Source organism: Hemicordylus capensis, chromosome 3 (assembly GCF_027244095.1).
Source record: "Hemicordylus capensis ecotype Gifberg chromosome 3, rHemCap1.1.pri, whole genome shotgun sequence".
NCBI lineage: Eukaryota > Metazoa > Chordata > Lepidosauria > Squamata > Cordylidae > Hemicordylus > Hemicordylus capensis.
This window is the reverse complement of record NC_069659.1, coordinates 124,312,329-124,384,417: the sequence shown is the minus strand read 5'-3', so window position 1 is coordinate 124,384,417 and position 72,089 is coordinate 124,312,329. Positions and strand designations below refer to the sequence as shown.

At 44.2% G+C, this 72,089-nt stretch overlaps 1 long non-coding RNA gene across 1 annotated transcript; it reads left to right on the top strand.

Moving 5' to 3' along the window:
• Nucleotides 1-34,350: 34,350 nt before the first annotated feature.
• On the top strand, nt 34,351-39,716 carry LOC128351718 (uncharacterized). The gene is made up of 3 exons (XR_008320001.1): nt 34,351-34,412; nt 38,370-38,403; nt 39,360-39,716. It is a non-coding gene; the product is annotated as an uncharacterized LOC128351718 (long non-coding RNA).
• Nucleotides 39,717-72,089: the final 32,373 nt, after the last annotated feature.

Sequence of the window (72,089 nt, the reverse complement as noted above, 5' to 3'; positions counted from 1 at the left end):
CTTAATGCTGCCATCTTAGCTGACCTGTGTCAAAGCAGCCTGCCTCGAGATCACCCCCTCAAGCCGTGAGGTCCTTTAAAGAGGTTGAAACCTTGGCAGGAAAGATTAACTCAAGGGCCAGTGCTCCTTGAGCTGTAAAGCCTCTAAGGACCGCCAAGGACCAACATGCATTGCTTTAAGGTGCTCACCAGAAATGGTACTGCCCAATTTTACCGCACAATACCTACCATTGTGACCGGGAAGGGCTTAACTAACTAACTAAGGGTAACAGTGAGAGGTGGGCAGAACAAAAAACAAAAAAACACCACCAGCAAAAGCCAATGAGCAGGGGAGCAGAAAATTCTTACCTGGCTCCCAACAAAGGGCGACCAGTAAGGAACCCTCACCTTCCCAGGGATGGGAGGATGGGGGTTGCTGCTCAAAACGGACTGAGAGAGGCGGCTAAGCACCACTGGTTTGACCAGCCTAAGTCCTGCCCCTGCAAGCCTCTCAGCCAATGGCTGCAAGGCAAGCCTCATGCCTTTTGCACTTGAGGCTGGGGCAAAGGAGCCGCGCTCCAAACATGTCGGGAGAGAGCGGCTACATTCTGTTAAATGATTTGGAGTTTGTGTCCTAAGAATGCAAAAGAGTACTCTGAACTTTAGTACTTATGCTCTTGAGGAAACGAAAAGAAAAGAAACAGAAGGAAACTATACAGTCATGTTCTTCATGTGATGACTGCAAGATGCAAGCTTTAATCTATAGGTTTAAGCATGCAAACTTAGTTGCACTAAGTCTGAAGCTTGCACTCCAGACTAGCATGTACATGCAATCTAACTTCTTGTTTTAGTGCCAATTTGCTTGTTACTCAAGCAAGCAATTCTCTGGATGCTAGTCATCCACACAACCTACCGGCAGGCAGGTGGGGGGAACGCTTCCCAGACCTTGCCTTCCCCCCAGAAAATCCTTTGTTGCTCAGTGGAAGCACGCTCCACACTCCCACATGATCATCCCTGCTCCATGCAGTGCAGAGCAGGGTGGATTGATCTGAGGCTGGGACTCATTGTCCCAGCCTCCATGAAGCCCACAATACAGTGTGTGACACATGTGCTGCATTGGCAGATCCCCCCAAGAGACGGGCACTCTAGACACCCATCTCTGGTTGAAGCTGGGCTAGAAGCAGCCATGCTCACACACGGGTGGGTAGCCAGGGGAAAGGGAGTGCTCACTGGCTTAAAAGCCAGGCACTGGCCTGCCAGGTTTGGGCCTGATCCCAGTGATTCTCATGCACAGTCTAACCCAGGCTGGACATGCCTAGGTGGGTTAGGCTGCATGTGAGAACAGCCTCATAGAATATTAAAGTTGGAAGCAACCTTGGAGGTCTTCTACTCCAACCTCTTGCTTAGTGCAGAAAACTGCTACTGCAGTGCAGCATCCCTCCTGAGGCTTGTGCTGATGTCTAGCTTGTGCTTATTTTTAGTCTGTGAGCCTTTTTGAAATAAGGAACATATTTTTCATAACTTTGCTATGTAAACCATTTTTAGAACTTTTTAATTGAAAAGTGGTATATAAATATGTTTACAAGTAATAATAAAAAGCCTGCCAGATGGCCATCCATCCTCTGTTTGAAAAGCTCCAGCAAAGGAGAGCTTGTCACTGTGCAAAGCACCTGTTCCACTATCAAACAGTTACAGTCAGGAAAAGTTTCCTAATGTCTAGCCTATATCTGCTTCCTTGTAATTTTAACCCATTGGTTCTTGTTCTGCCTTCAGGAGCAATAGAAAACAAGCTCGTTCCTTCTTCTGTGTGACAGAGATGGCTATCATACTCTCCCTTAGTCTTCTCTTCTCCAAGCTAAACCTATCCAAATCCTTCAACCATTCCTCATGGGACTTGTTTTCCAGACCCATCACAATTATTGCTGCCCTTATCTGAATCTGTTCCACTTAACAACAACAACAATTTTGTTTATTGACAACCCCATAACAATTGTTCTCTGGGTAGATCACTGTAGATCAATTTTTAAAAATAGTTTATCAAAGTCTTTCTTAAAATACACTGCCCAGAAATGGGCACTATATTCCGATATATAATGAGTTAAAGAAAATATTTAAAATGACATTTCCTAAGAAGCCAGAATCCTTCCTGCTGGGGATAACACAAGGTGTAATTTCTACAACTAACTTAACATTTTTTTTATGTACGCTTCTACGGCGGCCAGAATTATATATGCACAGAAATGGAAGAGTAATGAACTGCCTTCAAAAGAGGATTGGCTGATAAAAATTTTGGAATATGCGGAGATGGCAAAACTTACAACACTGATAAGAGATCAAAATTTGGAAGGCTTCAAAGAAGATTGGAAACCATTCTTGTTGTATTTAAAGGATAATTTCCCTACTGTGGACTTTACAGCAGGGTTTGAAATTTAGTAAAAAACTGCAGGTTGGGTAGATTAACTGTGTTTGTAAGGGTTTAAATTTATGTTTTGAATTATTATTATAGTAAGGGTAAACTCTATAGCCGAAGATTCATGAAGAGAGGTGTGCGGGAAGTCCACTTTTGTGTATATTGCAATGAATGACAATATTATTATTGTTAAAATCAATAAAAATCGAATTTGAAAAAAAAAGAAAGAAATGGGCACTATATTCCAAGTGACTTCTCCTCTCCTCTCCTCCATACTTTCTTTTCCACTGTTTAGACTGTCATGACCCCTGCTCATAGCAGTAACACTATTCCCAACCCTGAATAGGCAGGAGCAGCATGAGATGTAGGCCTAGGCCTTGACAATGTGCCAAGATCTGAGCACTGGAACCAAAGTCCCCCTAAGCAGTGGAATAGCACCCTCAGAACCCAAGCTGCTCCCACACACTATCCACTATCTACACACCAGTGCTAGTAACAAGCTAGGCACAATCCATTACAACAGCAGAGGAGGAGTAACTGATTTCAGAAGGTTGTCTATCCCGCTCCTCAGGTAGAAAGAAAGCACCATGGAGAGGTAGCCTGAGTTTGGAGTGTGTCAAGCAACCACCTCTGTTCTCCTCATTATGAGGCTAGCCCTGACTCTGAATGGAATTATATCCCTCACCCAGACTTGCATTTGTGACACAATCTTCGTAGTTAGAACAACACCAAGAGAGAATTCACATCAACTCAATCGCATATAGTTTTGCTTAAAGTTATCTTGTGATGAGTAATCAAGCAATTAGGCATTGAGCGATTCACATGCAGTCTTCACAAAATAATTGTGTGTCCTGATCTGCTTCAGAATTAGAGAACCTACAGTTTTCCAAAGCCCAGCTCTTCTTGTGACTGACTAGTTCTTTTGCCATATACCAGTATGGATAATCACAATGGTTATGTGTTCCTATTACTGGCCAAATACTTTCTTGTCTCTCAAAAATTGATTTGTTTATGTTAGATTTTAATAGCTATTAAAATAGCTTTTTAATAGCTGTTTTTAATAGTTAAGAAAGAAAGCTGAAAACTGTTCAATGGAAAACTGCAAGTTACTTTTATTATTATTATTAAACATTCAGCTACTTTATAAGATAACTCTATATCAAAAGAGTTAAGGCTTGAAGTCTGAAGGCAATGGGTAGTTGAGCTTCACACTTCTACTTAGGTTACAGGTAGTCCAAAAGCAGCTCACTCTATGCTAGAGAGACACGTTGCTCAAACTTATGGGGCCATTATGCATATATCTGCCTCATTTTCATGAAACAGTTGTGGTGGGTTTTACTTTAAAAGGCATGCATGGAAACATGGTGCGGAACTATCTCCCACAGGCTGGTTTTCCAAATAAAACAACCCACTTTGTACATCAGTAGGATGGATAGATGAAACACACACACCCCGCTTATCTTATCTAGTTATTGTTTTTTGCTAAGCAGTGCAGACCAGAGTCAATAACTTTAAGCACCAGGTGAAATGGTGGACTCTTTGTCTGGGGCCCCATCAGAGAATGGGGCCCCATCACTGACCCCTGAAGCCCTGTGCCCAGCTTCTTGTGGTGGCAATGTCAGCATCAGCCTCCCAGCTGAGATTTGCAATGCCAGCACCCCTCATATATGAATGGAAGTCCTCAAGAGTCCCCTGTGCCATCTGGGAAATGTTTCCATTTGCAGATGGGGATTGCCAGGAGTTAGCATCAGCAGTTCAGGTCTCTTGGCCAAGAAATTCAGCTGCCGACTTGTCCTGCCTTCCCTTTCTGCAAATGCTCTCCCTCCCAGAAAAGTCTGCAATAAATTAGGATCCTCCAGAAGGAAGCCCATACAGCAATGAGGAGGATAGAAAAAGTAATAGTTGTTTCCACCACTCAGGGACATGACAGTGGAAGCATTTCCTCCTCTTTCCTCACTGGCTAATGGTGAGGATGGTGGTGGCTCCTCTCCCTTCCTCCTCTTACCAATCAATGGGAGGAGGAGGAGGAGGAGGAGGAGGAGCTGCTACTGCTGACAATGATGCATGCACTGATGAGAAGAATGGGAGGAGTTGCTCTGCTGAAAAAAAGTCTCTCTTCCCATTCGTTGGTAAGCTTTTCTAATTGGAAAACATGGGTAGGGTATGGGAGCCTATGACAACATTGGAGGTGAGAGACCTCAGCACACAATGGGAGACAATCTGAATTGATAAAACAATGTAAACTCTACCTTATCTACTTTACAGCTTTCTAAGCCAGAAGGCATTTAGGGGACCAACTGACAGGGTACATAGATATTATACATAATAAATAAAGTAGTTCCTGGCTTTCAACCTCCCTTCAAAAAATTAAGAACATAAGAATGGTCTAGCTGGATCAGGCCCAAGTCCTATCTAGTCCAGCATCTGGTTTCACACAGCAACCCACCTGATGCCTCTGGGAAGTCCACAGGAAAGAGGGCACACCTTCTCTCTTGCTGTTACTCCCCTTCAACTGATATTCTAAGCCTGGAGGTTGCCCATAGATACCAGACTAGTAGCCATTGACAGACCTGTCCTGCTTGAAATTCTCTAAGCCCCTTTTAAAGCCATCCAGGCTGGTGACTGTCACCACATCTTGTGGGAGAGGATTCCATAGATTAACTATGTGCAGTGTGAAAAAGTATTTCCTTTTGTCAGTCCTAAATTTCCCAAACTTCAATTTAATGGGATAACCTCTGGTTCTAGTTTTGTGAGAGATGGAGAAAATTTTCTCTCTGTTCACTGTCTCTACTCCATGCATAATTTTATACACCTCTATCATGTCTCCCCACAGTCGTATTTTTTCTAAACTAAAGAGCCCCAGATGCTGTAGCCTTAGCTCATAAGGAAAGTGTTCCAGGCCTCTGATCATCTTGGTTGCCCTCTTCTGCACCGTTTCCAGTTCTGCAATATCCTTCTTAAGATACAGTGACTAGAACTGTATGGAGTACTCCAAATGTGGCTGCACTATTAATTTGTATAAGGGCATAATCATATTAGCATTCTTATTTTCAACCCTCTTCCTAATGATACCTAGCATGGAATTTGCCTTTTTCACAGCTGCCATGCACTGACTTGACACTTTCATCAAGCTGTCCACCATGACCCCAAGATCTCCCTCTAAGGTTTTCTATTGTTCTCTATTGGTAAGCATGTATTCTCTATTGGTAAGTGGTTCACTCCTCTCCGGATGAGCATCCACTCCTAGGTCTCCATCACAGTTTTTAGATAGCAAGTAAAATCTTGGTTTTTAACCAGGATTTTTATATGACTGCTGGTTTTTGTTGCTGCTGCTTTGTATTTTATAGTTATAGTGTGTATGTTTTTTAAAAAAACTTTTAATTAGACTTGTATTTTTATATTCCATTTTAATATTTTAATTGTGTAATTTTCTGTAGCTTTATATTGTTTTAAATGTTTGTAAACCACCTTGGGATTTTTTAATGAAAGGTGGTATAAAAATTTAACAATAAAATAAATAGATAATTCCAACTGAGCTTCTATTATGGTGGTTTCGAATACGTTCCATGCTTACTAGAGTGATTTGACCCTCCCAACTTTCCCTTTCAGCTTCCTTTTTACTAGTCCCCTCATTTTTTGAAAGTTTCCTCTTCTGAAGTCCAATGCATTTATGTTGGACCTCCTTGTGAGTGGCAACTGTGAATGGCAATGCTCCAGTCACATATAAGCTGAACTGGGTCACACTATGGTGACTATGGTCACTGTTCTCAATGGTTCTACAACTCTGACATCTTGCACCATTTCCTAGACACCTCCCAGGATTAAGTCCAAGGCTGCCTTCTCTCTGGTTGGTTCTGCGACCAAATGTTCTAAGGCACAGTCATTTAGCATGTTTAGGAATGTGGCCTCTCTTTCATTACCTTAATGCGAATTTGCCCACTCTATGTGTGGGTAATTTAAGTCACCCATTATTACTGCTCTGTCTCGCTTTGGTACCTCTCTGATTTGCTTCCCCAATTCCAGCTCACTCACAACATTTTGATCCAGAGGATGATAGCATGTCCCTAATAACACATTTCCTTTCAGTCCTTGTATTGTCACCCATAATGATTCGGTGGAGGACTCTGGTCCTCCTAGGTTTTCTTACTAGTTGGGTTCTATCCCTTCTTTAATATACAATGCTACTCCACCCCCTGGTCCCCCCCTCATCCTTTCTGTAGCATTCGTATCCAGGAATAACAGTGTCCCATTGCTTCTCACTATTCCACCAGGTTTCCGTTATGCCTGCTTTATGTTTTCTTTAGCAACCAAGCACTCCAACCAAGGACTCATTCTTGGCTTGGTGGCTTCTGGCATTGGTATATAGACACCTATACACCAAATCTCTTACCTGGCATTGGCATGTGCTATCTCCATTATCGTCATTTGATCTTTTTGACCAGCTGCCTATCTCCTCTACTCCTGGTTCTACTCTGCCCCTTCTGGTTTATCTGAAATGTTTGCACCCTCACACCTTAGGGAATTTTGCTTGCCTAACCAGATACCACCCAATTCCTGTTGGCAACCCCCCAGACATCATTTCGAAAGCAGTTTTGTGATCTTTTTTTTATTTTTAGTGCCAGCCGTCTGGTTCCATTTGGTTCAAGTGGAGCCCATCCCTTTTTACAGGCTTTGCTTGCCCCAAAATGTATCCCAGTGCCTAACAAATCTAAACCCTTCCTTCCGGAAACACTGTCTCATCCATGCATTGAGACCTCTCAGCTCTGCCTCTCACTGATCCTGCGCATGGAATAGGTAGCACTTCAAAGAATGCTACCGCTACCTAGCTGCCTAAATTTGGCTTTCAGGACCTCCTGGCTAGATTTCCCAACATTGTTGGTGTGGATGTGCACCATGACAACTGTCTCCTCCCCAGTGCTGCCTAACAGCCTATCTTAATGCAGCAAGCTTTGCAACAGGCAGGCAAGTCACCATGTAGTCTACATGCACATTGGCGCTCTTACCCCTGGACTTTGAGGTTGAAGTCTAGGGCCTCCACACCCCAGGGTCTCCATACCCTAAATCCTCTTTAGTCTGTCCTGGGCAGTGTGGCCCGCACTGTGCCAGGTCGTAGAGTGTGATTATGATCTGTGCCAGGTGCTTTAGAGGCAGAGTAGGGAGCAGGGAAAGAAAACTGTGGGGTGGGAATATGTTAATTTGCATGTTGAAATGTTTCTGCTGCTGCATTTTTGCATAAATATACCTGTTTTATATTCTTACATCATTGTGAGGGGTTTTGTGTGTGTGTGCGTGTGTGTGTGTGTGTGTGTGTGCTCTCAAGAACCCACGTATTAAAAATACTGTGTTTGTCATGGTATCCTTGAGCTTCTTCAGGTCAGCCATCTTAGCTTTGAGGGAACAAACTTGTTCCCTGAGAGCCAGGAGCTCTTTGCACCAAGCTCACCCCCAGGACTTCTGCACCCTCTCAGATAGTCATACATGCAACACTGGTGGACTATACTGGGACAAACCTCCTCCCTTGCTGGCATTCTACCATCATAACTGGTTTGACTGGCTATTTAAAATATATAGAGATTGTTTACTTGAAATATAGGTCTAGGGTACTTGTCAGCTGAGTAAAGGTTTTACCGTTTGTCTCAAAGAAAATTACAGAAGTGGGGTAGTATTCACTTTCTCCTCATGCTGGGTGTTTCTTCTGTGATAAGAAGGACTGCTTGTGTGTCTCCCTGCACAGTTCCCTGCCATATTCCTGCTAAACTCCTCCTATATCTGTTTGCAAACCCTTGTTTGCAAAGCTCCTGGGAGACATCCTGCCCTGGTCTGAGTCTTGTCTTGTCAAGAGATGCATCCAAACTGAGCAACTCAGGAATGTGGTCCCTCCCTGCAGCTGTGTGGCATCCCTGCAGTTAATCCCCACTCACTTTCTCTCTAGCAACTGAAACTGAAACTAACCAGCCAGAAATCAAACCCTAGGAAAACCTAGCCCTAAACAAGATCACTTTGTCCTTTCACCCTTGTCTCCTTATTGGTTGATTGCTTGCTTGGTTGGTTGGTTGATTTCCTTGCTTGCTGCTTGCTGTTTTCCCTAGAAAATAGCAATCAAGCTTGCTACCTCCTCTGGTCTAAATTTTGTCTTGTCAAGAGTTCCTTCCAAACTGGAAGGAGAATTGTCCTTTGTCTGTTCTTTCTCCCCCTTCCCCAGTTCAAAGCACCCTTTATGCACCCCTCTCTTTCCTCACCTTTAATTTCTTATAAAAGTTTCTTCTTTGTATTGTTTTGACTATGAGCCCTTTTGGGACAAGGAACCATTTTCTCATACCCTCCTCCCGCTTGTCAACCAAAGTTCTCAAAGCGGTTTACATAGAAAAATAAATAATACTGTTCTGAGAATGTTTTCTTGATAATTAGTGGTATATAAATATTTTAATTAAAAATTAATAATAATACTTAAGGGGCATGCAGGTCACTTAATGAAACATTTCAAACTCTTTTTAGTTTCCTGAAAGGGCTTTGGAAGTTTCAAATGAGCACAAACTTTCAGTTTTACTTTTTGCTGAATGATGAAATTAAGTAGACTCTGTTTTGAAGGGGCATCATATTTGAATATATAAATATGTATGTATTCATATAAGCATGATATAGCAGTATAGATTATTTTAATTTATTTCTTATATCCTTTTAAATAAGTGAGCATGACTTTTATTTTAAAAGCGTCACCCCTTTTATTTATTTGATTTATATACCACCCTTCCATAATGGTTCAGGGTGGTTTACAATTGGAAAAAACCACTAAAACAATAAAGAGCTAAAACAAATTAAAAACAATATAACAACAATTAACAATTTAAAAACATTTTAAAACAACAATTAAACAATTACAGTGATTAAAAGCCTCCAAAATCGGGTTAGAATGTTAAAACAAATTTAAAAACCCTGGAAAGCCAGGCCAAACAAATACGTTTTAAGGGCTCTCCTGAAGGCTAATAGAGAATACAAATTGCAGATTTCCGCAGGGAGCGCATTCCACAGCCCCGGAGCAGCTATAGAGAAGGCCCGCCTCCAAGTTGTCACCAGACGAGCTGGTGGTAACAGGAGACGAACCTCCTCAGATGACCTTAATGTGCGGTGGGGATCACGCAGAAGAAGGAGCTCTCTAAGGTAACTCGGGCCTAAGCCGTTCAGGGCTTTAAAGGTAAAAACTAGCACTTTGTATTTTGCCTGGAAACATATTGGCAGCCAGTGCAATTGTTTCAGAATAGGCGTAATATTGTTTCTCCGGATTGCCCCAGAGACCAATCTGGCTGCCGCATTCTGAACTAATTGAAGTTTCCGAACTACGTACAAAGGCAGCCCCACATAGAGCGTATTGCAATAGTCAAGCCGGGAGGTTTCCAGCTGGTTTGCCACAGTTTTGAGGTCATCCTCCTCAAGGAATGGACACAGCTGTTGAATCAGCCGATAGAAAGCACTCCTGGCCATAGCCTCCACCTGAGAAACCAGGGTGAGGCCTGGGTCCAGGAGTACTCCCAAGCTGTGTACCTGCTTCATCTGGGGGAGTGTAACCCCATCCAGCACAGGAAGATCTAACTCACTCCTCAGATTCTGAGCCCCCACAATGAGCACCTCCATATTGCTTGGATTCAGCTACAATTTGTTATCCCACATCCAGCCCATTACTGCCTGTAAGCAGGCATAGAGAATGAGTGCCATTTCTTGAAGATGAAAGGGAGAAGTAAATTTGGGTGTCATCAGCATACTGATAACACCAAGCTCCAAATTTCCTGATAACCTCACCCAGCGGTTTCATGTAGATATTAAAAAGCATTGGTGACAGAATGGAGCCTTGAGGGACCCCATATAACAGCTCCTGATTTGAGGAGCGACTGTCACCAAGCTCCACCATCTGGGATCTACCCGAGAGATAGGAATGGAACCACTGCAGAGCAGTGCCCCCTATTCCCAACTCCTCCAGGCAACCCAGAAAGATACCATGGTCGATGGTATCAAACGCCGCTGAGAGATCCAGCAGAACCAGCAGAGTCACACTCCCTCTGTCAATTCCCTGGTAAAGGTCATCCATGAGGCCGATCGAGGCTGTCTCAACCCCATAGCCCATTCTAAAGCCAGTTTGAAATGGGTCTAGATAATCAGTTTCCTCCAAAACCGCCTGGAGCTGGTTAGCCACCACCCTCTCGATTACCTTGCCCAGCCAGGGGAGATTGGAGATTCGCCTATAACTATCCATCTATTGCACCGACCAAAAACACTTTTTTGCTGTGCGCACTGCCATTGCGTAGGACTTCAAATGGATTCTATGCTACATCCTGTCAGATTCGAGCTGAGTTCTCCTCCACTTGCGTTCCAGTCGCCTACCAAGGCGACTCTCTCCTGTTTAACTCTCTCCTTTCTCAGAAACACATATCCCTTGTTTATTGCTTCCCAGCCTTCCTTTAAGCCCTACAATACCGATTTTTAACATCTGAAAGAAATTTGAATACCAAATATCCCATCAAACTGCCTATTCAACCATGCTTAAGTGTATATTTAAGGAGTCACATCACGGAACAGTTTAGTTCTTCTGGTTGTGCACCCATCTTAAGTCTACAGGAAGAAAACATAATGAAAACATTCCCTCCACATCTTTTTTGTGCTCCCTTCACCTAGTGCTATGCAGTGCTTTTTTCCAGTCCTTTGTCATCTGTAACAATAGCAAGTATTTGTCTGATAGTCTTGCACTTCCAGTTGTAATTTATGCATGAATAGACAGCTTTTCATTGTCATTCCCTGAAAAACGGCAGATCATTGCTGTGTGTCTCCTACGTATGCCAATTTAACAAGCTTCTCTGACAGAAGATGGTCCTTATTTTTGAGGGAAAATATGCATTAGCAGAACTGGTCACAAGTGGAAAATGGCCATCTCATTTCCGTCTTTGTAGAAAGGATTCATTCTTGTTTCAATAAACAAACAAGAAAGAAAGCTTAATGGAGAGACCACACACATTTGAGGGCTCTTTCCTTTCCTTTTTTTTTTTTTTTTTTGGTCTCCTTAATGGTCTTGCTGTGCTGCATGTAAGCCACTTCACTTTTTCCATACAAGTTGTATGGAACATTTCCAAGATTATTTTTAACCATATGTGTGCACAGAATGGGAGTTTTGAGAGTCACAAACAAAGTCAGAAATCAGCCTATGCACATGCACATGTGTACTTGTATGTTTGAAAGTGAATAGTTTTAATGTTATCAATTTAGTTAGACCTATAATTAGGACTGAACCAAAAGTGAACTTCTGATTAACACTGGGGAGACAACATTTCCAGTGATTTGGGTGCTGGAAATATACTGTATCACCAGTTTAAGACTATGGCTGCATTTATATGTATTCAAGACTATGTCCACATTCCAATGAATCCTCAGTTCCACTCCCCTTTCCCCCAATTCTCCTATCCAAATTTGGACATCACAGAGAACTCCCTCTCTGCAGTCATCAAGAAAGCAGAGAGGAGGGGGAACTGGCTGCCTGGGCTTCCTTCTTGATTGAAGGACAGCCCTGGCAGCCAATAGCGGCCAGAGTAGAGGAGGAGATTCCTCCCTCATAGGTGCAGCCCTTAAAATCCGGGCCTGGAGCTAGCTTAAAGACAAAGTATCTCCAAGCCTACTCCCAACCCAGTTTTTAAGTGGTGAACCCCCAGACTGAGGATGGGCCAAGGTAAACCCCCAGCAAACAAACAAACAACTTGTTGTAGCCCATCACTCTCTGATTTGGGGGGTAAAACACTTAGAAATCAGGTCTGGAGCCAGCTTGGAGACAAAGTGTCTTCAAGCCTGCTCCTGGCCCATTTAAATATTGGATCCCCATTGGAAAATCCAATTCAATCTTCAATATTTTGAAGAGGTCTAAAGACCCAAATTTGATATTTTTGTATCAGATTGGATCCAATATTTTCATTTGTGCACCGGCCTAGTAAATAAACCCCTCGCTGGTTACAATATAACTACCTCAGTGCACAGAGATCATATCCCACAGATATTTCTATATGCCTGATGACATGGACAAGCTGCTTGGGGCAGTGTGGCCTACCACTTGTTCTCTAGATCCTTGCCTGACTTGGCTGCTTCTGTCTAGCAGAGAAATTTAGAGATGGCTTAGTTAATATAATTAACATATTGCTGAGAGAGGGTAGGATGCCTCCTTGTTTGAAGGAGGCAATGATTAGACCACTTCTTAAGAAGCCTTCCCTAGATCCCTCAGTGATGGATAGTTATAGGCCAGTCTCCAGTCTCCCATGGTTGGGCAAGGTGATTGAGAGAGTGGTGGCTAACCAGCTCCAGGCAGTTCTGGAGGAAACAGATTATCTAGACCCATTTCGAACTGGCTTTAGAGCAGGCTAGGGGGTTGAGTCTGCCTTGGTCAGCCTGATGGATGACCTTTACCTAGGAATCAGCAGAGGGAGTATGACTCTGTTAGTTCTTTTGGATCTCATTCTCATTTTGATGGAATTCAATACCATCGACCATGGTGTTCTCCTGGATCACCTGGGGGAGATGGGGATAGGAGGCACTGCTTTGCAGTGGTTCTGCTCCTATCTCTCTGGCAGATTCCAGATGGTGGAGCTTGGTGACGCTTGCTCTTTCAAATGGGAGTGATTATATGGAGTCCCTCAGGGTTCCATTCTGTCACCAATGCTCTTTAACATCTACATGAAACCTCTGGGTGAGGTCATCAGGAGATTTGGTGCAGGATGATATCAGTATGCTGATGAAACCCAAATCTATTTCTCCTTGTCGTCATCATCATCATGAAATGGCATTCACTGAATAAATGCCTGCCTATGGGCAATAATGGGCTGGATGAGGGATAACAAATCAAAGTTGAATCCAAGCAAGATGAAGGTGCTCATTTTGGGGGATTGGAATTTGAGCGATGAGTTAGATCTTACTGTGCTGGATGGGGTTACACTCCCCCAGAAGGAACAGGTATGCAGGTTGGGAGTACTCTTGGATCTAGGCCCTCACTCTGGTATCTCTGGTGGAGGCTATGGCCAGGAGCACTTTCGGCTGATTCAACAGCTGCATCCATTCCTTGAAGAGAACAACCTCAAACAGTGGTGCATCATCTGGTAACCTGAGGCTTGACTTTTGCAATGTGATCTAAGTGGAGCTGCCTTTGTATGTAGTCTGGAAACTTCAGTTAGTTCAAAATGCAGCAGCCTGACTGGTCTCTGGGGTAATCCAGAGAGACCATATTATGCTTCTTTTAAAACCATTACACTGGCTGCAGATATGTTTCTGGGCAAAACACAAAGTGCTGGTTATTACCTTTAAAGCCCTGAATGGCTACCTTGGAGAGCACTTTCTTCCACATCACATGTTGAGGTCATCTAGAGAGGTCTGTCTAGATAGATTCTCTCCAGGAGGATCTGTCTACAACAGCTCCTTTAAGGTCTCTCAGTGGTGTATTCATTGCTGTTATAATTGAGTCCATCCATATTTAATAGGTGCATGAAATTACAGAAGGAGATTATCTGGATATTTGGATTCTGCTGTCACTAGTATACAGATAACACATAGCTCATCTGCTTTCCATCTCAAGCCAGGAGGCTGTGGAAGTCTTCAACCATGTCTGAGATCAGTAATGGACTGGATGTAAGCCAACACAGAGAAGCTCAATTTGGAGAAGACAGGGATGATCTTGGCTGAAAAGACTGTTGATCTGGTAATAGGGTTTTAACTTATTTTAGACAGGGTAGCACTTCCCTTGGAAAATCAAGTTCACAGGCCAGGAAGGCTTCTGGATTTGGTTTTGCTCCTTGATGCTCAGATGTCAGCTGTGGCAACAGGCACCTTTGTTCATTTCTGGAAAAGAGCGACTCATACCTTTATTACTTCAGGACTCAATAATGTGCTCTATGTGAACTGCCTTTGAAGATCTGGTACAAAATGCAGCAGCAAAACATCTGACTAGCACCATTACATTTATTTTATTTTATTTTTAAAATGTCACTCCCTTGTTGTGTCATACTGGTTCTTTTGCCGAGTTAATTCAAAGTAATGGTTATTGCCTTAAAGCCTAAAATACCTTAGGACCAGAATACCTAAAGAACTTATCTCCTGCTGTATAAAACTGCTTATCCACTGACCTCAGCTGCTGAGGACCTCCTGTGCAACTGATGATCTTCTGAGTATTGCTTGGGTGGGGAGGGAATGTGTGAGAGACTTTTTCTCTGCAGCAGAACTCCCTTCCCTTGGTATTTGCTGCTTAGTCTCTTCACTTTCTATTTTCCATAAGCAACTGAAACATTGTTTAGATAAACCTTTGACTTGCCCACTGTTTACTGACATTGATTTATTATTGCCTTTCCTGTGTTTGAATTCCCTGTCTGCTATTTTTATGTGTGTTGACTTTGTCATTTTTATTCCTTTATTGTTGTTTTTTACTTTGCTGTTAACCGCCTTGGGCACTCTCATTAGAAACAGGATTTTTTGTTTACTCCAAATGAATAAACAAATACCTTCTTAATTCATGTTTTTGTCTTAGACACATTTAAGGATAAGCAAATAAATAACAACAACAGATTTATGTCTGAGACAAAGAATTGTTGCCTTCAGTACGTTGAGCATCAACCATTATGTAAATAATAATGGTTTTAGTAGCAAATTGTCTCCATAGTGCTTATTGCTAATAATGTAATGTAATTTCCAAGAATCTACTAATAGACACTTTTCCGCTGTAAAAGAGATCAGAGATGACAGTGTAAAAACATAGAATTGAAGAGGCTCAGAAAATAACCTCTTTTGTAAATCTTAGAGAAAAGCCAATGTTGTAAAAGCTTGTAAATCTTCGCTTCTGTTTTTCTTCAGGCAGCATTGACTCATTCACACTTGATGCTGGCCCTAAGAATATACAGAGCTGCTGGTGGTCATCAACTTCTGCTCCAGATGCCAAAATGGACTATTATTCTGCTCTTGCAAGCATTGCCTTGAGTTTGAATGTTCTCGATGAACAACAGGCACATTCTGATATCCATGGAATGTTTACTGATGTTTCTCTGGATTACGTTTTGGAATAGCTGAAAATACCATATGTCTCTTTTCACTGCCATACCAAGCTGTTCAGGTCCAACCAGAAATGTTAGATGTCAGTTAAACCTGATGCCAGATTGCCATCATTTAATGTTTAGATGCGACAGGAAATTAAACAATTGGCAACAGTTAAAGTTGCTATTGTTTGCCAGGCTTATATTACATGAGATGATGCATCTTTTTTTTACATTGGCAAACCTTACTTGCTGTGAATCCTAACTTATTTTAGAATGATGAGGTGAATGTTCAATTAAATTCCAGGTAGGTTTTAGTAGAGCATTAGTATTACTTTAACACCTGCTTTCAGTGGCCTCTAAAAGCTCAGATTTGCTACCCCTCCTTCAGCTGACTGGCACACATCTACCACAGCAACTGCAAGAGCTGATTATTGTTTTTGTTACTGTACAGAAGATTAGTTTCTTGCAATTAGGTATGTACATTCATTTTTGGAACAAATGGATACATATGGGCCCCATTCCTCTCCTGTTCCAACTGTTCCAAAAAGATTGTGCCGAGGATAAGGTTGGACCCAATCCTGACATCTGCACAGGCCTAATGACCACTGTGTAGCTTCATCGTGGGCTAGAATGATAAAAAATCAATTCCTCTTACAAGGAGACAGTTCACAAGAGTTGCTGATTCAAATAAGATTATACACTTTATTATATTTCTGAAGAAAAATGCAAATCAAGAATAAAAAAGAACAAAATGAGAAAATTAAGCAAATTAAAATTACATGAATGGAAATGCATTTTTTTAAAAAAGTTGCACAAACATGGAATCAGTACCCTGGCTTTGTGCTGGTGAGTATTTGATTGATATTCAAAAATGTTACTCAGTTTCCTCACTTGTTTTTTTAGAGGAGCCAAAGAAAGGTGGTAATCCTTCACTAAAGCAGCATCTATTACTGGACTATTCATTCAAGTGAAAACTTGTCACAAGGAAAACAACTTATACAGATAGAGTTTATCTTGTGATTTGTTGTTTTAGCACAGTCCAGTTGTTGACAAAGTTGTCATTCAGTTGCTGATCCAGTCTGATTCAAAAGTATATGGTAAACTTCAACATGCTAGACAAATCATGTTGGCAAAGGATGATTTGAAGCAAATGAAGCTACTAGGGATGCAGGCAAAGTTCTGAATGGTGGAGTTCAGACTTCCAGCTCCTCAATTTTGAAAAACCTCTCCCCACTGTGTGATGGGCCCAGTCCCAGACTCCTTTTAATGTATTTCAAAATGCGGCTTAATCTCATTTTTGCAGCTCTTCAGTTTTTGTTTTGTTTTACAATGTTTTTGTAAGCAAAAATAAATAAATAAATAAAGTCCCGACATATCTTTTAAAAGGCTGAGGGAATAATTGGAAGTAGAGAATATTCACAAGCAAGGGAGAAGCATCTCTGTAACTGGAAATTATTTTTCTGGACTTGCTCATGGGCATCACTTCTTATCAGAAAGTGTAGGAATAGTTTCCTTGGCATCTGAGGCATAGAAGCCTATACATTCTCACCTACAGTGTCTCATAGCAAGGGAGCATGGAATTTATATTTTTCCTCTGCTTCCCAATTAGAGATGGGCAAAATACTTCTAAGAAGTATTTTAGATACAAAATACCAAATACCTGAGCAAATGTATTTTAGATACAGTATATAATACTTGGTAAACAACCAAACAAAATACAAAATAGTATTTTAAAATACATCTTAAAATACAAAATACAATGTCTGAAAATAGGAAACAATTTTGGGGTGTTCATTACTTTTCCGAACTTTTTTCCATTTCCTTTAAGCAATACAAGTTTTTCAAAGATTAAATCACTCAAGTTGTGCCTTCTGGGACTGTGAATCATCCCAGCAAACAAAAATAACTGCTCTACAGGACCACTTTATTTTAGACTTGTATTATATCTTAAAAGTAGCCATTGAACAATGGGATACCCATCAATGTACTAATGTGTTGGATTTGTACTGCAAAAACTGGAGTATTTCCAGCTTTTTAAACAATAAGATCAATAATTCCAAAACAACACAATACCCTGTTTGTTTTTGCTATGTTTCTCAATTCCCACTACCCTCCATTGGTGTCTGCAGGCTTTTTTCTGGGGCTGGGAGGAGGGCCAAAATATACACATAGTATGTCAATAGAAATCAAAACACAACAGGATTATCCAATGTTAATCCTTCTTAGAACAGACCCATTGAAACAACTTAGTCATGACAAAGGCTACAATCCATAGTCAAATGAGTAGCAGGTTGTATTTATGGTGAAACAATCATATGGTCAAATCATATGGGGAGGAGAACAATTCTTTCTGTGTACACTCAGAAAGGCACAAAACGAGGTGATTGCTGTCATTTGGGAGGTGGGCGGGCTTGGGTTAAGAGGGGTATCATTGCTCTCTCCGCCGGGGTATCACTCACTGCCTGCCCTCTCTGCCGCTCTCAAAACACCCCCCCCCCGCCACCATCATAATTTGAGAAGCAGGCGGATGCGAGGGGGCAATTTTAATGTTGAAAAATTGCCCCTCCTTCCTTTCTTGCCACTAGGGTGGCAAATCTTTGGCCACCTACGGGTGGCAAAGAGCTTAATCCACTCCATTCTCTCTCTCTCTCTCTCTCCCCTCTCCCTCCCTCCCTCTTGCTAAAGCAAGTGAACTGTGAGCTAGGAAGTTCTCTTGCATCCAAAATTCAGCAGGGAGGGAGCTGCTCCCATGCCACCCTCACCCCTTATTTCCCATTTTACCCACAGGGACAGTCTCTCTCTTTTTTCTCTTTAATTTTCAAACTTGGCTGGCTGATCAATTACCAGTAGAGCAAAACTCTTCAGACTTCAGGGGTCAGAGAAGGAGGAACAGAGCACACACACGAGAATGCTTGAAAGCCAATGGGCTGCCTGCTTGCAAAAAAGGCAGCTCCTGAAGCACAAAAGCAAAGCAATGATTGGCTGAGATGTATTTTGATTTTGGCAATGTATTTTTAAAATACAAAATTTCTGAGCCAATGTATTTTACATACAAAATACTTTTCTGGAAAGTATTTTAGGTACAAAATACAAAAGTATTGGAAATAAGTATTTTAATTACTTACTGTATTTTAGACACTGCCCATCTCTGCTCCAAATTTACTTTAGCAAGCAGAGGGAGGGTAATATATTTCTAATGCCAACAGGAAGTGCTAAGGAGCATTATGTCTAGGTTAAAGAGAGGACCAACAAGGTCTTTCCTGCCCCCTGCAAGCCCTTCATATTACCAGTGACTTTCTCATCCTTCTCCAAGGACAAACATTTTTTGCTTAGGGATACATCAGACTGAGAGGGTAGCAACCTACTATACTTTATTTGCAGTTCTTGCAAGAACTCAGAAAGGTTTGAAGACTTTGGATTTTATATTGCTCACAAGGGAAGCTGCCAAAAAAGTGGCAGTTGAAGTGAGCCAAGAGAAGTTCACCATTACTACCCAAGGCTTTTAATCATAGGGAGATAGCTATCAGGAACATAAGAACAGCCCTGCTGGATCACGCCCAAGACCTATCTAGTCCAGCATTCTGCTTCACATAGTGGCCCACCAAATGCCTCTGAGAAACCCACAGGCAAGAGCTGAGGACATGCCCTCTCTCTTGCTGTTGCTCCTCTGCAACTGATATTTAGAGGCATCTTGACTCTGAGGCTGGAGGAGGTGGCTTCATCTGAATATTATTGAGCAAAATTCAGACAGAAACATGTCACTGACTGGGCCTATGGTTTGCATTGATACAAAGTAGACAGAGTACAATACCAGAGTGTTGCACTAGTGTGCAAACAAGTGCAATTGTCCCCACAGCTTTTGAGAGTCAGCAGTTATTTCTTACACTGGAACATCTCTTAAATTGATTGCAGTTCTTACTGTGCATTTAGTTTTGTGTTTATGTTAGCTGCCATGATGGGTGGTGTTCCATTAGGGGCCCATCTGGGCTGCTGTGCAACCTGAGTGATAGCCCCAGCAGAATAGTGCTATGGGGCTGCTGCAGAATGCCTTAAAACCACTTCTGGGTGACAGTGCAGTGCTTCTTCCATTGGAAACAGTGGAAGAAACACTGTACTGCTGCCCAAAATTGTTTTAAGGCATTCCATGGCACTACTCCGTTGGGGCCGCCTTTCAGGTTGCACAGTAGCCCTGCCAAGCCCCTAATGTCAACAGAGCTCTGCCCATCATATCTCCCATTGTTTATATGAATTGTTTTAGAGTATTTTTAAATTAGTGATAAGCTGCTTGAGTTCCTGTTTAAAAGACCAATACACAAAGAAACCTTATTCTGGGATTTCTTATTTAAAGAAGAAAGGTGGAATATATATTTATAAAACAACAAACAATTAATATTTGTGACTCCTTCACATAATACTGTGACTCTATCACAGTTTTTAGAAAGCGTGTTAAATCTTGGCTTTTTATCCAGGCCTTTACATGATTGTTTTATTGCTGCTTCTGTTTGTTTTTATCCATGTACAGTTTTTATGTTTGTATTTTATATATATTTAAATCAGATTGGTTTTCATATTTTTAGCTTAATACTTTTAACTGTCATTTTTATTATATGTTTTTTTTAAACTTTTGTAGACCACCTTGGGATTGTTTTTAATGAAAGGTGGTATATCAATTTAACAATCAATCAATCAATCAATCCATAATAAATACTTGGCAAATAGAGTAGGCGATCCTGCTCCATTATCTGAAATGTATCACCACATTATACAAAGTTACTAAAGAGTAAGCATGTAAGGTTGTGCCAGGGCTGCTGGCTCAGCCCTCTAATTAATGATGGGCAACTTTCCCCAGAACGTGTTAGACTGGCTCAGACAGCAAGCTGGGCTACTTCCCCCCAAATTGGAACTAGCTCTGCTCATTTTCCAAGCCAATCTGACTTTGAAGTCACCCCCTCCCACTCAACCAGTTTGCCTTGTCCTTCTTCCTCCCCTTATACATCACACATCTAGCCAGTGTAGTAGCATTGGTGGTGCTCTGGATGCAGGAAGAGGAGGGTAGGAAGAGATCAGATCTCCCTCCTTCTTGCAGACAGAGCATCTACTGGCTTGTTGGGCAAGTGTGTTTTAGAGGGAAGAGAAAGGGGAGAATTGGTTGGGTAGGAGAGGGTGATTCCAAATTTGATTGGTTTGGAAAATGTGGAGCTATTTCCATTTCCTCCTCCCCTCTTCTCTCTGGTGTACTGGTAGCACACCAGGAAAAAGGCCCCAACTGGCCCCAGAAATGTAGTTTCTCCAAAGGCTACCAATTCAGCTTGTACCTAATTCTAGAAGCACTAAGATTTATTTTTTTAAAGTTGCTACTCTGATTTTTGCAAAAGTCTCAAAAACCTTTCAAGGTTCAATGTTAAGCTGACTTCCTTTTATTATGGGCTACACCTGCTTCCACTTCAAGGCTTCATGTCGCTAAAGCAATTGCTGCAATGTTTCTTCAAGTGGTTTATCCTCTCTTTTTTTGAGAATAGGTTTCTGGTACAATAGTGCATCTATTGAGGACTATTTGATTAGAGGCTCTCAGTGGTAGGTTTTGTCCTTCGAATGAGAAAGTCAAGTAGGATGCTGAGGATCTGGAAGCATATCACTTTTAAAGGCTACTTTGGAAAGCACAAAGAAAAGAATGTTAAAAATGTTCCACTATAATAGAACTTAATAGTCACTGTCTGCTCCATGTGATCAGTCTGGCTCAATCCACCATGTCTGTAATCATGTCTGCAAAACTGGAAGTGTGAATTGGGCTGTTGAGGAATACATGCCACAGTCAGCACTTTCCCATTTGCTGCAGTCATGGGTAATGCTTGTGCTTTGTCCATTAGAAATTCAATTCACATTTTCCCATTTATGTGAATGAATAATTGGATGTGGCTGAGACAAATCAAGTGGAGAGGTGAATGACTTGCATGAGCCAGATCCTATACTATTAAAATATGTGCCTATATGCAAGTGCACAGGTTCATGTGTCAGAGGCAGGGGCGTAACTATAATAGGGCAAGGGGAGACAGTTGTCTGGGGGCCCACTGCCTTGTGGGGCCCCCAGAGGCAAGTCACAGGACTGACTCCCCCAGCCCCTGACCCACCTGGGCTTCCTTCAGTTGTATCCATCCTCCGAAATCGATGTGAGTGTTAAGACCTGGAGCTACCAGAACAGCATGTCTTTCTCTGGTACCATTAAACGACTTGCATCGTTCACAATTTACAAAACCTATATATATATTTTTACTGTGCTTTTTGTTACCACTATTCAGCCTCATTTAAGATTTCTTAACTTCATGAGCTGAGCTTCGGGGGGGGGGCATTTTAAAATCTTGTCTCCGGGCCCACTCCAACCTTGCTGCGCCCCTGGTCAGAGGTGGTATGCCTCTGAATATCAGTGGCCGAGAAGCAACTGTAGGAGAGATCTATATTGCATAGCTTCTGGTTAGTCACTGGAGAAATGAGATGCTAAACTAGATGGACTTTTGGTCTAATTCAGTAGAGCCCTTCTTATGGTATGCGTGTGTGTGTGTGTTGTGTGCATGTGTGTGTTTAGGACTTCTAAGCTTACTTGATGCTGCTCTCCTTATTTATTTATTTTTCTGATTTTTATACCACGCTTCCAAAATGGTTGATGATGGTTTACTATTAAAACAGAAACCATTAAAACCAATAACAATTAAAAGAGAAATATAAATATAAACACCAATTAACAATAAAAACATAAAAAACAATTAAACAATCAGAACAGTTAAAACCCTGAAAACCAGGTTACAGCATTAAAACAATTAAATCTAATTAAAAACCCTGGAAGGCCAGGCCAAACAGATAGGTTTTAAGAGCTCTCTTGAAGGTCAATAAAGGATTAAGATTGCGGATTTCGACAGAGAAGGCCCGCCTCTGAGTCGCCACTAAACGAACCGGTGGTAACTGGAGACAGACCTCCTCAGATGACCTTAACGTGCAGTGGGGATCATGTAGAAGAAGGCGCTCTCTAAGGTAACATGGACCCAAGCCATTCAGGGCTTTAAAGGTAATAACCAGCACTTTATATTTTGCCCAGAAACATATAGGCAGCCAGTGTAACTATTTCAAAACAGGCATAATATGGTCTCTCCGGGTTGCCCCAGAGACCAATCTGGCTGCCGCATTCTGAACTAACTGAAGTTTCCAGACTACATACAAAGGCAGCCCCACATAGGGCGCATTGCAATAGTCAAGCTGGGAGGTTAAAAGCTGATGCACGACCGTTTTGAGGTCACCCTCTCCAAAGAATGGGCGCAGCTGTCAAATCAGCCGAAGCTGATCAAAAGCACTCCTGGCCATGGTCTCCACCTGATATACTAAGGTGAGGTCTGGGACCAGGATGACTCCCAAGCTGCACACCTGCTCATTCTGGGGGAGTGTAACCCCATCCTGCACAGGAAGTTCTAACACACTCCTCAGATTCTCAGGTTTCATGTAGACATTAAAAAGAATTGGTGACAGAATGGAGCCCTGAGGGACTCCATATAACAGCTCCTGTTTTGAGGAGCAACTGTCACCAAGCTCCACCATCTGGAAACACCATTTTCAGGTGCCTAGTCAGGCAATCTCAGAATTTTGAGTGTTTGTCCTTGAGGGTGGGCCTCCGGGATAAGCTGGGGATTCTGTTGGTATACCAACCACCCCGCTGCACTTCAGTCTCCCTACCTAAGCTGGCAGGGGTGGTCTCAGAGGTAGCCTTTGGTTCCCCCAAACTTATTGTTTTGGGGGATTTCAATGTCCATGCTGAGGCCCCCCTAGTGGGTGCGGCTCAGGATTTCATGGTCTCCATGGCAACCATGGGCCTGTCTCAGCTGGTATCAGGCCCTGCCCACATGGCAGGACACACTCTGGATCTGGTGTTTGCTGACTGGGAAATAAATGATCTGGAGGTGGGGGAGTTTGAGATAACTTTCTTGTCATGGACAGATCATCATCTGGTGGGGTTTAGTTTGACTGTTCCGTTTGCCCTCTGCAGGGGTAGTGGACCAATTCTGTCCCTGGAGGCTTTTGGATCCGCTTGGATTCTAGATGGCCCTCGGGGAGTTTCCAGTGTCCAGAGCTGGTGACCCTGTCGAGGCCCTGGTTGATCTCTGGAATGGAGAGATGGCCCGGGCTGTTGACACGGTTGCTCCTAAACGCCCTGTCCAGCTTGGTGTAGCCTGTTCAGCTCCTTGGTTTTCCTCGGAGCTTAGGGCGATGAAACAACTTGGACAATGGCTAGAACAACGCTGGAGGAAGAGTCATGCTGAATCCAATCGAACACGGGCTAGAGCCCATTTTAGGGACTACTCCGTGGTAGTGGGGGCAGTGAAGAAATGTTTTTTCTCTTCCTCCATTGCATCTGCTCAGTGCAGACAAACAGAGCTGTTTCGTGTGGTAAAAACATTGCTCCACTCATCCCCCCAGGTAATGGGGGAGGAATCATCTACAGCTCATTGTGATCAGTTTGCTTGCCACTTTGCAGATAAAGTCGCTCGCATCCGTGCTGACCTGGACTCCAGAGTTTTGGCAGTTCCGGCAGACGTGCCTTTGGTACCATCTGGTCCAGTTGTGTTGGAATCTTTTCAGTTGGTGCAGCCTGAGGATGTGGACAAGATCCTGTGCAGTGTGCGGGTGACATCATGCACTCTTGACCCTTGTCCTTCATGGCTAATAAAAGCTGCCAGGGAGGGTACAGGGCAGATGGTTGGAGGTGATCATTAATGCTTCATTAAGGGAGGGCAGGATGCCATTGTGCCTCAAGGAGGCGGTGGTAAAACCACTATTTTAAAAGCCCTCCCTTGATCAACCTGGACAACTATAGAGCTGTATCTAACCTTCCCTTTTGGGGCAAGGTGATAGAGCGTGGGTGGCATCCCAGCTGCAGAGGGTCTTTGACGATACTTGGTTTTTTATCCAGGCCTTTACATGATTGTTTTATTGCTGCTTTTGTGTGTTTTTATCCATGTATAGTTTTTTGTATTTGTATATTATATATTTTAATATCAGGTTGTTTTTATATTTTTCAGCTAAATACTTTTAATTCATTTTTATTATGTGTGTTAACTTTTATAAACTGCCTTGTGATTGTTTTAATGAAAGGCAGTATATAAATCTAACAATAAATAAATAAATAAATAATAAAATCTGGAATCTACCCGAGAGATAGGAGCGGAACCACTGCAAGGCAGTGCCCCCATCTCCAACTCCCCAGGCAATCCAGAAGGATACCATCGTCGATGGTATCGAACGCTGCCAAGAGATCCAGAAGAACCAGCAGAGTCACACTCCCTCTGTCGATTCCCCGGTAAAGGTCATCCATCAGGCTGACCGAGCCTGTCTCAACCCCATAGCCCGCTCTAAAGCCAGTTTGAAATGGGTCTAGAAAATCTGTTTCCTCCAAGACTGCCTCCAAGCTGGTTGGCCACCACCCTCTCAATTACCTTGCCCAACCAAGGGAGATTGGAGATTGGCCTGTAACTATCCATCGCTAAGGGGTCCAGGGAAGGCTTCTTTAAGAGTGGTCTAACCATTGCCTCCTTCAGACAAAGAGGCACCCTACCCTCCCTCAGCAATGCATTTATGATATTAACTAGTCTACCTCCAACAATCTCCCTGCTAGTTAGAAGCAGCCAAGTTGGGCAAGGATCTAGAGAATGGGTGGTAGGCCGCACTGCCCCAAGCAGGTTGTCCACATCCTCAGGAGTCACAGATTGAAACTGATCCAATCTAATACTGCAAGAGGGATCACTGGACAACTCCTCCATAGACCCTGCAGAAATAGTGGAGTCCAAGTCAGCCCAAATACAGGAGATCTTATTCACACAAAAACCCATTAAAGGCATTTAGACACCTCATTAGATGTATCTGTCTGACTTCTATACTCTGTGCCACTCCTATCTTACTTGCCTAACTCCCCTATTTCACTTATTCCCCCAGCTTCTTTATATACCCTGGTGCTTGCTGTCCATCTCCAGCATAAAGTATGGACCATCTGTACTCAGGAATATGTAGTCTGACTTCCTATTTCAGTGATGCCAGTGAATTCACAATCAATACTTTGGAAAGCCATTGACTGTGTCTAGTCTTGTTACAAATAAGATATGTAAACTTGTTTAGAAACATAGGAAGCTGCCATATACTGAGTCAGACCAATGGTCCATCTAGCTCAGTATTGTCTACCCAGACTGGCAGCAGCTTCTCCAAGGCTGCAGACATGAATCTCTCTCAGCCCTATCTTGGAGATGCAAGGGAGGGAACTTGGGACCTCGGATGCCCTTCCCAGAGCAGCTCAATCCCCTACTAAAGGAAATATCTTACAGTGCTCATACATCAAGGCTCCCATTTATATGCAAGCAGGGCAGACCCTGCTTAGCGAAAGGGACAAGTCATGGTTGCTACCACAAGACCAGCTCTCCTCCTACCATTACCATTGTATGTTAATGAAGTGTGTGTGTGTGTGTGTGTGTGTGTGTGTGTGTGTGTGTGTGTGTAGATGGATGGATGGATGGATGGATGGATGAACAGGGCAAAGCCAACTAGTATAAGGAAACAATTATTGGAAAATTGGTTATAAAATCTTCAGCAGGCATTTTTGAATATCTGTATTCTCTCTCAGGGGAAACACAAACTATCAAGAGCTCCAAGGACTCATATTTTTTAAATGAGTAATTTGATGTCTTTTTCCTCTCTGTTAATTATCTTGTTGAGCTAGGATATAAAAAGAATATTAAAAATCAAAACAAATCAGATTAATAATATTTTGATAACAGTCTACTTCCTGCCCACATTACAAAAAATAACCACCCTATTTTCAACAAATATAATGTCCATTTATAGTATGTTCCAGGTCATTCGTCATCAACTCTCTCACTTTCTTCATACAAAAACATGTTTTAAGAAATGCTTCTGCATCAGTTGCTAATGACAGGAAATACAAAGCTCTTCACACTTGATTCATTACTTGCATACCAACATTTTTAATGTCACCTATTGGATTGAGAAACATGCTAGAAAATTGTTTAAAACTTATTTATATAATATTCAAATTTAAACCTTTTAACAACATATTCAGTCTATCACCATTACATATATCTATAGAAGGAGGGGGGAGTATATACTGAATATTCAACTTCGTATAATTTGTAAAGATCTGTTTTAAAAATATGGTGGAGCTTTATATTTCACACATGCGCGTAAATGCACATGCACATAAACAGACACGCGCACACCTGTACCCATAATAATTGTAACTTCCTGATTCATTTTCTCAAAACTGAGCTAATCAGTTGCAAATTTTCTTAATTAACCATCATACAGAACACCTTTTGGCTCTTCAGCAATCTAAAGCCAAATAGTTGTTGACTGATGATTAATTGCATACAGGGGGGGAAAACCCTCATTACTGAAATCTTTATAAGATATTGTCAAAAATAATAATCTTGTAACTCTCATTTATTGCACTGATGATATTACTTAACATGGCAGCATGCATGGAACAATGATTGAGATTGATTATTTAACATGGCATCAAATAACTGACAATTGTTTTCATTTTATTAAATTTTAAAAGAGCATTTCCCTCATTCTGGCTTCATTATGCACAAGCCATTGTGCCTTTACATACAGGGTTATCAAATGAAACAAGAAGAACAGTTCTTCTGCATCTTTCAGAGTTGTGTTGAGCATCAACAGCTGCAGCTTACCATGCAGAGATGAGAATGTTGCCACTCACCCAAAGTTGTCTCAGGCACAACAGATTTGCTCCACCAAGGCTTAATTGCAGCATGAGGTTGAGTGGCTAGTCAGCCTGAAAGCTAGCAGTTATCATACGAATACGAATAAGACTAATATTTATATACTGCTTTTCAACAAATGTTCCCAAAGCAGTTTGCAATGCATAGATATAAATAAATTAAATTAAATTAAATGGCTTCCTGTCCCCAAAGGGCTCACAATCTAAAAAAGAAACATAAGATAGTTACCAACAACAGCTGAGGGATGCTCTGCTGGGGATGGATGAGGCCAGTTGCTCTCTCCCCGCTAAATAAAGGGAATCACCACTTTTAAAAGGTGCCACTTTGCTCAGTTAGCAGGGGATCTGGGTGGGTGGAATGTGCAAGCCATCTGGGCCTGCGCCTACCCAGACCTTCCTCAGCTCATGAGTGGCATCCTTCCCACCCACACTGGAGCACAGTGTGAGATCTTGCTGATTGTCCTTTTGGGCGTTGGGTAGGACATTTTTGGCCTTCCATTGAATTGCCTTGAATTTCAGGGGTCTTCTTTTTCCTACCTCACATGCTGCCCATTGTTAGATTTCCCTGGCCACAACTGGGAGATACAGTGTGGGTCGGCAGATGCCTAGGTCAGCTTCAGTGGCAGCCTGTGATTGTGCTGCTAGGGGGGCAGCGGGAGGAACCTTGAAGAGTAAATTAATTTGGTGCTTACCTCCATTCCTGCCGCACCTGAATGCTGTTTGGTGAAACAGCATGCCACCCAGCAGCCCCTGCAGCGGGGAATCGCCTCCACCACTCACCTGGCCACTGGTGAGGGCTCAGCTCTGTGTAAGCCAGGTGAGTGACGGAGGTGATTCTCCATCGCAGGGGCTGCTGGGCAGCATGCTGCTTTGCCAAACAACGTTCAGGTGCGGCAGGAGCAGAGGTAAGCACTGTATTCATTTACTCTTCAAGGTGCCTCCTGCCACCCACCCAGGGCCGCCACTGGTCAGCCGCCTCTGGTCAGCTTAATAATGAGCACCCTAATGTTCATGTTTGGCATAAGAAGGGGTTCTAGTCATTCCCTAAAGGTTTTACAGCTCAGGGAATTCTGACTGGGACTTCTCTATTTGGGGTGGTGCAGCAGGGCATCATCAGCCTTAAAGGCTGCACAGCTTAGGGCAGTGATGCTTCCTGCCGATATCTTGACCTGATTGGATCAGCTAAGAAGAGTAGCAATCAGCCTCAGGGTTGCGATGGTGCTCTGAGACAGAGGTCAGAATGCAGGCTAGGGGCTTACAGCTGGCCTATTCCATTATTTATAGTACACACATTGTAGCAGGGGTGTGCAGCACCAATCTTCTTTCTGCCTTCCAGTTCGATGCCTCATGTCTTCATTAGTGTAGGGCAAAAACTAAATTTCCTGACATTTCATATATCTAGAACATACAGAAGCTTCATCCTTTATGTGTGAAAGAAATGTAAGTGGTGGATACATTGTGTTGCATCCAGACTAGTCTTGTAAGGATGTAGAATTGTAAATTCAGACGGGTTTACTTAATGCTGATGGAAAGAGCTCTGAATCACAAAGTGGAAATGTACCTATTGAATATGTTGAAGAGTCAAATGTTCAGCCTTGTTGCTAATGTCATTTTCTTTCCAACTAATTGGATAGAGAATCTGGTAACTTGACATACAGCAAGCTGAAATTTGTATATTGTATACATGAAGCTGTATAATTATACTTAAACAGTTATTGCCCTCTTCCAGTGTGTAATGCTAAGGTCTTTGTTCTTTCTTATCAAAATGTTTTTAAAAATGAAGTTGGTGGCTGACATCCAGACTAGCACTGCACTGTTGCAACAGAGCCTTGCTTCTAGAATAATGCCGCCCCAAAGTGCAAGAAGGGGAAGAGACAATTTGACAATCTCTTCTTCCCCCTGAAGTCCACTGTGCTTCATGAAAATATGTCCCTGAGGGTCACACAACCCAATGTTAGGGAACATTTCATATTTTATTATGTTTTGCTACTTATCAGGAAGCTCAAGGAGTAGCTTGTGCCGCCTCACAAATGCACTTAGACATTGAAAGAACAACTCTCTGGTTTAGAGCTTAATTAAATGCTTGCAACAAAACTCCAGTTGCTGCTTTTGTTACAGAAAAGTTGTTTTGGTGTGAGGAGGCATTTGAAGCAGAGAAGTGGTGGGAGCATGGAGGGTGATTAGCTCCTTTCCTATAGTTAAGGAGCTAATCATATAGAAGACATTCTAGGAAATGTTTACCCATTTAAAAAATGGGCCACACAGAGGCCAAGACTAGTTCCAATCCTGATCAATGAACCCCTGACAGGTAATTCAGCAAATTCAGAACAAAAGAAAGATGACACATCATCACAAATTGGGGCTGTTCAAACAACCAGCATTTTTGGAGTAGGAGGCAGGAATGTGCATGGAACCGGCAGGGGCCCGTTCGATGAAGGGAGGGTGTCTGCCTTTAAGGGCAGGGGAGGGTGCACTGGTGTGTCGAATAGTTCCAGTTACTTCCGGTAAAATGGGCAGCAGGGCGGTACGCTGCTGCCCTGATGGACTTTTAGGATACCGAGCACCAGTGGGAAAATGCAATGCAGGGTGGTAAGTGCACCCTCCCCCACCCTTAAAGGCAGACACACACCCTAGCAGTGAACCTTCAAACCCCGCAGTGTTCGAACCTGTTCGGAGGCCCGTAAAAAGGCATCCAAACATGTTCATGCAGATCCCTAGTAGGAGGCTGTAAACACAGATATACAGACTAATGTGGATACACGGAAATCCTGCCAACTATCCCCTGCCAATATGCAGGGCCAAACTCTTGTACCCAGATCTTATCTGAGGTAGGTGGTAAATAGCTGCTACCAGCGTGGTGTAGTAGTTAGTGTGCTGGACTAGGACTAGGGAGACCCAAGTTCAAATCCCCATTCAGCCATGATACTTGCTGGGTGACTCTGAGCCAGTCACTTCTCTCTCAGTCTAACCTACTTCACAGGGTTGTTGTGAGGAGAAACTTAAGTATGTAGTACACCGCTCTGGGCTCCTTGGAGAAAGGGTGGGATATAAGATAAAATAATAAATACCTTGGAGTCATGAGTATTGGTCTTGAGGGTGCTTGCACCATTTTTAGCAGCTCCCAGCAGTCAGCCATCATTTTTATCAGAGAGTTCCAAGGCTAGAGGGACCAAGCAGAGGAGATCTGCTTGTGCAATGAGGGCTGCCTCTCTACTGGTAGTGCAATGCATTGTTGGATACTTGGAGGTCCCAGCTTTCAATCTGAACTACGGGCCAGCAGCTGCCTCGATCACCTGAGTGCTGGGCTTGCAGAATACAACAGAGGCTCTGTCCACAGCAGGGTAGGACATCTTCCAATGCCTCAACCACACCCATATGGTTGTATGAACAAGCCTACTCTTGTATATGACCATGGAATTAATTATGTAGGGAACATTCTAGAAAATATTTAGTCTTTTTTTTTTTTTTTTGAGAGAGAGAGAGAGAGAGAGAGAGAATGAAAATACTGAAACTGACTTGCCCAGCCAAGTCCATGAATCCATGGCAAAACACTCCTAAGTACAATCCTTGGATGTTTCATGCATCAGGATGGGATTATCTTCTGCTATTTCTTAGCAGCTACCCAGTACTTTCCTGAGTATTCCCTTCCTCATTGCCTCTTGCTCATCACCACTATCACACAGTTGGCTGAGTGTGAGCCATTGGCATCCCCTTGCTGGCACAGATAGGCAAGGTAAGGTAACAATATTCTAAAGTAAGTGCCTGCAATGTTCAGAAAGAGAATCTCTATCGAGCACTGTTAGGGCCAATATAGATGTGCTGTTAGTCATTTCACTATCCCTGACATTCGTGCTTTTTCATTTGAAAATAGCATATGGGATGAGGCAGATCTAGATCCAGATCAGGACGAGGATGCAGGAAATAGCCCCTTCCCCTTTGCCACACTCCTGAACCATATACAAACAAATAGCAGTCTGTTGTGAGATAGGAGGAAAAGGTTGTGGGCAGGGGGAGATAATAACCCATCCTCTCCTGTGCCAGCGACCTGATCTGGTTCAGGCCCATCACAACTTGTAGAATCATATGTGCTACTGACACAAGGAAAAGAAGAAGAAACTTTCATTGGAGCAAATAGGAGCCTTTTTTCATGTGTAAATCACAGATATCTTGATCCATGCCAAGATGGTATGCTAAGGTGAAAGTTTCCTCATCCCACCATGGTCCCAATTCAGATCACTCTCCCTCTCTCTCCCACAAGCCCACACAAACTATATAGAGAAGAAAAGGCAAGCCTGCCAGAACTCATTGTGTGATTAGTTGTGTAATCACACTAATTGGGTGATTGCATGTAGTTTGGCCCTTAAGCACAGGTAAAACACACAAACAAAAGGTATAGGTCCTAGAAGCAAAAGAGAGACAGAAAGCACTGGTAGTGATACAGAAAAGAGACAATCATATAGAGTGAGAGAACATAAGAATAGCCCTGCTGGATGAGGCCCAAGGCCTATCTAGTCCAGCATTCCGTTTCACACAGTGGCCCACCAGATGCCTCTGAGAAGGCCACAGGCAAGAGCTGAGGGCATGCCTTCTTTTCTGCTGTTGCTTCCCTGCAATGGGTATTTAGAAGCATTTTGCCTCTTTGGCTGAAGGCCGCCTATAGCCTTCAGACTAATAGCCATTGTCCTCCATGAATTCATCTAAGCCTTTTTAAAGCCATCCAGGCTGGTGGCTGTCACCACATCTTGTGACAGAATTCCATAATATTTATTTTATTTATGTATTCGATTTCTATACCGCCCTTCCAAAAATGGATCAGGGCAGTTTACACAAAGAAATAATAAATAAATAAGATGGATCCCGGTCCCCGAAGGGCTCACAATCTAAAAAGAAACATAAGACAGAAACCAGCAACAGCCACTGGAGGTGCATTGTGTGAAAAAGTTCTTCCTTTTGTCAGTCCTAAATTTCTTGGCAATTGTTCAAGATGATGACCCCTGGTTCTAGTGTTACATGAAAGGGAGAAAAAATTCTCTTTATCCACTCTCTCCATTCCATGCATAATGTTACAGACATCTATCATGCCTTCCCTTAGTCACCTCCTTTCCAAAGTAAAGTGCCCCAGGAGCTGTAGCCTCACCTCTTAAGGAAGGTGCTCCAGGCCCCTGATCATCTTGGTTGCCCTCTTCTGCACCTTCTCCAGTTCTATGATGTCCTTTTTAAGCTATGGTGACCAGAACTGTACACAGTAATCCAAATGTGGATGCAGCAAAGATTTGTATAAGGGCATTGTAATATTAGCAGTTTTATTTTCAATCCCCCTCCAAATGATTCCAAGAATGGAACTGGCCTTTTCTGCAGCTTCCACACATCGTGTTGACACTTTCAATGAGTTGTCCACCATGAACACAAGATCTCTCTTCTTGTCAGTCACCAACAGCTCAGACTCCATAAGTGTATATGTGAAGTTGGGGTTTTTGCCCCAAAATGTATCACTTTACACTTGCTAACATTAATCCTTATTTGCCTTTTGTTGCCCATTCCCCCAGTTTGGAGAGATCCTTTTGGAGCAATCACTAGTCTCAGTACATATCCGTGGGGGACCCCACTTCTTACTACCTCAGTTTAGAGAACTGTCAATTAATACCTATCCTCTGTTTCCTGTCCTTCAACCAGTTACCAATCCACACATGAACCTGTCTCCATATCCCATGACTACTAAGTTTTTTCAAGAGACTTTGATGAGGAACTTTGTCAAAAGCTTTTTGCATGTCCAAATATACTATGTCAAATGGATCACCTTTATCCATACACCTATAGACAAACTCAAAGAACAACAAAAGGATGGCAAGATTTATCTTAGCAGAAACCATGCTGGTTCTACTTTTAAAAGTTCCCCTCTCACCACTGACCCAGCCACCCTTTAGAAGATTTTTCAAGGATTCCTAACCCTTATGCTAGTCAAGGGGAATCCTTACTGGATTCCCCTTGAAAACCATAGCCCCTCAATCCCAAACTGGTTTGCCATGTACCATGCTCAGGTTGGTTCAGTTTGAGTTGAACCAGTTTGGGATCAAATGGTTCGTGCACACCCCTACTGCCTAACAGCCCATCTAGACACCATGTGACATCTGCAACCTTCACACCAGGCAAGTCACTGTGCAGTCTACAGGTGGTTCACAGACCCATCTCTCTGTACCCCTAATGATCAAATTGCCTACTACTAGGATGCCCCCCCCCAGAAGAATATCACAGAAGTGCACAGCTGGTGCTGAGAGGGCATTACACAGCACACAGGGATTTGAACAGTCTGACAAACAACCACACACAAAAACAGGGCAGGGAAGAAACTCACTGCTGAGGGTTGAGGCTTGTCCACTATCTCCCACTTTGCCCCAACACATCTCCTCCACTAAAGGCCCCACCACACTGTTCTAATATCTCAGGGGTGGAGGGAAGGTGATTCATTGTGCCTCTGCTTTCTTCTCCTCCTCCTCACTGCTGGTTACTCACCACCTCCCCACAGTTATATATGAGCAAGCCATAAGCTCCACCTTACTGCCTGGCCACTAACTGCTTGTGAGAATCAGAGATTAGAGAGAAGTGCCAGATTTTTGAATTTCATATGCACACACTAACACTATCATATGTTGATCTTCCCTTAACCACTACACAGCATATGTAGTGGGTGCATGCATACAGAAAGCATAGATAGATAGATAGATAGATAAAGATTAGATAGAAACTGTCCAATAAGAAAAAAACCCTGATCTATCTTCTTCCTGATTGTGGCAACCTTGGCAAGCAGAAAGTCAACATGAGGTAGCCAAAGTCATTTTGCACTGCAGATGGGGGAAGTAAGGGGATGGGGTGGTATACTTACATGCTCCATTACATAAAGACCTTCCAACAAATACAGAACTTTCCTCTTACAGGCTCTCCTTGAACCTTTTTAGATTAATTGATTGATTTAATCCTGCTTTTCATAACCACCACCATTAAGTGGTTTAGAGACATGGATACTCATGCTTCAGGTTACCATTTGGGAAAGGGGACAGGTCTTCTGTACCTTTAAGAGATGCATAGGAGAGGGAATTTCAGCAGGTGCAGCTTTTCTTTCCCCTGAATGATAAGATGCACCTGCTGAGATTCCCTTGTCTGTGCATCTCTTGAAGGTACAGGAGACCTGATCCCTTTCCTATATGGTAAGCCTTCCCATGCTCCTTGCCCACATGTTTGAAATGGCTGGCCTGAATATTCCCCAAACTGGCTCATAGTATGACTTAAGATGCATGGCAGCTCATCATGGTCTCCATAAATCAGGTTTTGCATACCTGTGGATGGTTGAAAAAATGGAGAAGGGGGGAAGTGGCAGTCAGGGAGTTGTCTGATAGGCCATAGCATATGGATGGTGAGTCACATTCAGCTTTGGCGGGGGGTGGGGTGGTGGTGGTGGTGGTGGTTCTTATGTTGTGCAGGCCTGAATCATACATATGGCCAGATTGGAACGTCTTGCTGAACACTTAAAAAAATTAAGAGGAGTTTGACAGGAGCAAGCTAAGTCTTCAGCTGTATCCCACTAGGGGTTAGAAAAGTGTGGGGTGTCGACAGTATAGTGAATCTGCTCTGTGACAATGACTGGTTCATGACTAATGATCTTTGTTGGAAAGACTCCTACAAGAGGCTTACTGAGAGTTCATAATGAGGGAATGGAGAAGTTTCAGTGAAGGAGTGAGAGCAGGAGTGGGCTGTAAGCTTCAGGCCAGAAAGTCTAAATACTATGTATAGTATAGAATATACTGCTCCATAGAACAGAAGCATTAGTTTTTCAGCATTATACTTCTTTGACATTTTGATTTGACATCTCTATCCAAAACTGAAAATTGCAGGGAAAACATTTGTTTCCCTCAACTGACAAGATAAAAACAGTTTAGGTTTTGCATTTCCTAGCCCAAACACTAGCATAATCCATTATTATAACGAATGATATATAGGAGGTAATGAGATAGTACTCTAGCAGTAAATGCTGGCTGATTATAGACTTGAATTGAATGGCATAATCAAAAGAAAAATGCATGCTACTGGGAAAAAAAAGAAAACAGAGCATTAGTTCCCTTATGCCACATTGAACTGAGGACATTTTCTGATCTGATATGTCATGTGCAACTTGCAAAATTGGCCCTGACATGCTTAATTGTACTTATTAATATGCTAGAATGCTTCCAACTGGTGATAATTTGAACATAAGAAGCCAGATATGTTTGGTCAGCTACTGAATTCGCAGCATTCCAGTTTGGTGCCATGATTTGGACATGGCAAACTGTACTGAAATTAGATTAAATCAGCTTTTGGTCTCTACAGTGATGTGAATGCATGGTTTCTGCTGTTCTTATTTCAATCTAAGCACCAGAACCCATCCTATAGTATCGTTGGAAGAAAATATGGGGAAATATTGTGATGTACTGCAGAGCACCACAAAGGCACATAAATATCACTTTCAGCATTTCCCTCTTTTAAGAAAAGGTCTGGAATTACTTTTGAGGGCGCAGGTAGCAAGTGATAAGCCATATAAAGGAGGCCTTTAATTTAGACATGATAGACACTGTGAGGAGAAGTAAGATCATGCTAGTTGTTAACAACCATCTGAGTGAAACTAATGTTTCTCACAGTGTCTCACAGTTTGCTCCATAGTGTAGGATCTCTATTAGAATTACAATTTTTTTCTGTGAACAAGCTGGATGACTACGTACAGAAGGTCAAGGGACCACTCCCCAGTGCCATATTCTACAGGACATTATCATCAGATCCCACTGAGAATAACCAGAAGGAGGACTGTGGAGAAATTTATCCAAACTGGAAATTCTCTCCATATTTCAGAATGAATAACACAACTTGATGAAGGATTTTCTAACAGATAATCCCCCCCCACCCACATACAATGAACATATCAGAGGGAAACAGAAGCATACCAGGTACACCCCCACGATCTATATACAAGTGAACCTTGGTATCTGTGGGGGTTCCCTTTTCTACTACTACCACAGATACAGAAACAGTGGATACCGAGACATTAAGTCAATGGGACTGGGGGGTTAGGTTCCTGGAGGCTCAAAAATTGTGGGGGAAACAGGGAAAACATTTAAAAGAGCAAAATAAAGTGCCCTACCATGCTCCACAGGCCTTCAGCAGACCAATGATGCTCCACCCTCAAGTCCCAAAGTTTTTCTACAAAAGAATCATGGGGGGGGTGCTGTTTTTATTTCAAATGAGCCACAAAATGGTTCCTCTGACAACATTTCCAGCCATCCCGAAACTGCAAATACATGGGTTTTGACCCTTCCGTATCCACAGATAATGAGGCCAAGTAACAATCGGTGGACTGTGGATACATGAAACCGTGAATAGCGGAACCGCGTATAGCAAGGTCCACCTGTATGTACCCTCTGGCCATGCCCCTGGGCAGCCATTTGTTCAGTGTTCACCAGAACAGACCATACAACAGAAATACAATCACAGGGTCAGGACTCTGCATCAAATCCAGATAACAACCCATGTATTAATATAACACTTCATACATCTGATGAACCAGATTGTAGTCCACAAACGCTCATGCTACAATACATGTGTTAGTCTTTAAGGTGCCACAAGTCTCTTTGTTGTTTATGGCCAAAATGGTAACAACATAAAGTTCTGCAGACTCTTATAGCCATGGTCTGAGGCATTACCATCAGAAGGCTTCCTCATTCTATGTCAGGAGTGGGCAGCAATTCACACAATCCTCCTTTGTCATGATGGTTTTGTGACCATCAGAGCTGAAAGTAGAGCAGAAAGGTCCTGTGATCACGATCCCCTAAATGGTTTGGGCCAATTTAGCTGAAGGAGTCCCTTGTTCCACATGAAGCTGCCTGCACCATCATCAATTGTGCTTCTTCTTGTGTGCCCACAAGAAGAAGAAAGGGAAAGAACCCTTTCTCAGTTAACCATGTCAACAAAGCTTCTACCCTCAGGCAGATTCTCTGATATGTTTACAACTATCCAGAGCCATCTGGATATGGCTGCACACAAATGGCTTACTCTGCAGAACAGCATCTATGCAATTCAGACTATGCTATCTTTGTAATATCTGTAGCAGGCCCATGCTGTTCATTCTTAGGAAAGTATGCATTAAGATTTATTTCCCTCCATTTCTAATATTGACTGTGTGCTATGTCTCTTCCTACACCAGCCTATTTCACATTCATATCCCATAGCAACTTCCCTATGACACACACTGAGTTATTTATCTTCATTCTGTGGGCTGAAATCTAATGTGACTCCTTTGTCTATGCTCTCTAATGCAGCTTGACCAAGCTGGCTGCAAGTTAACTAGTAGATCAAATGAGGAAGCCTTGAGGTTTCATTAAAAGTATTTTACATGGAAAGAAAAGTGGGGTGGAGGGGAGAGAGAGAGAGAGAGAGAGAGAGAGAGAGAGAGAGAGAGAGAGAGAGAGATCTCGATCAGTTAATAATCCTCTAAATATTCAGAAAGAGAAGATGTGAGGGCCAGTATGCAGGGGCATAGCTAGGGAAGAGGGGGCCCATGTTCATCTCTCTCTCTCTGCTGGCTGCCCAGAGTGAGGGAGAAAATGAAGAAAATAGGTAGTGTTGGAACTGGAAGGCCCTCAGGAGTTGCAGGGGGAGGTGGGGGAGGTTCTTTGAACCTTTTTTCTAAATTATAGCTACACCCTTGCCAGTGTGGCCCAGAGAACCATGTCAGATCTGAAGAACTGGCAGTGAGATCCTAAATATGTTTATTTAAAAGTAAATTCTACTGAAATAAATGGAATTCACTCCCTAATGAGTGCATTTAGCACTGTCAATGTGTATATTAGGGCTGTACAATGACAGCCCCCCAACTATTGTTGGACTGCAACTCTCATCATCCTCAGCCACTGTGGCCAACAGTCAGGGATGATGGGAGTTGTAGTCAAACATCTGCAGGAGTCAAATGTTGTGCAGCCCTGGTATACCTGTACTATACATGATTCTTTTCAGTGGGGCTTCGTCCAGTCTGAGGTAAGTGGGGGCATTTGCTTACTGTATCCACAGTGGTTTTGTTTTGACAGATTCTGGAAGAGTTCCAGGCCAGGTTTTGCAATTGATGAATCTCTTTCTTTTCACAGGATGGATCTAGCAACATAGTAATGAAGAATTCTGGTAGGCCTCAGTTTGCATCCCTACTTTTATTGGGCATCTATCTATCTATCTATCTATCTATCTATCTATCTCTTTGCATTGGCTATCATTCTGCATATTCCTGCATATTAAGAAGTATACTGCTGTGCTCACAAAAGAGTCCATAGCCAGCTTGGAAAATCTATCTGTTTGAACGTAAGATCTTTTCAGCATCCTATATTTTCATCCAAGCTCTTTTCAGTTCTCTCATCATTTCACATTCTCAGCTGTGTAATTAATTTTTAGGCCATTTCAGTAGCATTAATGCTAACATTCATTATGGCCTCCTTAAATGGCCTATAATGATTTTTAAAATTAATTAATACCTTTTTTCGTAATGTCTTTTTATATCCCCATTTCCCTTTTTTATAAGTGTGTCTTTTTAATACTGTCTACTCAACCCAGTATTGCACTCAAAACAATTATAGCATTTTAGAGTACTTTTAGAAAGAAAATTCTTATTCTCCTATTATTATCCTGAAAAGGCTGGTTAATGAAGTACAACAGAAAGGTATTTTACATGTCAAATAAAAATACAGAAAAATTATGGGCCTAATATTGGCCACAAACAGAAGGATAGCTTCTTCTGGAAACTATAGCATTGATAAAATCATTCTTGCAATGTTAAGATGGATGTGAAGTCATGAATGCCATTTCAGAAGACAAGGGAGCAGTCACCCTCTCAGATATTCTAGACCACAAGTGTGAAGCATAAAAAAAACCCACCCCAGCAAATTTATCTTTTACATGTATACCTATACTTCTTATAACATAGAGCTTAAAGCAACATACATGGCATTTTCAAGGAGTCTCCCATCCAGATGCTGGACGTAGGTGTGCTTTGCTTCATCAAGGCAGTTGGATCATGCACTCTCACTATCCCCTGAGGCCCAAGTGTCTTGCTTTTTAAATAAGTTAATCTACACTTGTTTTTGTAGGTTAACATTTTTAAATTTAAAAGAGTTGCCTGGGTACTGCAGAAGAAAGAGAAGGCCCCTCTGGTCTTTTCCATCAACCAGAAGGCTAAGATCTACTGGGAGATTGTACCCCCTGACTTCTGAATAGAACATTGTGGCCTGATTACATCCATCAGCCAAGGAAGGAACAGCTATCGTAAGCCTGTCCCCCCACCACCTCCTCTCTGATCCAATTTCAAGTTGTTTGGGGCCTGCAGAAAGAAAGGGAAGCTCCCTCTTATTTCTGTTTTAATTGTAATTTTTAAAATGCTATGTTAGCCATGGTTGTTGCAAATGGTGGGGTATAAATTGAATAAATACATACATAAATTTGATAAACATGGATATACTACAGAGCATTCTTTTGAATCTTGATCGGGGAGAAGATGATTCACATCAGTGGTCAAAAGCCTTCTCTTAACAATAAAATTACAGTGGTAATGTATTCTTCCGTGCCCACTCTTCACTTCCCTGAGCAATGAGAAGTTCCAGTAGTGCATCACTACTCACACTCTGGCTTCTTTTAAAGCAGGGTTTCTCAACGTGTGGGTCCCCAGATGTTATTGGACTTCAACTCCCATAATCCCCAGCCACAGTGGCCTTTGCTTGGGAATTTTGGGAGTTGAAGTCCAATTACATCTGGGGACCCACACGTTGAGAATCCCTGTTTTAAAGGAAAGCTCACTGGACACTTATGGTGTCTTTGTAATATTTGGCTTCTTTACATATGTACACATATTTGGCTTCTTTACATATGTACACATTGAGCATTATATGGAGTTAAAATAAAACAAATCAGCAGCAGAATACATCAGTTCCCAGAGAGCAAACCTTCAGTTCTCCCCTAACCTCTCCATTCTATACTTTCCAAAACTCATGGATTTCCCCCCACCCCATCTCACATCTAGAAGCTACCTGAAGCTGCTGTTTCTTTTCACTGACCAATCACACATCTGGCTGAGGGAGGGAAGGAAATATGAGTTACCTACATGTGGTCGCCAGGAGTCGCTTGAGAGCACAACTTCACCTTTACCTTACACTTTTACATCAACATTTCCCATCAGATAAAAGTGAGTAGTGGACACCTTACAAGACCTGTTGATAGCTTCTCCTCCTCTTCTTCCTCTTCCCCTTCCCCTTCTAATGCTTTGGTCTTCTGGCCTATGTTTATTAGCTAGTGATTTGTAGGCCACCTAACATTCAACAAAATGGGTATGCCTACCCTAACAGAAGGGTAGGCCACCTAACATTCCTAATCATAACATCAAATGTATGTTGTTGGGTGTAATTTACAAGAAAGATTTGATATTTTACTAAATAAATAAATTGCAAAAAAGGAGTCTACTTTATGAACATTTTTTATGCTTTTAATATGTAATAAGAACCCACATACAAACAAATCAAGGATTACTGATGTGTGACTACTTTTTAATCCCACATGACAATGACTACTATTATGTTTCTGATGACAATAATTACTACTACTACTACTACTACTAAATAGATAAATCTCCCAAGTAACCAACACATGTGGCCTGAAACCTGTGTTTTGGGGTTTTTTTCTGAGTTTATCAGAAATAATAAACGTATTTGAAAAATTAAGGTTTGAAGTAGTTGACAGTGAATGTGGAAGATAATTATGGATGTCAGTTATGATTACTGATGGCATCAAAGACTAGAATTGTGGAATTTGAAAATGGACTTCTGTAGACCAGTTCAGAAACCCTGAGTCTGATCAGGGGACCAAGCTTAAACTGTCCCTGAATTTTGGGTCTGGAATACATTCATCCTAGTGCCACTTTTCCTTGTCTGAGCTGCTCTTTCTTATTCAAAGTTACCATTTGATTGGACTCACTGCATGACATCCATAAGACCTACAGTGCTGTCTTTAGTGCAGGTGTCCATGGGAGATATAGTCCCCATGGTTCCTGGTGTCCTGTAGGGTTTTCCATGATCCATCTTTCATGGATATGTGCACCTGGAATGCTGCTGTGCATGTTCATGACATAATCCCAGATGAAAGGATCCATAGCACATATAACTCCTATGAATGCTTATGAACTTACTAGGACATCTACCAGGACTTCAGGGGAACTACTTGCATGTGAAAATCTGCCTCCTCAGAACTAAATGAGCCAGGTCTCACAATCAGTGAGAACCGGTTTTTGTTAGTGCGCGGGGAGAGTGGGCTAAGCCCACTCTCCCAGCACACGGTGCGGAGGTAGCCCTGGGCAGCTGGATCAGCTGCCCACATGATTGCCAGCTCCATGACGGAGCCGGCGGGGGCTGGGGGGAGCAGGGGCCGCGCGGCCCCTGGAAGCCCCAGTATGCCCTGCGCGATCGCACAGGGAATACTGGGGAGACCCCCGGAGCCAGAAGGTGGCTTTTCACCTCCCCTCCAGGGGTCTACTCATGAGTAGCCATGGTGCAGTGCCACGCCATGGCTATTCACGATTAAGTAGCCCGGGTTTACAGAGCGCTCGCTCCGCAAACCCAGGCTATGGGGAGGGCTACAGGAGCGGGTTACCCGCTCTAGAACCACCGGGCTGGCAGCCGAGCCTGGTGGTTCTCATGATTAGGAAAAATTGGGCTAGGCTCTCCTAGCCCGATTTTTGATAATTGTGAGAATTGCCCCAATGTCTAAAAAAAGTGACGCCTTCCTATTGCAAGTAGGCCTTTTCAGCTGCAGACGATGAAAGAACAGCAGCAGCTTCTGTGTCAGCAGAAACTTCAGGTAGTCACCCGAATGCAAGAGCAAGTTACATTGCAAAAGATACCTGGGGCCTAAATGGTGATATAATGGTGAATATGTGAAGCATCATGTATGGCTCAAGGCTTGCATGTCATAGTTTTTCTGCATGGTCTTCTCTGAGATTCAGGGTGCAAACTCTGTTTTCCCCAATCAAGCATTAGACCCATAGCCATTATCATTTTTGTCATTGGTAAGAGAATGACAGGTTTCAGACTGACACCTTGAGCTAGCCTAGATGACCTTGGTCTGTCGCTGAATTGATTAGTCCCAGCCTTAGGATGTTTCTACCACTTGAGCTTACATTCATCTGTATGCCAAAGTTTTGATAGAGCACTGAAAAACAGCAACACGCTGCAAAAATCTGTGCTGCTTCCTCAGTAGCAGATTATGAGAAAACAATTCAGAAAGATACAGAAAAACAGAATTTAGAATGCAAGACACATGCAGGAGAGGGGCGCATTCCATTCAGAGAAAAGAAGATTAATCGAATGCAGGATAGGTCTTAAAATATTTAAGGAGGACAAAGAATAGCTGCTCTCCTTCGGCACCAAGAAGGAAAGAGCTAAGACTTGAGAACAATAGATTTATATTAAGTGCAAGGAAAATGAGAAAACCTTCCTTTGGTAGAAGTGAAGAGGATAAATGTGTTGTGTAAATATAAGACCCAATGTAGACAGGAGGAAAATTTCCAGCGTAGTAAGCTGAGCCACCTGAAACTTTTTTTTTTTTTTGCAAATTAAATTTTTATTGATTTTGACAATATTCTTATTAACATTCACAACAAATAAACAAATAAGTACTTCCCGCTCAGACCTCTTTGTGAATCATCAACTATCAAATTTACCTTTGCTATAATAATGATTCAAAATATAGATTTACACCTTACAAGAGCCACCTGAAACTTAGTGTATATTAGGGATGTGCAAATTGTTTCGAGGTTGAATAGATTCTATTTCAATCTGGTTGACTCAAGTGATTCGAGCTTAAAACCTATCTGCTCTGTCACCCCTGGCCAAAATAGAACTCGAATCTTCCCAGATTCAATTTGAATTTATTTGAGTCAATTTTCTCTTTGTCATTGCCATTGTATCATGTCCCATGTGTTCCAACTACCACCCAAACCCCAAAGGAATCAGGCAAAGGGGTGATTTTTAAAAAGGAATTTTTGAGTTTGAAGTGATTTTATTTTTTCTGCTATAGGGAATAATGGGGATTCAAAGTTACTTTGAATTACTGCCCATGGGTAGTGCCAAGGTGGTCAAAAGTGGGTTGGGGGATAGGGCATATTGGGTGCCAACTAACCCCCAACTCGCATGCCGGTAGGGTACAGTTGTTTTTTAGGAATTTTTTGAACACTTAAAAAAATTCCTTAAAAAACCAACTGAGTACCCTACTGGCATGCGGGTTGGGGGTTAGTTGGCACTGAAAAACAGAAACATGCTGCAAAAATCTGTGCTGCTTCCTCAGTAGCAAATTATACGAAAATAATTCAAAAAGATACAGAAAAACAATTTAGAATGCAAGACACATGCGGAAGAGGGGTGCATTCCAGCCTTAGTCATAATACTTTGGTGTGTAATGACTTTTTATCATAATGAATCCCCATGAAGATTGATTACACATCAAAGAGTCTAAAAACTCAAAAAATCCTTAAAATGAACTGAATACCCCAGTGGCTTGTGGGTTGGGGGATCATTGGTACATGGGATGCTACTAATTCCCCCCAACCAACAAGCCAGTGGGGTACTCAGTTTCATTTTTTAGGAATTTTTGAGTTTTTAGACTCTTTGTTGTGTAATGAATCTTCATAGGGATTCATTACAATAAAAAGTCATAATACACCAAATAGTCTAAAATTCCTAAAAAAATAAACTAAGCACCCCACTGATTTGCAGGCTGTGTGTGTGTTTGGGTGTGGGGGTAGTTGGCACCCAATGTGCCCTAACCTCCAACCCACTTTGGACCACCTTGGTGCTACCCATAGGGAGTAATGGGGCCACTTTGAATCCCCATTAATCCCTATGGCAGAAAAAATGAAACCACTCAATTTTTAAAAAATCATTAAAATATCACCCCTTTGCCAAATTCCTTTGGGGGTTGGGTGTTAGTTGCCACCCATTGGGCATTACCAACCTACCCACTCTGGTGCCTCCTGAGCCCCAATTCAAATTGATTCTGGGCTGATTTGAGGGAGCAAGAGTTGAGGTCTAATCAAATCTGGCTGATTCGATTCAACCTTGAATCAAAATTGCAAACAATTACTTGTGCGCATCTCTAATGTTTATGAGAATGGTGAGAACTCCATCTGTGACCCTCAGTTACTTCCAAAGTGCCTCATAGGGTGGTGTTATGACAGTCCACATCAACTCTGCTCTGGGAGTGAAAACTATTGGGAGAAGGGATGGTTGGTGCTGGTATTAGACTTGATCTTTAGTAGTGCTTCCGGCCTTTTACCTTTAATGCAAAGGCTCAAGCTTTTTCCTGTTTATTTACAGTGGCAGCCAGGACAGGTGAAGCTTGTTTTCTTCTCCTCCTGCGGCCCTTGCTGTACCAGAATGAACTGGTAGAATTCAGTCCAGCAATGTGTTATAGTGGGTATGGTGCTTGGGGACTAATCTTTGGTATGAGAATTGATAGTTGTGATCAGTTAATCAATCTGTCTATATTGTGGTAAACGGCCAGCAGACCTAACAAAATTAAACAATGATTGTTACAAGTGTATCCCTATTTTCGTCTGTGAAATGTTGTAGGCTGTGAGCTTGGCTCATACATGCTTTGTTAATCTGGGAAAACACACTGCATGCACTTTATGACTTGTGTATTCTCGGCTTTCCATTTGTGGCACTGTTGTGGTCAGAATGCTGTGCCACACCTCTCAGGTTGCTTGGCCACACCCCTACACATCATGCAACATGTTTCCCAAGTTGCTTGGCCGTGCCTACACATGTCATCTGTGAAATGTTGGAGGGTATATTAATGTTGGCTTCCTCGCTTGCTCACGTGTTTAAATCAATCTGTTTTTACTGCAGAGACTGAAACTTGTGGGTAGATACCCAGAAGGCCTTAGTTGTGATACAGAAACTTATCAAACAATAGGACTATGCTGCTAGGGTCTATCAAGAAAGTTTAGCACTGAGGAATGTAATTCAAAATCTCATTTGTGTATGGAACAGCTACTGCTAAACTTTGCTGAATATTCATGATAGAATTACTTAATGAGCATGCTAACAAGTTAAGGATAACTGAAGTGTGACCACTTTTTAATCTCATACTAATAATAATAATAATAAAGAAACCCTAAGTGGCAATTTTGGAATCCTGTTCAGCGCCTTAATAGCATTTTAATTTAAATGACAATTTCCAGTAATGTCCTGTCAAGACCTTTAAACAGGAATTATCACACATGCGTATAATCATAGTTGGCTTATCAACGACAGTCAACTCAATTACATACTAAGGATTCGGCAGTGTTACACGCAAGTGTCATTTTAGGGGACTGGCATAAGTAGACAGTGCAGAGAACTGTTTGTTGCTAATTGCTTTAGTACAGCTGCTTCCTTTTTTTGGTTTATATCTGCACCTAAAGTGACACTGCACAGAGTGGGTGACAGGATCCAAATGCTGTACCAAAACATTTTGAATAACTTGCGTACCCAGATCAAGCAAGTGTGCATATATTCACATTCTTGCTACAAGTTACTTTTACTCTGGGTGATCCAAAACCTTGAATATTTGTGCAAAGAATGTGGCTCCTTTCATACATGCAGCCCAGCCACTTTTCTGTGTACCATCCCACATTATCATGGTATGTGGATGAACATGATTGATTGATTTTTAAATACATAACACTCTCCCCCTGGGTGCTCAAAACTCTGTATAATCAAATACTCCAATAATCAATTAAGAATGCCATTAATATACATCAATATGAAGCAAGACAGTAAGAATGAAACCATATCAGCTAGCTAGAAGATTGTCAGCAGACAAATGCCGGTCTAAAGAGCAATATTTTCATCAGATGGTGAAAAGCTGCCAGTGAGGTGGCCTGCCAGGCCTCCAAAGGGAGGGAATTACATAACTTAGCCACTACTGAAGGACCCTATCAAAGGTCATGCCAGCTGCACTTCTAAGGGAGGGGAGAGACATGGGCAGCAACTCCACTGAAGAGCGGGGTGGGGAGGCAATATTTGAATGCTAAAGTTACGTGAGGCATAATCACAAGATTCCCTGTTAACTGAGCAAAGAAACCCCTTTTTAAGTGGCCACTTCAACAATGGGAGATCAACTGTCCCTATGCAATGCAGCATCTCTCTAGTGGTTGTGCAGAGGCCAGAACCAGGCCCCTGACAGCCTGAGCTGCTGTGGGTGGGTGGGGGGAGTGCTGGTGGGGCCTGATTGAGGTGCTGCCACCACCACCACCACCACCCTGCTACTGGGCCACCAATGGTAAGGTGCCCCCCACCCACCCTTTCATCCCCCTTAGAGTTAGGAATCCCCTTTGTAAAGGGGAATCCATACCAGATTTGCCATTATAAGCATAGCCATCAGGACCAGTCAAACTGGGTCAAACCGGTTTGACCCTGTTTGAATGCACTAACTGAACCACCAGCTGTTTCTAATGAACCAGTTTGCATACTGGGAATTTGATTTGAATTGATTCCGAATTCAAATTGAACCACCCCCAGCTGTTCCATGCACTAGTGATGTGCACAAAACCGGCTTGGCCTGATCGGTTGAAATTCAAACCAGCTTTGAACCAGGGTGGATAGGTTTTGTTTTGTTTTGCTCAAATCCCCCTCCCAGTTCAGTTCGAATTCAAACCCAAATGAAACTGGTTCTAAAAGGTTCTACAGAGGATATAATGGGGACTCAAACTGGCCCGTTACTCCCTATGTAGAGCACCTAGGGGCACAAAACCAGGGCAGGTGGTAGGCATGTTTGTGTTCGGTTTGCGTGTGTGTGTGTGTGTGTGTGTGTGTGTGCTGCTAGCTAGAGGAGGGGAAAGAGAAGGGGGCTCTGAAAAAATTAATGGGATGGGAAAGTCCAGCTCAGAGGCGGGTCAGTGGAGGCCACACAAGATGTGGTGTGGCAGGAGACCACTTACTCATCATGGCCGGTGCATGTGTGTCTGGTGTGTGTGCTTGCATGCATGTCAGCAGATCCAAACGTGCATGGAACGAAAGGGGAAAGTGGGGGCACACAATAGAAACAATTCACAAATACATACATACACAAGTATACATACAAATTCATCTATACAGCAGCTATACAGTAATATTTACAACACCAACAATTATCTATCTACACAAACCAGACCAAAAACACAATCTACACAAGCTCATATTTACACACACTGAAATATTTACAAATATACATTTTGGCAGTCCCGAAGTCCTCTCCCTGCAAGTCAACTATGTACAACAGCAAGCAACACAACACATTTAAAATTTACATACTAACAAATCTATATTTATACATATCCACATTTTTACAGTCCCCACCCCTCCCCATGCCCGCTGCCTCCTCCCAAGTGACTTTACACATTCAGAAATTTACATGCTTAGAAATCTACGTATTTACACATCTACATATTTATAAATCTACACAGTGCCACACTGGCACAAACCACCTAGTGTCTGAGTGTGTGCCCATGCCCCCCCCCCGAGTGCTGTGGTCAGGTGGAACTAGGGGCTAGTTCAGCATTGGGTTATGCCAGTGTGTGTATCCAGTCACAGCACTAGTGGGCGCAGTGCGACATGGCACGGCTGAAGGAGGAAGGGGAGGGTAGGGATGAGCGGAAGCTGCTGCCAGGCAGTTGACCAGCACCATGGGTCAACCATGGGCCAACCACTCACCCAGCTCAACCTCCAGCTCAGGGTAGCCCAGCAGTGGGAGGCTAACCTTGAGGAAAACAAGCTGCTCAAGCAAGCCAGGGTCCAACCAGGACTGAGTGGGTGTTACCACGTCACCAGCATGTGAAAACACCCAGTCGCTCTGGATGCTGGTTGGTGGGTAGGAGAGGAGGCACGCAGCAACCACCGCCAGGTCCGGCCAGACCTGCCGGTAGGTTGCCCAGAACTGCATGCAGTCCATCTCAGGGTCTTCCTCCACAGGCTCCTCAGGCAACGCACTATGCAGCACTGGTCAGCCTGGAAGGCCGAGTCTCCCACAAAACGGGCAAGGCACCAAGGAACACCCACTTAGAACACTGGGCTGATTTAGTGGGAGGAACTGCCTGTTGCATTGGTGCCACTGCCTGGGATGCCACACTGCCGGACTGGGAAGAAGAAGGGGTGGGAGCTGAAGGGTTGCCCACACTGCTGCTGGGTGTAGGTCGCGCATGCTTAGGAGGTGCACCATCAGCACCCTCCTGGTTTGTGCCGGTCCTAATGACCTCCTCTTCCTTAATTCTATCGACCAGGAGGTTTCTCCACCTGGGCAAGTCATCTGCGCAAACAACATTGCCGTTGATACAAATACGAATACAACGAGTATATACTACTTTTCAACCAAAGTTCCCAAAGCAGTTTACATACAGAAATTAATTAATTAATTAATTAATTAAATGGCTGCCTGTCCCCAAAGGGCTCACAGTCTAAAAAAGAAACATAAGAAAGACACCAGCAACAGCCACTGGAGGGATGCTATGCTGTAGTTGGATGGGGCCAGCTGCTAAACAAAGAGAATCACCACTTTAAAGGTGCCTCTTTGCTCAGATAGCAAGGGGAGGAAACACAGCTCCCCTCCCTCCTCCCAGGTGACTGCACGGGCCTCTTGCCTCTCTGCTGAGCAGCCACGTGGAGGAAGGCTGGAAACAGGCTGCTCAGCAGAGAAGTGAGATGCCCGTGCAGTCACTTGGGAGGAGGGAAGGTGAGATGAGCCAGGAGAAGCTCGCCACCCGGCCATCCTGGCAAAAGGGAGGACTCTCCTCTCCTCGCCCCCACGCACCCTCCCTGCTGCACAGAGGCATTGTTTTTTAAGCTCAGAAGGGGGACTTTCTCCTCACTCGCTCCCCTCACTGCAGCCGCGTCCGCACCCAGAGAAGAGTGGCAAAATTTGCAGCTTCTCAAATTTTGCCACCGTAGGCAAATCCCTACCGTGCCTCTCTGTTAATCCACCACTGCATACAGTGCAGCAAGAGAGCAGCCTAACAGAACTTCCCAACCAACTGCAACAGAGAAGCAGCAATTCCTGACAGCCTCCCCTCCCCAGAAAGCCCTCTATTCCACCCAGAAACATGTCTTCGAGGGTTGTGGAGTCTAGGGGCAGTTCCAGGTAGCACAGAGAGCTTACCAGGGAATGGGAAGGAATCAAGAAACCATTGCATCTCTGCTGCACAGGTGCAGCTATTTGAGAAGTTCTAGTAGGCTGCTCTCTCACTTCATCAGTATGCATGTCTATATTTCAGCTAATGTGTTTTCAGGCTCTGGATATTTCGGTATTGTGAAAGACATTTTCTTCTGTCGCCACACACATTTATTTGCATTAGGACAATTCCCATACCAAGAACTTGATTTGAATTTGGCTTAAGGTGATAATACATTCCACTGTACCATAGCATTTTCTGTTGGGCCTCCATTCTAATGGTTGGGTCACAGAGACAAGCCAGGACGTACTCCTCCCTGTCAACCAACTTTTCGACCAGCCTGTCGACAACCCCGGCCCTCAGCCTTCCAGCCAGAGTATGCCCCTCTGGAATGGTCAGCGAAGTCCGGAGTTTACCCATCAGCTTTTCCAGGAGGAAAAGCTTGTCTGAACAGGGCCTGGCTCAGAGGAGTGGTGTCACCACACAAGCTCTTCATGGCAAACAGGAAGGGCTCGAGTGCCAGCATCTTCTGGGACATGAGATTCCACTTTGCGTTGGATAGGTCTCACATGCCCAAGGACTCATTCCTCGCCATGTCATCGAGGGCCACCTCCTGCTTCAGCAGGTGCTGGAACAAGAGGAAGGTGATATTCCACCAGGTATCTTCATCCATGGGGATGAGATGTTGTGGAAGTCCATGGACACGCTGCCGCTCATGAAGCAGGTGCCTGGACTTCTCACTCTGGTGGAAGTAGGCTGCCATCTTGCAGGATTTCTCCACAAGTGCAGCTGTGGCAGCAACAGCACCTACCATGGAGTGGCCATGTTCGTTGGATGCCTTCACTTCCTTGAGGCCAAGGACGTCCCTGACACTCAGGTGGAGTGTGTGTGCCATGCAGCGGATGTTCACACACTCCAACACTGACTCTACTACTGCTGTGACATTGGAGCCATTGTCTGTCACAATGAAGCCCTGGGTGAGGTGTGGCAACCTGTCTATCCACTCCTCAATTTGGCGGCCAAGTATGGCTGCCATCTCCTCCTTGGTGTGCTAGACATCCAAGGTCTCCACCTGCAAGACAGCCCACATGTGATGAAATGCAGTGTGGGATGCACTGGAGCCAGAGGCAGCTATGGAGGTCCCCCCCCCCTCCAGACCCAACCAGTGCGCAGTCAATGCCAGGAAAGCAGCGTACATCCCACTCACACTGTTCCACAGATCAGTGGTGAAATTCACAATGGATTCAGCCGGTGCTGCATGCAGCATGGAGCCAGCATAGTCAAGGAGATCCAGGTGATGCCGTCACATGTGTCAACACATGGAGGTCATCCTCAGATGCTTAGCATCCTTGCCCCAACTGACCTGTGCCCTGCAGTGGACACAGTGAGCAGTGGTTGGGGCATCTTGAGGGACTTCAAAATGCCACCAAACATCACTGTTCTGGGTGGCCTCCAACACCCTACCTGTAGGTGCTGCCTTGGGCCTCGGGTGATGATGGACCTAGGGGAGCTGCTGGTGCTTTCCCACCATCGTCACCCACCCACCCTTCCACCTGCGGGAAGAAGAAGGGCCCAGCTGCACTGGAAGAGGGGCTGTCCTCTCCACCTCAGCAACAGACCCTCCCCCCTCGGAGGCAGACTTGGAGGACCCAGCACTGGACTCTACCATTACCTGGGCATCATCGGGGGGGCCCCACTGAGTGGCGAGAGGAGCATTGGAGGGGCCACAAGAGGGAGGGAAAATCAGGCTGCACTGCCAACTGTCAAGCCCCTGCCCTCCACACCTGCCACGGAAGAGGCTTCCCTGACAGGAGAGCCCCCCACACCGCCAGGCTCCACATGGGGGGGGGACAACACTGGTGGAAACACTGAAGGTCGAGGAACTGGCTCGGTGGCAGCAGGCTCCTCCGGATAGGAGAGCCTTCGCGCCACTGCCTCGCCTGGGACAAAGAATTCACTGATGGGGACCTGTGGGACCCCAGGATGGCATCTTCTCTGCCCCCACACCCCAGCCTCCCACACCAGCTTGGAGACCTCTGCCTGCCACCCTGCTGCATGCTTTGCTCGCCACACGGTGCTTAGACATTCCCAAAGACCCCAGGGTGTGTTGTTGTTGTTGTTGTTTAAAGGGGGAAAAAAATTTTTTTAAATGGAGAGTTTAAAAAAAACCAAACCCAACTCCTATTTCTGTTGGGAATTCTCTCTGGTAAGAGATACCCTTCTATTACAGCAGAGTGTAGAGAGGCAAAACACAGTGGAATCTGCCCAGGCATGCATGTTTGCTGAGAGCAAAAGAAACGTGGAGCCAGTTCATCATTTCAAAATATAAGGAGGCTTTATTGGAGAACTCCATTCCAGATAGGAATGTGGAGAGATAGTATCTCTAATCTAGCTAGCTAGCTGGATGCAGAGAGATGTTGTCTGCATCTCTGCACACATGGTCAGAACCCTCTGACTCACTAGTCTGTCCCCCTCTGTCATTGAGGCATGAGGCAGCACAGAGTCCTTCACTTTCAACAATTTTTTTTTGTGGGGGGGACTTTTTAGAAAATCCGATTTGGGTGGGGATCTTTAAAAAAAAACACCCTTTGCGGGGGGGGGGGACTTAAAAAAAAAACCCTTTTTAGAAAACCCTTCTAAAAACATGCCTAACCACACATTCCACCCACAACAATGCAATACAATGAAAACAATGCAATAAAGTACACAATGGGGGGGGCAACTAAGGGGGAGCCTGTGAAAACAATAAACAACCTGTAAAGAAAAAACACAGAAAATATCCCTCCCCACACCCAAACACAAAGGGAGGCCCTATTTAAGAAACACTAAAGGGGGGAAAGGGGACAACAAAAAGTAATCACTTACCCCCTCGTTGTCCTGGAGGTCTTCTGCCCCAAAAACTGGTCAGAAGGAAAAAAAGAAGGAATTCCAGACCAGTGGCATGCTGGCACAGCAAGGGCAGGCAGGCAGCACAGACAGGGCTGCGAGAGGGCAGAATGAAAAGCTTTTCAGCTATTTCACCCACACAAAAATACAAATCAAAATAAAAAAACTGATTACATAAATAAAAAGGATGGTGGTGAAAAAAAGGCTGTGGGGATGGGGAAGGGGTAGGGGAGGGAGGAGGGAAGGAAAGAGGAAGATAGAGGTGCTAGACTCTGGAGCAGGTGTTGTGCTAAGCACAGCAAGAAAAGGATTAAGGAAGAAAAACACCTGCTCCATAGAAAACAAGGAACCCCCTCCCCCCCCCAAAAAAAAACCCAGAATAACTCGTAGTGGCTGCTGAGTGGTTGCTCAGTGGCTGCTGAGTGGCTGAGCTGAGTGGCTGCTCACAGTGGCTGCTGAGCTCGCAGTGGCTGCTGAGCTTAGAAGAACTCTCTCTATCTCAACTCAGCCAACAGATTTAAAAGCAGCAGCCACCACAAAATCACAAAAGTTGAAGGAAAATGGGGACTGGGTAAGGGAAATGGGCCAGAGAGAGGCCTCAGGCCAAAGGGCCTGCACCCCCGCCTAGGAATGTGCACAGACCGGTTCGGAGGCCATTCTAAAGGCCTCCAGACCGGTCCGGTCACTGGGTGGTTTTGGTTCGGGTGGGGAGTTTGGGGGCTTCCATTAAGGGCGGGGGGGGCTTTACTTACCCCTCCCGCGCTTTCCACACACTGCCGCCGTAATTATTGAAGAAATTGCTCCTCCGATGGCTGTTCCTATTTTAAAAAATGGCTGCCCCCTTGAAGCCCTGGCCCCCTGCTGCTGCCTTGAAGCCCCCTCCCACCCCCTTAAATCTCGCCCCGGGCCCTTAAATCATGCCCCGATAACATTAAGAGGCGGGCGGCGGGGAGATGTCCTCCCGCCCCCTTCCCTGCTAGGCTGCAAAAGACTTTAGGAAGGCTTCTGCGCGCGCACGCGCAGAAGCCTTCCTAAAGTCTTTTGCAGCCTAGCAGGGAAGGGGGCGGGAGGACATCTCCCCACCGCCCGTTTCCCTGCCGGTCTGCAAAAGTACTTTTACTTTTGCAAAGAACTTTGCAAAGAACTGTTTCTTCTTTGCAAAGTTCTTTGCAAAAGTAAAAGTACTTTTGCAGACCGGCAGGGAAACGGGCGGCGGGGAGATGTCCTCCCGCCCCCTTCCCTGCTAGGCTGCAAAAGACTTTAGGAAGGCTTCTGCGCGTGCGCGCGCAGAAGCCTTCCTAAAGTCTTTTGCAGCCTAGCAGGGAAGGGGGCGGGAGGACATCTCCCCGCCGCCCGCCTCTTAATGTTATCGGGGCATGATTTAAGGGCCCGGGGTGAGATTTAAGGGGGTGGGAGGGGGCTTCAAGGCAGCAGCAGGGGGCCAGGGCTTCAAGGGGGCAGCCATTTTTTAAAATAGGAACAGCCATCGGAGGAGCAATTTCTTCAATAATTACGGCGGCAGTGTGTGGAAAGCACGGGAGGGGTAAGTAAAGCCCCCCCCCGCCCTTAATGGAACCCCCCACCCCAGTGCCGGACCGCAGCTCCGCGGTTCCGTGCACACCCCTACCCCCGCCCCCGGCCCAGAGGAGAGGGGAAAGAGCGAGAGACAGACACTCACTCACTCGGGGTGGGGGGGAAGCAGCAGAACAAACACACACACAGTCACACCAGGGGTGGGGAAGGTTTAAAGCAGGGGAGAGATGAGGGGGCAAAAAAACAGGCAGAAGGGATGGTTGGGAACAAAAACACAGCAGTCTGCCAGGCAGACTCTCTCACCGCAGTAGCAGTAGCAGGCCAGAAGGAAGCCAAGAAAGACTGCAGCCAGAGTGCATTTTCTAGGCCAGAGGCTGGGCTTTAAATATGATTTGAAACTCCCTCCTTTGGGAGCCCCCACCTTTGCCCTCCTCTCTGGCCAATAGGGTGCCAGTTCTCAAGGAATGGCACAGTGCAGAGCCTACCAGAGAGCCAGACTCATCTGGCCAATCAGGGAAGCAAGAGCTCAGCCAATGAAACCAAGCAACACATCACACAAAATGGAGGACAACATCTAAAATGGCCTCTAGAAGCTTCGAGCCGGCTCGAACAGGCTTGTACCGAACCTGGCTTGATCAGTTTAAATTTGGACTGGCATTGCCAGTGCAATGCCCTCTTTGGTCCACATTTGAACCTTTGAGCTGAACCTGTTCGAGTTTGAACCGGTCAGAGTTCTAACCTGTTTGCACATCGCTACCGTGCACACCCCTAATCCCAAGATCTCTCTCCTGATCAGTCACCAACAGCTCAGATCCCATCAATGTATATGTGAAGTTGGGTTTTTTGCCCCAGTATGTATCACTTTATATTTGCTTACATTCAACAACATTTGCCATTTTCTTGCCCAGTCACCCAATTTGAAGAGATACTTTTGGAGCTCCTCACAATCTGTTTTGGAATTTACTGCCATAAATAGTTTAGTGCCATCTGTAAGTTTGGCCAATTTGCTGCTTACCCCGACTTCTAGATCATTTAGAAATAAGTTAAAGAGTAAGCAGTTCAAGATCAGTAGTAACATTGGGTTGCAATGAACTTTTAATGAAAGCAAATGACAGGCATAGTTGTCATCATGATATCAGTTCTTCCATCACTGAAGGAGCTTGGCCTTCAGACCATGTGGCTTTCTTTTGGGAAAGGCACAAATCACTGATGGATTCCATTCTACCAAGTTCCTGAATTATTAGGACCAGAAAAAATAGTGAAATAGCCTTCTTCCACACATTCACTGGATGTAATACTATACTGTATATCATTTTGTGGCAAAGGGAAGAAGTCTGCATTATGTGCATGGAATGTGTTTGACAATGTGTCAAGTCTGTTTACAAAACTGAGTCAGTGCCCGGCAGTGATTGAAGAGAAAGATATCCACATCTTGGAGGAATTTGTTGTAATCATGTAGGACAACAGTAGTACAGCTGTGCATGTGAATGATGCAAGACTGGAACTTTTTGCGAGAAAACAAACATCCTATTTGGGTATTCCTCCAACTGAGAATGCTGTCTTACTGCACTCAAAGCAGGCTGCGTACTGACAGAAATAGTATGGGACCCAACAACTGCATGACAACCAAACATACCAAATCCTCTTGAGTGGGGATGGGAAAAATAGGTAAGAACATGGACAACTCCTCCACCTGTTGCAGAATGCTGCAGTGAGTTGGCAAAATGTGCTTCAAAGCTGACTGCAAAGGAAGGTGTAAATATTTCAAAAGTGGCCTTGATTGCACTGGACTGTGTAATAGGGGCGTGCATTTTGGTGTTTTGTTTCATTTCGTTTTCGGCCGAATCCAAAGGGAACCCCCCCCCCCGATTTAGATAGGGTCTGAAATGAAGCCCCTTTCAGATGGTTCAAATTTTCGGTTTTGGAGCCGACTTGTTCTGAAGCCTCCTTACAGGCTGCCAATCTCCCCTCCCTTCCATCCCTGTCCGTTCCCCATTCCCCATTGTTTGGTTCTCCTTGTTCTGGTCTCCTTCCCAGTCCGTTCTCCTGACCGTTCTCTCCCTGGTGCCGGATTCCCTCCTTCCCTCCCCGCCATTTTTGCCCGCCCGCCTGCCTCCTCTGCCAGGGCCCACCACCTCTGCCTCCTCACACCCATGATGACTGCGTGTCATCCTTGGGACAATTGTGCCTGCCGCCGCCTGCACTAAGGAGCTCTCGGACTGGCAAGCCAAGCTCCCTGTCCCGGCTGCTCCAGAAACTCCCTGCTGCATCCGGCTCTGCTTTTGCCTGCCAATCTGCAGGCCTGAAGGGTGGGACATTCAAACCTATGTCAGAAGAAGAACTAAAGGGAGACTCTTGTGAGGCGGCTAGTGATTGCAAAACAGGTCCGAATTTTCCCCCGAAAAACAAAGCTCTGTTTCCGAAATGGGGTTGTTTCAATTTGGCTACAAAAATCTTCGTTGTAGCATTTTTCATTTTCAGTAGGTGTATAAAACATCTGAAAGTGCCATTTTCGGACACAAAACATTTTGTAGCTGAATCGAAATGCACATCCTATTGTGTAACTGTACATGCTTGAATTAGAAAACTATCATTTTGTCTTTGTTTTAGTTCATTAATCCATTAAGTTAGCTTTGCCATTTTAGTACTCAAACAGCTTTGCTCATAAACATTCAGCAGAATCATAAAATAATGTTAGCATTATTAATTAGAAGTAAGATTGTTTGACTCCGTTAGTGAAGAAATGTGTGTTGTTACAAATACCGATACTCAATTCCACCAAATAAAATACATTCCACACAATCTTAATGATATATATTTTTTGCATTGTATATCACAATGACTTTGAAGAATTTTAAGATTGCAACCCAGTGTTTCTATTTAGCTACCATATTGGATTTTTATCCACCATATTGGATTTTTGGGGTGCCTAACATTTCTTTCTAAAACCAGAAACATCTGACAACATTGTGCTATATCTCATGTCTGTCGCCACTATTTAAATGATTATTATGATTTTTAAACTATTTATACCACAATGCCATATTTATTTTTGGCCACCATATTTGATTTGTTGTGGTATCCAACCATACTTTCTTAACCCATACATACCTAACATTTCTGCAAAATTGCATGCTTGTGAGTCAAAGTGCATGATTCAGCTTAATTTACCAAATTAGCTGCTCCACTATCAGGGATGTATTCTGCTGTCCCATGATGTGAGCCGTTCCAGACTAAATCAGAAGGTTCTCTGTGTCTACCTTTAATGTATTCTCAGGTTCAAAAGTGATTTTATTCACCTGGGCAGACCCTTGATTTCCTCTGACTTGCTAGGCTATAAAGGCGTCTATCAGGCCTGGGCAGTGTCCAGTCTCTTGACCATGACTGCTTCCCTTAGCTCTGTGCATTCCAGGCCTTGCTCTATTATTTGACTACCTGTCTGCTTGCTGAAGTTACCTGTAGGCCTTAGTTCTTTGTGCATCCTGCTTCTTGTTCTGCTCTCCTATTTATGGCTGCCTAAGGCCGAGCAGCTAGCATTCGCATGCTGTGTGGGTTCATGAATGTGCTTGGATGCAAAACATGTTGCACAAGCCCAGAATGCAAAGAACAGCAGTGAACCTTTGTAAGCATCCTTCCTCTTCAAAGAGCTAAGCTTGAAGAAATCGCTTCACCTCTAGGTGAAAAGAAGGGTTTAAAACATCTTGTCTATTCCATGTCTACAAAGAAGGAGCCTCTCCTGACTTGCTGAAGTGAGGTTTTCAAACCTCTTGTCAGTATCACTACTGTTCTTTGAAACCTCTGCATGCAATTTTCTCAGCAGTTCTGAAATGAAAAGCTTGACCTCAAGGTGAAATTGACAAGACCCATGTCTATTTCTCATCCATAGAATGGATTTCTCTGGACTTATGAGAGAGATCCAGCAGCTTCTCAGTTTCACTACTGCTATTTGCAGCATTTGCACAGTAACTAGATGAAGCACAATTGGCACTGAACTATCCAGGATCAACGGATAGATATGAAAACTCACTTGAGCAACCAGGGAGGAGGAAAAAAACTGGGTAGCAGATATTAGAGATGTGCATGAATAGTTTTGGTGGCTCTAATTTGAGGCGCTGAAATGATTCAAGTTCCCATGGCTGAAATATTTTTGGGGGGGGAGCGGTCACTTTAATGGGGGAGGGGAGGCAGACCTTACCTGCCCCTCCATTGCTACTCCACCACCCCCTGCTGCCCCAGTGCAGCGCTGTCTCTATTCAGCAGTCACGGGCTGTCTATTTTTACTAGCCACGCCATGCAGGGTCAACATGCTGACCACTCAAGATGGTGCCTATGCCTGCGCAGATGCCATTTAAGAAAAACTTAAGTATGAAACTAAAGGAGAAACTTAAGTATGTAGTACACCACTCTGGGCTCCTTGGAGGAAGAGTGGGATATAAATGTAATAAATAAATAAATAAATGTGATGGCGGCACCTGTGGGATGCCGGGAACAGGGAACTTCCTGTTCCAAAGCAGGAACACCCTGTACAGTGTGTTCACAACAGACAGTCCACTGATGCTTAATAGAGACAGCGCTGTGCTGGGGCGAGGAGTGGCTGGTTGGCAGAGCAAGCAGCAGAGGGGCAGGTAGGACTTGCCTCCCTTGTGTTAAAGTGACTACTCAGAGCACTTCATGCACATCCCTAGTATATATCCTAAAGGCTCCCTGTCGAAATAAGAGACTCCCTATCTCTTGCAGTTTTAAAAAAGGCACTGAAGACATATTTATTCATCCAGGCTTTTAATTAGATTTATAGTTTTAATATTTTAATGTTGGGTTGTTAAATGAATTTAATGTTAATGATTTTAATGTTTAAATGATTTAATAGTTTATTTGATTTTAACTGTAAACTGCCCAGAGACGCAGGTTGTGTGCAGTATAAAAACAGATAGATAGATAGATAGATAGATAGATAGATAGATAGATACACACACACACACAAAAAAACTTGTTCAGAAACTCCACAGAGTCAAACACTCTGTGGAATTTCTATGGATATCTGATACCATAGGCAGCAGAAAACTCCACAGAAATAAAGAGATACGTTCCTCATATCTTTAATGTGACAAATTGCTCTCTCTGGACTACCTGATCATGTAACATATCTATACTGTTATATCTATTGCTAGAAAGTTTGAAGGGAAACTATATATCATATACATATCCTTGGCTGTAAAAATAGAAGCAAAAGCAAGGCAGTCTCTGAACATGGAAAATGGGATGTCATAAGACAATGTCCCTGGAAAGCCTTAAAATACTTACTTTTTTAAAAATGGGGAAGTGTACATTCTTTAGAAATATAACCCATATTCTTTTTCTTTTATTGGAATGCATTTGGCAAATGTATTCTGGCATTGTTGATTAGTGCAAATTGTGTGACTTACTATTAAAACATGAATTACTGCTGCACTCCATAGAAATCTGCATATTTCTTGAGCTTGCTAAAAGGAGATTTGCTTGGATGACGGTATCTGATGAATTTAAAATGAAGGTTCTTCATTACGAGCCAAATTCCTTTTGATTAGCTTATACGCCCAATGGAAATGCAGTTTTTATTTACCCTACAGTACTGTGGAATGATGAAAATCCCTGTCTTTGACATTTTATTCAAGGTCTTTTGCTCAATTTCTAGTGGGGGCGGGGAGCAACAACTGGTATTCGGTTCTCTAAAGTATTCATGAATCTTTGGCAAGGAAACCAGCTTGCTTATTCTCAAGCTGTTCTAGAATGTTGATGGTTGATTTGAAATCTTGTGGTGTCTCTGTTGTCACTTGGGAAATCAAGGTCCATGTCAGGTGTATTGAAACCTGCATGTTTGATCAGAACTGGTGATTGGATGTGGCTGAGCTTGTGGAGCAGGGAGCTTTTCAACTAAATCATTAGGGTGTTTGCAAGATGCTCATCTGACACTGCAGGATTTGGTAGGGGATGAAACCTGTGCAATGCAATTGTAATTCTGCAAAAGATAAACCAAAGGCTATAAACCGGGATTTATTTTTAAATCATCTCAAAAAGTGATCCAAACTGGAGCTTACAAGTTATGTGGAATTGTTTACATTGCAAATTTTTTTAATGAGCCTTGTGATGCTACCTTGATACGGTCATTTTCCAACTGCAAAAAGAAGAGAGACTGAAAGGGAGGACCTTATCCACTTTGCTTCCATCTGTTTTTCTGTCTGTGATAATTATCTGTCTGTGATAATTCTGAAAATGTGTGCCATGATGTAAGATTATTGTCCATTTAAAAAAAATTGTGTATGTTTGCAATCAAATTTAATAAGAAAGACTGAAAACACAAAAAAGGGAATGTTGCTCCAGTCACTGACCTCCCACTGTGTGTGAAGGCAAATATTTATTTATTATTTATTTAACATATTTGTATACCACCCAAAATGCAAGTCTCTGGGCAGTTTACAACAATACAATAAAATCAATAACAACGGTTAAAACATTACAATTTCAAACTTTAAAAAACATTAAAAAAACTATTAAAAACCATCAAGCTATTAAAACAGTATCTAATTAAAAGCCTGAATGAACAAAAGTATCTTGACTACCTTTTAAAAAATTGTAAGAGATAGGGAGGCTCTTATTTCAGCAGGGAACATGTTTCAAAGCCTTGGGGGAGAAGGCCTATCCCTGAGTAGCCACCAGACAAGCTGGTGGCAATTGCAGACCAACGTCTCCTTATGATCTCAATGGGCAGTGTGGTTCATAGTGAAGAAGGTGTTCTCTTAAATAACCAGGGCCCAAGCTGTTTAGGGCTATATAGTTTATAACCAAGACTTTGTATTTTGCCCGGAAACTTTTCGGCCAGCAGTGTAGATCTTTTAAGATAGGAGTGATATAGTCTCTCCAAGATGACCCAGACACCAACCTGGCTGCTGCATTGTGGACCTACTGCAGTTTCTGGACTACGTATAAAGGCAGCCTCACATAGAGAACATTGCAGAAATCCACCCTAGAGGTTACAAGCACATGTACCACCATTTTGAGGTCATTTATCTCAAGAAATGGACGCAGCTGGCGTATCAGCTGAAGCTGATACAAGACACCTCTGGCCCCTGCCTCAGCCTGGGACACGAGGGAGAGGTTTGTGTCCAGAAGCACTCCCAGACTGTGTACCTGTTTCTTCTGGGGAAGTGTGACCCCATGCAGATCTGGCATATCAAAATCATCTCCTGAGTTCCGACCCCACACAATAAGTATCTCCATCTTATCTGGATTCAGTCTCAGTTTGTTATCTCTCATCCCACCCATCACTGCCTCCAGGCAGGCATTTAGAGAGGTTATGCCTTCTCCTGATGATGTTGACATGGAGAAAAAGATTTGGGTGTCATCAGCATAATGATAACACCCTGCACCAAATCTCCTGATAAACTCTCCCAGCAGTCTCATGTAGATGTTGAACAACATGGAGACAATACTGAGCCCTGAGGGACACCATACCAAAGTTCAGATTTTGAACAACAACAGTCCCTGAAGGACACCATCTAGAATCTGCCCAAGAAGTAGGAGTAGAACCACTGCAAAGCAGTGCCTCCCACCACCCAACCCTCTCTGCCGCTCCAGAAGGATACTATGGTTGATACTATCAAAAGCCACCGAGAGGTCCAAAAGGTCCAACAGAGTCACACCTCCTCTGCCAATTCCCAATTGAAGATAATCCATCAGGCCTCCACCCCATAGCCCACCCCATGGCCTCCACCCCATAGCCCACCCAAAAGCTAGTCAGTAACAGGTCTAGATAATCAGTTTCCTCCAAGACTGTCTGGAGTTGGGAGGCCACCACCCCCTCAATTACCTTGCCCAAGCACGGAAGTTTGGAGACAGGCCTACAGTTGCTTAACTGAGGGATCTAAGGCAGGCTTCCTCAAAAGAGGTCTAATAATTGCCTCTTTAAGGCAATGAGGCATCCTGCCCTCCCTCAGAGAAGCATTTATTATCTGTACTAGGCCTTCTACTACAACATCCCTGCCAGATACTATAAGCCAAGTTGGGCAAGGGACATGAGTCCAGATGATAGGCCACACTGCTCCAAGCAGCTTGTCCACATTCTCACCAGTCACAAACTGGAACTGATGCAGCTAGACCACATAAGAGGAGTCATTGGACACCTCCAATTCAGGTACTGCAGTAATTATGGGTCTAAATCCAAGTCGGCCTGAATATGAGAGATTGTATCCATTAAAAACTCATTAAACACAGCGGGTAATAGATGGTTCCAAGTTCTGATTCAAGGGCAGAGGGTTACTTACTTTCTCACAACCCTGAACAACTCCACTGGACATGAACTTGTGGACACAATATGGGCTGAAAATGATCTCTTCTTTTCTGCCTGTATTACCTGAACATAGATCTTCAAATGTGCTCTATGTTGTAATCTGTTGGATCTAAGTTGAGTCTTCCTCAGTTTGAAGGCTGCTCTGGGAAGAGCAGGAGCAGCTTCAGGAGGTGAGCAAGCTTTTCTAAACAGAACAACATCAAGCCTTTCTCCCCTTCAAACTAACTAACAGAAGGAGGGGAGATTTTGAGGGGCTGGTTTCTCTTTAAGGGATAAGTCCTAGTATGTGTGTTTGTTATTTGAAAGGGCTAGCATTTGCCAGGGCTAACAAACTCCTTTGGCATCCAGTTTTTGTTTGTCCCTGCCTGGAGGGGGTGGACTCAGCTAGGGCTGTGAGAGGCCCCACATTCTTTTGAATCACATCCTGAGTCTCAGTTTGAAGCCAACTCTGGAGAGAAGAAGCAGCTTCAGGAGGTGAGCAAGCTTTTCTAAACAGAACAACATCAAACCTTTTCCCCTTCAAACTAACTAACAGGAGGAGGGGAGATTTTGAGGGGCTGGTTTAAGAACACAAGAACAGCCCTGCTGGATCAGGCCCAAGGCCCATCTAGTTCAGCATCCTTTTTCACACAGTGGTCCACCAGATGCCGCTGGAAGCCTACAGGCATGAGTTGAGGGCATACCCTCTCTACTGCTGTTACTCCACTGCAACTGGTACTCAGAGGCATCTCTTTAAGGAATAAGTCCTAGTCTGTAGGCTTGTGCCCGAAACGTTTTGGAGGCCATTATGGAGGCCTCCAAAATGTTTCGGCTCTGGGGGTCATTTCGGTGCTTCGGAACCGGTGGGGGTAGTCCTTTAAAGGCGGGGGAGGGTGCACTTACCCCTCCTGCCACATATCCCCCGCCGGTGCTCCGTCACTGTTAAGCCCCTCGGGGTGGCAGCGTTCCTCCCTGCCGCCCCATTTCTGTCATTGGCCGGAAGTGGCCGGAAGAAGCAAGCGCGCGTGCGCCCGTTGCGGGCATGCATGCACCCGTCTGCCATGCGGGTGCGCGCGCACAACTGGCGCACGCGCGCTTGCTTCTTCCGGCCACTTCTGGCCAATGACAGAAACGGGGTGGCAGGGAGGAACGCTGCTGCCCCGAGGGGCTTAACAGTGACGGAGCGCCGGCGGGGGATATGCAGCAGGAGGGGTAAGTGCACCCTCCCCCGTCTTTAAAGGACTACCCCCGCCAGTGCCGAAGAAACTTCGTGCACATCCCTACTAGTCTGTGTGTTTGTTATTTGCCAGGGCTAGCATTTGGCAGGGCTAGCAAACTCCTGTGGTATTCAGTTTTTGTTCATCCCTGCCTGGAGGGAATGGAGTCAGCTAGGTCAGTTGGAGGCCCCACATTCCTTTGAGCCACATCCTATGTCTCAGTTTGAATCTTACTCTCTACATAAGGGGTGAAGGCCTGAGAGTATAGCCAACAGAGCATAGCCAACAGGGATAGAAAACAGGGCACTGGTGTTTTGCAAGTGTTTTGTGGAAAGTGTGTGTGGGAACCTGGAAAAAGTCCCTGAAATCACAAGGAGCCTGGTGGAGAAGAGAAGGTAAGTACAAATCCCTTCCTCATACTGATCCCTCCCTCATATTCTTGAGAAAGGCTATTTGGACAGTTAAATGGCTGACCAATACAGCTGAGACCTAGCCTTCTAATAAACTATCTCTAAATACTGTAAACTGCCAACAAAACCAGTTATAAAGATAGAAAGTCAGCAGGGGAGGGGGCACTTTATTAATAATAATAATAATAATAATTATTATTATTATTATTATTATTACATTTATATCCTGCTCTTCCTCCAAGGAGCCCAGAACGGTGTACTACATACTTAAGTTTCTCTTTCACAACAACCCTGTGAAGCAGGCTAGGCTGAGAGAGAAGTGACTAGCCCAGAGTCACCCAGCTAGTATTATGGCTGAATGGGGATTTGAACTCAGGTCTCCCTGGTCCTAGTCCAGCACTCTAACCACTACACCACGCTGACTCTTTCAATACACTTCCCAGTGTATTGCACAGAGTGTCACATGTATGACTATTTGCTCCATGGGCAGAAGTCAAGGGAGTGTGCTCGGTGCAAGGAGCTCCTGGCTCTCAGGGAATAAGTTTGTTCCCTCGAGAACAAAGTGGCAGATCTGGAGAAGCTCAGAGAGACAGAGAGGCATGTGTATGAGGCCTTCAGGGATGTGATAGAGGCATCCCACTCGAAGGCTGATAGCTCCTCTGCTGTCAGGGAGAATGAAGGTCTCAGGGAAGGAGGACAGCGGTCTGAGGAAGAGGGAAAAGCCCCTTTAGAAGGGACTTCTTCCGTGGAAGATGAGCCCATATCCTCTCACACAGGGGATATTCCTCCTGGTGGTGGGGACTGGGAGATTACAGGCTGGTTAGCTTAACGTCCATTCCAGGCAAATTGGTGGAAAGCATCCTCAAGGATAAAATTGTAAAGTACATTAAAAAACAGGCCCTGCTGGGCGAGAACCAGCATGGCTTCTGCAAAGGTCAGAGGCGTAACTATAGGGGGGCACGTGCCCCAGGCGCCATCTTTTCTGGTCACGTGGGGGGCGCCGCCATGACCAATTTTTTTTTTTATTTTTAATTTTTTGTTAATACAAATGTTTCCTGTTCAGTGCAGCAGCACTGCAGCAGTCAAGGGAGCGCGTTGGTGCCCCCTTCCCCACGAGTGGTCCCTTCCGCACCGCCTGCGCCCCCCCCCCATTGCTTTGCTGGCACCTGGCGGCCAGTCAGTGGCCTGGCGCAGCAGCGGCGGCGGGCGCTTGTGAGGAAAAACCTAAGTATAATGTAGTATGTTGGGGGGCGGCGGGGGGGGCCCCGGTAGGGGGGTGCCATTTCAGTACTTGCCCCGGGTGCCGTTTTCCCTAGTTACGCCTCTGGCAAAGGTAAATCTTGCCTCACAAACCTTTTGGAGTTATTTGAGAGTGTCAACAAGTGTGTGGATGAAGGTGATCCAGCTGACATAGTATATCTGGACTTCGAAAAAGCTTTCGACAAAGTTCCTCATCAAAGACTCTTGAGGAAACTTGGCAGTCATGGGATAAGGGGACAAGTACATGTGTGTATTGCTGACTGGTTGAAGGACAGGAAACAGAGGGTAGGGATAAATGGAGAGTTTTCACAATGGAGGGAAGTAATAAGTGGGGTCCCCCAGGGATCTGTACTGAAACCGGTGCTTATTAATTTATTCATAAATGATCTAGAATTAGGGGTAAGCAGCAAGGTCGCCAAATTTGCAGATTACACCAAAGTATTTAGGCTAGTGAAATCCAAGTGTCCAAGTTGGCAAGTGTAATACAATCCAAGTTGCCAAGTGTAAAGTGATGCACATTGGGACAAAAAAACCCCACAACTTCAAGTATACACTGATGGGATCTGAGCTGTTGGTGACCGACCAGGAGAGGCATCTTGGGGTAGTGGTGGACCGCTCCTTTAATGTGTCAACTCGTGCAGCAGCTGTGAAAAAGGCCAATTCCATGCTAGGGATCATTAGGAAGGGATTGAAAATGCTAACATTATAATGCCCTTATACAAAACTATGGTACACTCCTGGAGTACTGCACACAATTCTGGTCACCACATCTAAAAAAGGACATTGTAGATCTGGAAAAGGGGCAGAAGAGGGCAACCAAGATGATCAGGGGCCTAGAGCACCTTTCTTATGAGGCAAGCCTTCAACACTCGGGGCTATTTAGTTTAGAAAAAAGATGACTGTGGGGAGACATGATAGAGGTTTATAAAAGCATGCATGGTGTGGAGAAAGTGGATAAATTCTTCTCCGTCTCACATAACACTAGAACCAGGCTCGTCCCATGAAATTGATTGCCAGGAGATTTAGGACCAGCATACAGAAGTACTTTTTCACACAACACATAATCAACTTGTGGAATTCTCTGCCACGAGATGTGGTGACAGCCAACAACCAGGATGGCTGTAAGAGGGTTTTGGTTAATTTCATGGAGGAGAGGTTTATCAACTGCTACTAGACAGAGGGCTATAGTCCACCTTCAGCCTCAAAGGCAGGATGCCTCTGAATACCAGTTGCAGGGGAGTAACAGCAAGAGAGAGGGTATGCCCTCAACTCATGCCTATAGGCTTCCAGTGGCATCTGGTGGGCCATTGTGTGAAGCAGGATGCTGGACTAGATGGGCCTTGGGCCTGACCCAGCAGGGCTGTTCTTATGTTCCTCCACTTGCATTCACTTGTCATCTAGTTTGCGGCTTCAGACCGCATAGTTCCTCTGTATACCAAGGGGCCAATTTTGAAGTGAGTCAGAGTGAATGCTTAGGAGCTATCATGTCTACTGCCCTGGTGTTTGCTGTTCCAGTTCTCCAGCAGGACATCATCAGGATCACCTGCAGAGCCAACACTAAATCCCTGGAAGACTTCTTGGAAGCCTACTGGATCCAATAACTTTCTAAAGCGGACCATTCTAATGGGCCCCTTGCCCCTGTAAAGGTGGGGTGTGACTGTGAGTCCAACCTTAACCAGATGGTGGTCTGTCCATGACAATGGGAAAATCACAGGAGTCCCCACCCACAGAACACTACCTGATCAGATCAAGCATGTGACCAGCAATTTGTTTCAGTCCCGACACCCATTGGATTAGTCCCATGGTTGTCATGGCTCCTATGAATTCCTGGGCTGCACCGGACAAATTGGTCCCAAAGTGGATATTGAAGTCCCACAGCACCACAAGCTTGGGGGACTCAAACACCAAACCCAAGATCAAGTTCATCAACTCAGTTAGGGACTCCCTTGTGCAGCAGGACAATCGGTACACCAACAGAAGTCCCATTCTATCGGTACACCAACAGAAGTCCCATTTCTCATTAGCTATCATAGAATCCACACACAGAATATCTCTGAAACAACAGAACCCTGTACCCCATGGGTTAGAAACCCATGGGGGTGGTTGGCACCCTATGTGCACTACACTACCACTTGCTCTGGGCCACCCCAGCACCCCCCAAGTGCACTTATGGGGCTGCTGACAACTCAATGCTTCTCTATGGGGAAAAACCTTAAAGACGCATAAAGTTTAACAATTCCCCAAAAATCAGACCTCTGCCCAAATCCTTTGAAAAAATTCAGGTAGCTTCCTTGACCCTACCTGGCACTACCACCAACCCCACACTGCTCTAGGCCACCCCTTTGCCCCCCGCGTGAAGCTTTCCATTTGCTGACACCTCAATGCTTCTCTATGGGGGAAAACTTTACAGATGCGTAAACTTCAACAATTCCCAAAAAATCAGTCCTCTGCCCCATCACTCTGAAATTTTGGTGGCCGCCTCCACCCATTAGGCACTACCACCCCACCCCACTCTTTTTGCCCAGATCCCACTCTATGCCCCCAAACTTCCCCAAAGACACTAAAACATCAAAAATTCCCCAAAAATAAGCCCTTTGCCCAATTCCCCTGAAATTTGGGTGGTAGCCTCCAACCATTAGGCACTACCACTCCACCCCACTATTTTGCCCCTGGGACCCAAAATTCGGGCTGACATCACTTCAGACCTTTTTGCATTCAAATCAATGGATGCAAAAAGGCGGGAAATTCAATTCGGGTGATTCGGCTCGGCCCCGAAAAATATCGGGGGACAATGGGGGTTATTTGGTTCAGACCCTAATCACCCGAAATTGCTCGTTTCGGGCACAGATTGTTCTGTGCCCGAAATTTTTTGCACATCCCTAGTTTTGAGCATTGGGTGTTTTGTTTCAGCTAACAGCTGAAATGGCGTGTTGGGTACACAAAATGTTTTGTATCTGAAACAAAATGCACACCCCTATTATATGGAGTCCCTCAGGGCTCCATTCTGTCAGCAATGCTTTTTAACATCTACATGAAACCGCTGGGAGAGGTCATCAGGAGATTTGGTGCAGGATGTTACCAGTACGCTGATTATTAATTATTATTATTATTGCTTGTTTACACAGTCAGACAGGTGTTATTGACTGGTTTGTTTTATCCAGACATCGAGTCCTTCCCAAGGACCTGGGATGGCTGAATTTTATTGTCAGTTATTATAGATATCGTCACAGAATATAGGCTGTTCCCAGTAAAGCTGCTTTTTGTAATTGGCTGATGGTGATTTCTGTGGCCCCTGTGGTGTTGAGGTGCTCTTCAAGATCTTTTGGAACTGCACCCAGGGCGCCAATTACCACTGGGATTATTTTGGTCTTTTTCTGCCACAGCCTTTCAATTTCAATTTGTAGATCTTTGTATTTGGTGATTGATGATGATGATGATGATGATGATGATGATGATTTCGATTTCTATACCACCTTTCCAAAAATAGCTCAGGGCGGTTTACAAAGAGAAATAATAAATAAATAAGATGGCTCCCTGTCCCCAGAGGGCTCACATTCTAAAATGAAACATAAGATAGACACCAGCAACAGTCACTGGAAGTACTGTGCTGGGGGTGGATAGGGCCAGTTACTCTCCCCCTGCTAAATAAAGAGAATCACCACGGTAAAAGGTGCCTCTTTGCTCAGTTAGCAGGGGTTTGATGACTGATCGCTGATGACACCCAAATCAATTTCTCCTTATGATCATCACCATCATCATCACCATCATCAGGAAATGGCATTCATTCCCTAAATGCCAGCCTATGGGTAGTAATGAGCGGGATGAGGGACAACAAATTGAAGCTGAATCCAAGCAAGATAGTGGTGCTCATTTTGGGGGATCAGAATTTGAGGGATGAATTAGATCTTCCTGTGTTGGATGAGGTTACACTCCCCCAGAAGGAACAGGTACGCAGCTTGGGAGTGCTCTTGGATCCGAGCCTCACCCTGGTGTCCCAGTTGGAAACTATGGCCAGGAGCACTTTCCATCAGCTTCGGCTGATTCAACAGCTGCGTCCATTCCTTGAAGGGAACAATCACAAAACAGCAGTGCATCAGCTGGTAACCTCCAGGCTTGACTACTGCAATGCACTCTACGTGAGGCTGCCTCTTTACGTAGTTTGGAAAGTTCAAAATGCGGCAGCCAGACTTGTCTCTGGCGTAAAGAGGAGAGACCATATTATGCCTGTTTTAAAACAGTTGCACTGACTGCCAATATGTTTCCAGGCAAAATACTGGTTATTACCTTTAAAGCCCTGAACAGCTTGGGCCCGGGCTACTTTAGAGAGCCCCTTCTTCTGTATGATCCCCATTGCACATTGAGGTTATTCAGAGAGGTCCATCTACAGTTACCACTGGTACATCTGGTGGCGACTCAGAACCAGGCCTTCTCTGTAGGTGCTCCTGGCCTATGGAATGCACTCCCAGCAGATATCTGTAGTCTGGGCTCATTGTTGGCCTTCAAGAGAGCCCTAAAGACATCTTTGTTTGGTCTGGCCTTCCAAGGTTTTTAAATTGATTTTGAGTATTTTTAATTGGTTTTAAATGGCTCTGAACTGTTTTGGATTTGTTTTTATATTGTTTTAACCTGTTTATTTTAAATGCTGTTTGTTGTAGTATTTTACCTGTTGTGTACTGCCCAGAGCCTTTGAATGGGGCGGTATAGAAATGTAATAAATAAATAATAAAACAAACCATTACTCTGGCCTCTCCTTAACATTTGGCAAGGTGGAGCAGGGATCTGAATTGCATTGGCTGCATTCGCATGTAACGTGAATCCACAGTTAAATGGGGTTGCACATTCTTCCACTAATAATCTGAAATTGTGTACCTATCAGTGCACGAAGCTGCAATTTCACAGCAAAAGTGACCTGCAGTTTCCCTCGCCAAACACCAATTTGAGCCTTCTGTTTGTAGTGAGTTTCGCTGCTCCTGCCTGTAGTGAGTTTCGCTGCTCCCATTTTGAGGTGGCAGTATTTTGTTTGAATGTGGACACCACCATAACCACAAGTTTGGTCCATAACTGCACAGTCTGGTGCAGTTTCTGGAACTGTAATCATAAAATGGGTGGCCCGCCCTGCCTGGAATTGTGCCCGTTCCATGCCTGCAGTGTTTCTTGCCGGCTACCTCTCCAAGCACTTGCCCCACCTGCCCCCATCTCCAGTATAATAAAGCAGTTGCCCAGCAACAGAGATACCGCCATGCCGCATCTCAAGCTTCTAAGCCTGTTAAATGGGAAAATCACATGGGAGCATGCCATCTTCCCACTCTGTCCCTTATGGGGTTGTGTGTAGACACACACCCCACCAGCAATCAGAAGAGAAAGAGGACGGGATGGCAAAATGAGCACTATGTGCTTTGCTCTCCGAAAATGAAGCGATAAAGATGTATGTTCACAAGCACATGCAGTCACCGTGGCAACATAAACAGGGCAACCCCATTAAATCACTGGGACGATAACATACGGCGGGGCAGCGATACCCGGGGTCAGGTTTAAAAGGCAGCCCCACTCAGGAATTATTGAATGGCTCAGGTCTATTCTTTGTACAATTATGTTGGGGAAGAGAGTCCCTCCCAGCCCCTTACCCTTTGTTTAACACATGCTGTCCCTAGGCTTACTCATGATAAGAGTGGGGAAGCAGGATCAGCATTACCTCGAGTGAAAGGAGAGATCCCTTATATGTGGTAAGGATGGATGCTGCTCTTGGACGGACCGCTCTCTCATGAAAGTGGAAGGCCATGGGATACTACTTTACAACTCATGAAAAGAACTGTTTGGGGGACAGGCAGAATCACTAATCATGTGTGACAAAAGCCCTTCTCCCACAGACTGCTCTCTCACAAGAGAGTTAGGCCATGGAGCCACACATGCCAGGCCAGAGGGAAGATGCAACCCGGCCTGGTTACTCCACACAAACAAGCCATGGGCAACACCTCTCCCTGTATTGGTGACTGTTGCAAAAAAGCTATCAAACCAGGCCCTCTGCCAGCCCATATGAATATATCTACCTTTATTTTTGCCCAGAATGGCGACACCACTCTTCTGCAGTCACAGACAACCATGGCTCCCCTCTCCCCTCATTCCCCACAGCAGCAGATCTGTATACACCACAATGCTGGTCTGAACCCTGGAAATTTGAATGCGACTAAAGATCTTATCCCTGGTCCTGGAGTTTCCCCAGTCTGTCCACCCAGCAACGCCCAGACACATGGAGCGTCAAATTCTCCTTTGGATGTGTCAAAGGCTTCCCTGGAAAGGATGTGGGGTCACTGTGAATAAAGTTCTGTCAATAACCTGAAAGAATTAGAGGGCCCACACAAGCGGGGGGGGGGGCTTTTTTGTATGACTTAACCCATGAGCTGTGGTGTGATGTAAGACAGAAGGGTTTTGAACCTAAGGTCCTCCCCAGTATACTGGCCCTCTCATGAGAGGGTTAATCCCTGGGCAGCAAGCTGACACGGAGGCAAGAGCCTGGTTTGGTCTCCATGGACTGCTTTTTAGGGATCTGCATGAACTGGTTCAGAGGTCCTTTTCTAGACCTCCGGACCAGTTCAGTGGTCCAGCAGTTTGGCCGGTTTGGCAGTGTGTGTGTGTGTGGGGGGGGTTACCTGCTGAGGGTGGGCGGTCCATACGGAAAAGTCATGCTCACACTCAGCACGCCCCCTTGAAGTTGGTGGCCAATGTATGCTGCCCAGCAGATGTTCTGTGGCCTTGCCCAGAGTCTGGCAATGCAAGCGCTAAGCCAGGAAGAGGGAGGGGCTCCCCTGCTTTGAAAATGGAGGTTGCCAGGCTGTGGTTGGACAAATGTCTGCAATGTGATCCATGGTTAGAAAAATTAACCGTGGGTCTGGCAACCTCCAGTTTCATGTTACGTGCTAATGTGGCCTCTGATTCATTGCTCCGAATCCAAGAAGAGAATAAAAGGAGAAATAACTGCAGAAATGGAAAACTGCTAAGAAAGAAAGCTGACAGGCTGGGAGACTAGCTGAGTAGGGAAGGGCTGAAGC